Source organism: Vigna unguiculata, chromosome 1, assembly GCF_037176805.1.
Source record: "Vigna unguiculata cultivar grain cowpea cultivar isolate G323 ecotype 2 chromosome 1, ASM3717680v1, whole genome shotgun sequence".
In the NCBI taxonomy this organism is placed as follows: Eukaryota; Viridiplantae; Streptophyta; class Magnoliopsida; order Fabales; family Fabaceae; genus Vigna; species Vigna unguiculata.
The window spans coordinates 31,363,136-31,435,224 of record NC_140792.1 but is presented as its reverse complement, the minus strand read 5'-3'; the positions used below and the strand labels follow the sequence as shown (position 1 = coordinate 31,435,224).

The following is a 72,089-nucleotide window of genomic DNA, read 5'->3' as shown; positions in this document are numbered from 1 at the left end:
TGAAGGGGAGAGAATCTTAACATCAAAACCGTGTTACATTGCCATCATTGGTTGAACATTTTTCCTGGTCATGCTCGGCCAACATAGCCTTTGGCTGGCTTACAGAAGCATACACAAAGATTTTTATTGCAAGGGATGATGAGAAACAAAAGAAAATCGTTACTTTCTTCTTTTTTTTCTTTCATTTTTTTTTCATCTTACATCACAAAAGAGCAGTAATTTGTGTGATCAAGGCCTGCCACTTGTGGACTTTGACCTGAAAACACTTACAGCATGTGGATCTCTTTAATGAACTATTTACACGCATGATGATGACAGCTTATATCCACTTAGATGGGATGTGCAGAAGCTCGCCTTTTGCGCAGCTCATATTTGTAGTACTCTAGTTTGTTTGGCCGAGTGATACAATTCCAGTACTATGTTATACCCGTAACACAAGTACTATAAGCATTAAAAATGACCATTTAGCAGTTCCAAGACAACCTGCAGAAGCTGCAAAAACAGGAGGATATTAGTGAACAAGAAACAATATTTTAATATGGATTTATAGCCACATATGTTGAATAAGCTACTTCAGGACACGTTTAGGAAAAGAGAACACAGAAAGAATAAAAAGATTCTCCATGAACTAAACTAACTTGTGCATAAATTAAAAATCATCTTTTTCAATAAGCTAATTCGAGAAGACTGACTGCTCCAACTAGTTTGCAGAGAACATTTTCTCTTTGTTTTTCCTACTTAAATTTTTCTTATAAGTGCTTCTAGAGAAGTTTATCCAAACAATTCCTAAGAACTAAAAAGTTATCCTGCTTGCTTGTTAACCTAAAATTAGATGCAAAACCTTGCAGAATTTGGATACAAGAAATATCCAACAAAGAGTTGCACACATGTATGATCCAAGGAAAATATGATATTCAAGTTCCAAGGTTCAAACAATCAAGAAAGATGTGCTCCAACACAAAAACAAATTTGACACCAATTGCAATCTTTAAACTATAAAACTATTGCCATATTAATGAGCATACTTACATGATGATAGCCCAGGTAAATGCGTGTAATAATGTTCTGGGGCAAGTTCACTCTTGGGAGGGGGCTCAGCATGAGCAAAAGCTACATTCGGTAAAGGACTCAAGGCAGGTTCTGAATGAGAGACATGTGTAGGGGGGTCAATATGCGATTTTGGTGATGCAACAGGAACAGGATGATGTGTGTTAATAATAGGGGCAACTGCAGGTGTTGGAGGATGAGCGTGCTTCCCAGAATTATGGGTAGACCTTTTTCTAAAACCAAATCGACAATTTGGAGGCTGAGATTGAGAACTTTTCCTTGGTGCAGGTGCAACTTTTGCTGCAGTAGGAGAACCAACCCTTGGTGGAGGCACACCCTTCCTGGGTGTAGATGAAGGCATAGGTGTAGGTGTATGTGCATGAGTATGTGCATGAGTATGTGCATGTCTATGTGTAGGTGTTGGCGTAGGTGTTGGTGCTGGTGCCGGTGGTGCTGGTACGTGTGTAGATGAGGGTAAAGGAGAAATTTCAGGAGAAAGATGGGCATCATGGTGATGATGGTGATGATGCCGGTGTTGATGGTGGTGGTGGTGTGGAGGATGTGCCAGAGGAGCAGGAGAAGGTGACCATGCAGAGCCACCACCATCATTTCCATGAAGGGAGTGTTGCAAGACGGATGAAAGTTGGACCTGCTTAACCCTACCAAACTCAGTGTGATTCAAGCCCAGATTATGTGGTCCCATGATGGTTTGTGCCAGTTGCTTTAGCCTCTCTTCTGAAGGAGTAATCCCAACTGCAAGTAGAACTGTTGACTGGACAAGAGTAGGAGCATCGACTGTTGAACCATCAGAATTTGATAAGCTGATGTACAAGTTCTGCAACCACCGAGAAAACCCAATAAAAATCAGCATGGGACATTCTATGACTAGTATTTCATCATTCAAGAATCTTCAACAGGTACTGAGGATAGTAAATTGTATTTATGCATAGGGATTCCCCCATATAGGACAGTCTTCTGCAACACCAATAAAGACAATATTCATGGCTAGCAAACAAGCTTGCTCATTTACCAATATGCAATGCTTCTCTTACATAGTCCATTGTGAGACATGACTTGCTTAAAACAGACAGATCCTAGAACAAAAGCCTTACAGAAGAAGTGTGATGATCATTGACACATAACACATAATAAGTACTGAAAGTTGACCTCAAACAAACAGCGTACAAAATGATAACCATAAACAGTAAAAAAAGAAAAAAAGACCAACCTCAAAGGATGTCAGATGTAATCCAGACTTTAACTGACTAGTGAGCTCCTTAAAATTGGATTGTATTTGATAAATGGGGAAATTCAATTTAAAGCTAAACTTTGCTTGCCCTTTCTGCAGAGGAAATGCATTCTGTTGTGGAATTATAGTAATTCCTCCCTTCAATTTCAGCACTTCAAAAGAGTAGGGATCTCCAAACAAGGATGAAGAAGTAAGCTGCAGAATTGATTGGCGTATAACCAGGGACGTAAATGAAGCTCTTATCAAACTGATGACAGCATAGGACATTTCTGTGCCTTTATCTTCAGAATCAACTGAAAAAACCACTCTTGTCTTGTTTGGCCCAGGTAAGGATTCTAGAGACACGACAGCTACCTGAATTATTTTAACAAAAAAAAAAAAGAGAGAGAGAAAGTATTAGCATGTAAACATTAATAAAGGATATGGAAGGGAAATATGAAGAGTGGTACTTTGCTAGAGGGAGCATCAATCTCATCAAAAATTTCATCTGCAAGCTGAAACTTGTAATCTTCTAGCAAAGACACAGATTTATTGACGATAAAGCTGGCAACAATATCATGATCTGCAAAAGTAAACATTGCCATTGAGCAAAGTGAGCTTACAACATTAAAAGAGTCTTTTCAGGCAGCTGTTGATAGCAAATCTGAGTATGGCAATGCAAGACTAAGTAATAAACCTTCACTAGCAATACAGATGCATGAGGAAAATCCATTAAAGCACGCTAAACTGGTGGAGAGTATGGAGATGCTTATTATAGTTTCCGCAAGAGAAAGGAATAGAAATTGAATAGCGAGATTTGAAGAACCATCTTATGCAAAGGTAATACACTAAGTGCATATTATAATTATCACGAAGGAAAAAACATTTAGAACCACAATTTCCAAAAGCCACAATACTTAACCAGACAAACAATAAACTTGCTCGTATTACACCACTTGTCGCTAGTTCACCCCCCAATCACTTATATGTTATACTATTCATTCAATCCTCCATTAGTAAGAAAATATCCGTGGCAATTGAACACTTAGAATCTCTTTGGAAATGACGTATAGTGGCTGGGGACATGGTGTCACAGTGCCATAGTAATAATACTACGGCTATTGTAACTAAATTACCAAAATTCAAACAAAAGTTTCACAATTTCAACTTTTCCAGATTACAAACGAAAACTACGGAAAAATAGCAAATAAAGTTTATTGCCATATTTCCATCTCAGTCATTGCAAAGCATACAATGCTTGGATAGACCAAGTCATTCAATCGACATCAACAGAAGTCTTCATAAAACTAGCGTCAAAAAAGCCTGAGACAGCAAAATTGTTTAATGCATACCCTTCACTAAGAAAATCCCTTTCTATATTGTATAATTTACAACCATAACTCGTTTATAAACATCTCAAAGGAATAAAAGTACCTAGTTTGTGAATCGTGAATAAAACACAGTCAAAATACACAAACACCAAATATAGAATATAAAGAAAAAATAAATAAAGCCACACAACTAAAAATCTCCAAAACCATTTAGAAAAATAAAAAACAACTAAACAAGCTCAAAAAATTCCTAAAACCTTACTTGAAATAGCTAAAATTAAAGTAACTTCCCAAAACGAAGAAAACACGATCCGACAAACAAGCTCTCTTTCCCACAATTTCCAAAACCCTCAATTGGCCAATTAGCAAGCCCACCGTAATTAGGAGACGAAATAGCCAATTAAAACGCCCAAATTAAATAACTAAGAAAATAACTGAATTTATTTCCCGTTGAGACATTAATCATCCACTAAAAATCTCTAATTAAATTTTCCTTTTTCGTTCTTCCATAGTAGACCATCTTGCTGAAACCTATAAGACCATAAAACTAGTTAAACTGTACCAAACCCCTTGTCATTTTTCCACACCTTCACTGATAAAATCTAACCCAACGCTAAAATTAAATTCCTTTCACCCGCATTTCTCCAACACGCTCCCAAATCGGGGAAACCTAAAACCTCATTTCCTCCGAAGCCAAAAGCAGAAACAGATCTAACCCCACGAAACAATGCCGCCAGCCACAAGACCCCACCTTTGAATCTGGAACCTCCATGAAGGTTCCTCCGATCTGCGAGGCTCATAAAAGGGGGCAACCAAAACGCCGCAGACAGGAACAGCGCGACCGACAGGAGCAGTACGATGATGCATCTGGCGCCGACAAACTTCCGAATCCGAGAACAGCGGCACCGACACTCCGCATTCCTCGGCGGATCCTGGGACGGAGGCAGAGGCTGCTGTTCTTCTTCGCCCTTTCCCATTGCAGAAGAAGAGGAAGAGGGTCACGACCCATTCGCATTGGGTACACCCATTGGGAAGCTAAGCTCAGAAATGGGATCTTTTTTCAAGAGGGTGGTTGGTGGGGTTGGGAAGATTAGAAGCTTTTTAGGGTTTGAGGGAGAAGGGTTGGAGTGGAAGAAGACGAAGAAGAAGAGATAGTGATTATTAGTGAAGTAATAACTTGTGCAGCAAAATCGACAGCTAGTGTCATTTTCTGCTTTGGAGAGAGATGGTGTGGTTTTGTTTTTTATATTTTTGAAAAATTGAAGTGGAAGCAAAGAGGAAAAAAGAAAATGCGTTCATTTTTTTTAATTGTTAAAAATTACGCACTGAGGTAGCACTATCGGAGGGAGAAATTAGAAAGATGGGGTAAGGTGTGACGAGGAAGAAAGCATTTGGGGGCAGTGAGGTAAGGTTTGACTCTTCCAACTTAATATCCGCCACGTTTTCTTCTCTCTCATACTTTGCTCGTGAAAACAGATAATGATTTTAAAACCAAACTCTATTCAATTTTCTTTTTACTATATGTGTAGTTAAAATCACACTTGTTAAAGTCTTGTGTGAGATGAGATTTATTTTAGTACCTTCAAACTATCACTTTTTTCATTAATTGGTAAAAAGTAATCTCTAAATATTCTTTTTTTAAGTAAGAACAAGCTTAGAACATTACTTACGTGCATATTAGCTTTGATGTGATCATGTTGATACTTTGATCATATTAGCTTATACCTATTGACTTCCTTCGATCTTCTTCAATGAAGATTGGATTAAAATCAACTTTTCTTCAAAAGTTAGGCATGCAAGCAAATTAAAACAAGTTTCTTTAAGATTATGCAAGACGCATTTATTGTTAGCACTTCTAATGTTCCACCAAAACATAAAAATAGTGATAGGATAAGTGTTTATTGTTCTTAATTTCTAAAAGAGCATGCATTTATTATACTCTTTTTTTAACCTTTTTCATTCTATCATACAACTAACTTTGTGCTAACTTTTTTTACCAAAGGATTTGAGAAAGAAGAAAATTGGAAGCATTTCAAAAGCCAAGTTAGATAAATAATTAAAGAGAACTTAGCTGAACTAGAATTGAATTTACCTGAACCAAAATATGTTTTGAAAACCATTTTTTGCTACATTGAGATTTCTCCAACACGAAATGGTTTAAGCTCCACTAAGATAATTGTTTTTTTCACTTCCCGTAACTTCCTTTTGCATCCTTATTAAAAAAAAGAAAAAAAAATATCACTTTATACTTTCGTATTTAAATGACAACACAGGTTCCATTATATTTTTTACTATTATATTGATAGAGATATCATATATTTGATTCTCTTTTATTATTATCAAATATTTTATTTTATTAGGTTTTACTTTTTCCTTTTTATGACGAGACCTTTACTCTCTATATTGAACAAGGTTATAATAAATCAGGAAGCAAGCTCTCATTTGAGTTGTTCTCATCAAATACCTTTTGTTAATATTTTTCCTTCTCATGGTTTATACATATCTAATATGGTATCAGAGCCAAATTAGAACCTATTCTAACGAACTTGTTTGGACATTCTGTTCCACCTGATATCGGGTCGCTAACTGACCACACACTAATTTCTTGTCTCACGCACGAGATAAATATACCTCGACGTGAAGAAGTGTGTTAAAAGTCTCACATCGACTAAAATAAGGTCAATTCATTATATATATATAAGTGAGGTGCAAACCTCACCTCACAAACCGATTTTATGGGGTTGAGTTAGGGTTAAAGCCTCACTTCTAACACCATTTCAGTTTTTTCTTCTTTATCAAATTTGGGAGCACTTGCTAGTTTAATATTAAGTTTTGGCGCACCAATCAATTAGGGATCAATATATTGTCAAGCTTCAAGTGGGTAGATGTTTGGGTAAGTATATTGACGTTCATGCTTTAGTTTTCAAACATGTCCATTTTTGTTTTCTATAATCTAAAACTTAAAAATGGTATTATAGATTAGACAATTTGAAATATTAATTAGGCATTCTGAATTTCAATAAATTGTATCATTTTCTACATTACATGTATTTAATCCCTTAGCATTTGAGGTTCCTCATCAGATTCCTTTATGGTGCTAAAATGTTATATCGTGATTGAGGATTGATATGATTTTCGTAGGGATATTTTAATGTATTTTTATACAATTTTTTTTATTAAGTTTCTCATTGTGAAGTTGAAGATATCCACATTTATTTCACTACTTTGTTTCTTAACAACCTTTACTATATCATTTATATTCATATGTATAAAAAAATTTGACTTATACTGACATTTATTCCAGAAAAGGCATCAATAGTTTGAAAATTGGTATCAAAAGAGGAAAATGGCACAAAGTAAAAAAAGTATGGAAGATGGATTTGGCTTTTCCGAATTGTTGCAGATGTACAGGGACTTTGAACTCTATCGTTTGCTTAAACAAATGTGCATAGATTATATGGTATGATAATATTATATTTTCCATGAGGCATTCTTTTAATCCTAGGGTAAAGGTCCTACGATTTTTTTCAATTATATGATACAATATTATATCTTTATTCATGGTTTTGTAGTTATTTTTTTCTCAACATTGAATATGAATAGACGTCCCTGTACGTATTCTGGAAAGATTTATTTACCAAAATTAGTTGATAATAGTTTAACATTATTTTTCACCTAATATAAGATGAACACTTCATATTATACTTATTTTTAAATAAATTAGTCTCTGACCCATGAATATGCATTTGTTTTAATAGCAATGCATACGTACTTTTTTTATTTATTTAAATATAATATAAAATTGTCTTCATAAAAATATGATATTATATTTTTATAAATTTGATAATAATAGGATTAATAATATTTATAGTTTATAGTCATTGTAATAGAAATATTTAAATAAAATAAAAATAAAGATTATCGATTTTGATTAAATAAATATTTAAAATTATTAATACTTTTAAAATCCTTCACATGTTTAAAATAATTATGATTGAAAAATATTTATTTTGTCAGCATTGTATTAAAATATTGTTGATATTATAATTATAATATCATTTCAACAAATATAAATTTATAGAAAAATTTCTAAAACATATAAATTTGTTGTGAATTAAGACTTTGTATGAAATAAAATTAAATAATAAATAATTTTTCAGTATTTTTTGCATGAAAATCCTGCAAAAAATAAAATAAAAATCAGCAAAAATTTTATTAGTTTCGTGTCAAATTTTAAGATATATTTAACATGTTTTTACTAATTTAACAACATTTTTATCAATACAACTAGAGATGACAAATAAATTCGTCCCCATGGGTATTGCCCGAACTCGTCTTCGTTTTGATGGGAAATTCTCGCATTGACTGGGTATGGGTATGAGAATGGGATGTACATATTCCCGCCATAATACCCGTCTCCGTCATATCTCCATCCTCGTTTAAATTATTAAAATATTCACAATTAATTAAGTAACCATATATCTATATATATATATATATATATATATATATTCTATTTTTTATTTCTTTTAATTATTTGGTTTGTTATAAAACTCATTTGCATCTCCAATATATTTTTTATCTTGTCATAACCTTTATGTAATTATGTTAAAATGATGTATGTCAATTAAAAAAAAATGTATTTCTAACATTTGAATATTTCTATTATTTTTTAATATTTTTATTTATTGTATATTTTTTTTTCACGTGAGAATGTTTAATACTCTCAATTTAAGTGTTTAATAACATAAACATTTCATTTACTATGTAATATAAAAAAATGTACATTAAACCTTTTTTGTCCCAATTTTTGTCAAGTTTTTTCAAATAAGTCCCAATTTTGGTTATGTGTTCAAATAGGTCTTAATTTTCGTCGATTTTGTTCAATTGGGTCTTTTTTTGCTAACATCGTTTAAATGATTAACGGCCATGAACAGTGATTGTCACGTGTCACTTCGTGGTTTTTTTGAATTTTTTTATTTTTATTTTTATTTTTTTTTTATTTTTTTAAATGTATACGTGTCAACCCAGTAGCGTGCCACGTGTCACTTCGTGGTTTTTTTGAATTTTTTATTTTTTATTTTTTAATTTTTTTAATTTTTTTTAAATGTCCACGTGTCAACCTAGTAGCATGCCACGTGTCAAAGTTAATGTTCTATATTCAATTTGGTCCCTATATTTGTTATATTTGTTCAATTTAGTCCTAATTTTTGTTAACATTAACCAATTTGGTCCCTCTCCAAATTGAAATAAAATTTAATTTTTATATTAAAATTCACATTTTTTATATAATATATTAAAATTCACATCATTATAATTTTGATATAAAAGTTAAATTTGGTCACATCTTTCATAGGGACCAAATTGGTTAATGTTAACAAAAATTGGGACTAAATTGAACAAAAATAACAAATATAAAGACCAAATTGAATATAGAACATTGACTTTGACACGTGGCACGCTACTGGGTTGACACTTGGACATTTAAAAACATAAAAAAAATTTAAAAAAAAAATCAAAAAAGTTATGAAGTGACATGTGGCACGCTACTGGGTTGACACGTGTACATTTAAAAAAATTAAAAAGTATTAAAAAATATAAAAAAAATTAAAATCAATAAAAAAATATAAAAAAACCACAAAGTGACACGTGGCAGTCACTGTTCATTGTCGTTAATATTAAACGGTGTTAGCAAAAAATGACCCAATTGAACAAAATTGACGAAAATTAGGACATATTTGATCACAAAACCAAAATTAGGACTTATTTGAAAAAACTTGACGAAAATTGAGATCAAAAAAGGTATTTTAACCAAAAATGTACTTATTATTATTAATTTTTATTTCATTTGAAGAACTTTTTGTTTCGCTAAAAAAATTTTGTTATTTCTCAACCATTGAGTATATATATTGATATTTGAAAAGTTTTCTTAAATCTCTAAGATATTTTTCATCTTATCATACCCTTAATTATACATTTGTTTTTCTTTGTGCGATTCCTTTCAATAGTCTCCAAATTGTTTATAAGACACACATCTGTTAATTTTTAAATATTTTTATTTCTTGTTTATTTTCATCATGTAGAATACTCTTTTGATATGTTTTATCTAATTATTTTTTATTTTCTAACTCATTACAATCATACTTTAATTTTTTCACTACAATTGTATACATAATTTTTATTTACTACAATATAAAAATTTAATGTAATGACCATGAATATTTTTTTATCACCATCCAACATATATTGGAGTTCAAAACATACAATATCTATGTTAAAATTTTATTATTATGTTTATTATTGTTCTTTGCATCATTTTGAACAAGTGATGTATTATAACTTTTATTAGTGTCTAAAAAAAGATTCATTATAATTTAAAAAATTGAAATAAACAAACATTTAAAATATATTTCAATTTGAATATTTTTTTTCCTTTTATATTTTTTTAAAATAATTTTAAATTTTATCAACTAGGTTTCATTAATGTTTGCAAATTTAATAAATGTTTTGGTTCTTATAAAATTTCATTTAGTATTCTAATCTAAAATATAAACAATTATAATTTATTTCAAAGTTATTTGATACCGAAAAAACAAGCATCATCCTAATATTGAATATTTGATAATATTATATTTCCTTTACCATAATTTTTTATTATTTTATAAAAATTAATTAAAATTAATATTAAAGTAGTAAGAAAATAGGTACGGGTATGGGTATATGAGATTATACTCGTTATCCGGTAGGGATGGGACAAAAGTTTGATACCCATTGGATTTGGGTATGAGGATGAGGATGATTTTTTTTACGGGGATGGGTACGGGATAGCGAAACTCGTCCCCGTCCTGCCCTGTTGTCATCCCTAAATACAACAACTACATACATTAAGAGATACATATCTTTGGTGTCTTCTTTTGTTTTTACCATTTTATCCTTTTAATTATTATTTTTTAAAATTAATAATTATTCATAATAAAAAAAATTATTTTTCAGTTTTATTATTTTACTAATTTTAGTAATTACTTTTTTGAATTAATTACTCAAATGTAATGATAAATCAACAGCAAAATAAATAAGAAGTGCAAGTAATTGAAACAAGATCTCGTAATAAATAAAAATAAAATATTTAGTTATAATAATAATATCCTGTATTGATAAAAAATAATAATAATAATAATATTAATACAACAACTACATATACAAAGATATAAGGTGTACTATTTTGTTTTTACAATTATATCCTCTTAATTGTTATTTTTTAAATTTAAATGATTATTCATAATAAAAAAAATTACTCTTTAGTTTTATTATTTTACTAATTTTAGTAACTACTCTTTTGAATTCAACTAATTACTCACATGTAAAGATAAGTTAACAACAAAACAAATAAAAATACAAAATAATTAAAATATACCCGTCAAATAAAGTCATAAGAAATAAAAGTAAAATGTATATCAAAATACTACGATTTAAATAATAATAACACTAATATAATAATGTAATAATTAGTATTAGTATTGATATTAATATAATAATAATAACACTAATATTATTTAAAATAAAAATACAAAAAATATTATTATTATTATATTAATATTAATATCAATACTAATACTAATTATTATTTTTTAAATTTAAATGATTATTCATAATAAAAAGATTACATTTTAGTTTTATTATTTTTTTAATTTTAATAACTATTTTTTTAAATTCAACTAATTATTTAGATGTAAAGATAATCACCAACAAAATAAATAAAAATGAAAGTAATTAAATACAATCTTGTAGTATATAAAAATAAAATATATATCTAAATACTACCATTCAAATAATAAAAATGCAAATAATTAAAATATAATCAAATGTCAAAATTAAAATAATATTAATAACACTAATCTTATTTATAATAATAATAATAATAATGTTATTAATAATAATATTACTACAAATAATAATAATAATACTATTATCAATAATAATAAATTTTTCTAGTTATTTTTATCATATTAATAATAATGGTATATAAAAATATTAATATATTATATATTAATATTACAAATAATACTATACTAATATTTTTACTACTACTAATGATATTAATAAATTTAATAATAATATGTAATAATAATTTTAATATATTATATATTAATATTGGTAATAATACTAATAATAATAATAATAATTTTACTACTAATAATATTAATAATTTTAATAACAATAAAATATAATAGTAATAATACTAATAATTTCCCTATTTTTCGTATATTATAATTAATAATAATAAAAATAATAAATAACAATCATAATAATAATAATTTTCTAGTTATTTTTTTCATAATAATAATAATAATAATATATAATACATAATATATAATATAAAATAATAATGTTAATATATTATATATTAATATTACAATCATCACTATTAATTTTATTACTACTAATAATATTAATAAATTTAATAATAACAATAATTATGATCTATAACAATATATAGAGAGGATTTCCTCTTTTGTGTCTACATTTCAAAATACCAATTTTATCCTTTAAAATATAATTATTTATTAATTTTTTGAAAATTAACCGTTACTTTTACAATTTTTTTATAAAATTGTCTATCTCTGTTCTTCTCTTTTCCTCTATTTATCAATAATTATTCTTTTTTTTATAAATATAATTTTATTTTATATATTAACTTAATAAAATTATATTATTATCACCTACTAATATAATATCACATATATTTAAAAATGTGTACACACGCGACAACGCCGATTTATACGCGAGTTATGATAATGGTAATTTTTCTAACTACTTAATTTACAATATTAATAATAAACATATATAATAATAATATTAAAATTTACTAATAATAATAATAATTTTACAACTACAATGATATTAATGAATTTAATAATAACAACAATAATAATAAATTTTACTAATAACTTTAACAACAATAACTAAAAACACGTAATAAAACTAATATTCATAACAATACCATAATAAAACTAATATATTACATATTAATATTTCTAATAATTGAAACAATAATAATATTAATAATTTTACTATTAATAATATTAACATATTAATAACAACAATAACAATAATATATATTATATGATAGTAATTATACTAATAATAATATTAATAATTTTACCACTAATGTTGACTATAATAATAATAATAGTAATATTTATATTAATACTAATAATTTTAATAATAATAGTAATAATATTTCTAATAATACTAATAATTTCACTATATATTGATTTTCATATAATATAATTAATAATAAAAATAATAGTAATAATTTTTCTATTTAATATATTATACATTAATATTACAAATAACACTAATAATAATAATATTACTAATAATATTCTGAATTTAATAATAACAATAACAGTACTTAATAATAATAATAATAATAATATTAATATATTATATATTAATATTGCTAATAATAAAAATATTACTTTCACAAATTTTAATAATATTCTGAATTTAATAATAACAATAACAGTACTTAATAATAATAATATTATTAATATATTATATATTAATATTGCTAATAACAAAAATATTACTTTCACAAATTTTAATAATATTAATAAATTTAATAATAACAATAATAATATTAATAAATTTTATTAATAATTCTAACAATAATTAGTAAAAGTAGGTAATAACAATAACCATAATAATACTAATATATTATATATTAGTTTTTCTAATAGTTCTAATAATGATACTAATAATTTCACTACTAACAATATTAATAAATTTAATAATAATAATAATATGTTATATAATATTAATATATATAATAAAAATAATAAAAAAATGATAAAAATACTTATAATTAATAATAATAATAATAACTATAGTTAATTATTATTATTATTATAATTAATAATAATATAAAAATAAAATAAAAATAATTTATAATAATAATACTAATAACAATTATGGATAATAAAAATAATATTAATAATAATAATTATTATTATGGTGTTTAATAATATAATATTTTCAAAATATCAATTTTTTAAATTATATATGATAGTAATTATAATAATAATATAATAATTATAATTCTAAATTATAATTCTTATTAAAAATAATAATAACTATTATTATTAGTGTTAATAATAATAATAATTTTTCTAGTACTACTTTTCTCATATCAATAATATATAATAATAAAATTAATATATTATATTTTAATATTACTAATAATATTAATAACTTTACTGCCATATATTTACAACAATATATAAAGAGAATTCTCTCTTTTGTGTCCACATTTTATAATATCAGTTTTACCCTTAATTATTTAAAAAATTAATTATTTTATATATAATTTACTTTTAACTATTATTCTAAAATCATCTTTTGTCTTAAACCATTATTTTAAAAACTTTTTTTGTACATATCTTATTTTTTTAATTTTATATTTAACAACAATTTTAAAAATTAATTATATATTTTATTATTGATCTTAACTTAAATTTCTTGAAAATTAAAATATGCGAACACAGAGGCGCGACAGCGCATGTGTGTTCGCTAGGGTTAACAATATGAATAGTAATAATATATAATAATAATATTAATAATAATGATAATTATTATTATTATTTTACTATTATCACTACAAATAATATTTATAATAATTACAAATAATAATACTTATAAAAGTATAACAAATCATAATATTACTTATCATTAATACTATAGTTAAAAGTATTATAAATCATAATATTACTTATAAAAACAAATTGACTTTTGTAGGATTTGAGCCCGAATTCTTTTGTACGAGAGTTTTAAAATGATGAAAAAATTAATTTTTATGACACTTGTCAATAAAAAAAATGGACAATGTAGTAATTTTGATAGTATATTCTTTTCTTAATATGTAATAGATTCTTAATATACAATATACTACAATGATAAAATGTTGGATTTATATGTCTTTATTGTTCATCTTTAATCCTCCATTTGATAAATAAAAGGTATAACTCTTCTTAAATATGTTTATTAAGGAAAAGGCATAACCCGCAACCAATGCGGGCCAAAGGCGGGGTAGGGTGGACTGGTTTGCAACTCGCATAAAAAAAAATTGTACTTGTGTATGTTGGTTACTTTCTTTTAAGAGTTCTACATGGACGTTTGAAATTTTTATATAAGTAGAAAAAACAAATGTTATGTATTTTTGAATGTGCTAAGATTTGAAGATTTCATCGTGCATGTCAATGTACGAATATGAATATGAATATGAATAAAATGTTAGATTATCAATTCATCATCCAACTTTCCAAAGTCTTTGTTTAGTTTTGTGCACTTGTTAAAGTTTTTCAACTTTTGAACATTAAAAGTTGGCTTAAATACATTATTGATCCAAATTTTCGTAAACTTTATTCCTTTTATTCCTTTTGGTCGTCATTTTTTTTGGAATGTTCAAAATGATCATAGCTTTTGTAAATTGTGGTCAATTTGGTCCTTTTTACAAACGTCATTTAAATCGTTAACGGATGGTTAATAGTTAATGTCACGTGTCACTTCGTGGTATTTTAATTTTATTTTTTTTAATTTTTTATTTAACAAAAAAAAAAGTTGTCCACGTGTCACGTCAGTATTGTGACACATGGCAATTTTAGTGCCACATGTCAAGTTAGTGCCATTGTCACGTGTTAGTGTTTCATGACTTATATTCAATTCGGTCATAATTTTCGTTTATTTTGTTCAATTTAGTCCAAATTTTTGTTATTTTTACTCAAATCAATTAGAATTTTGCCTCCAAATTGACCAAATTTAATCTTTATATAAATGTTATACTGCATTTTTTATTTTTACTCAAATTTAAATTTACACTAAATATTTCTTTCATTATTTTTAAACCATCCATAATTATACATTATTGGAAAGAAAATATTAGATTTATGTGTGATGTTTGCTACATGTAAAAAATAGGTTTAGAGTTGGTTTTAAAATAATGAAGAATGTTCCTACTAAGCTTAAAAATAATGACAAATTTTCCTTCTAATTTTAAAATTAATAAAGAATTTTCCTTATCATTTAAAAAATATTAAAGAACTTTCCTTCTAATTTTAAAAATAGTAAAGAATTTTCCTTCTAATTCTAAAAATAATTAAGAATTTTCCTTATCATTTAAAAAATAACGAAGAAGTTTTCTTTTAATTTTATAAATAATGAAGAATTTTTTCTCTAACTTCAAACTAACTTTAACCATATTTTTTATGTGTAGAAAAAATCAAACATATATACAATAATTTCCTTCCAAAAGTATAGTTTGGTTTGGTAAAAAAATAATGCAAGAAATATTTAAAATAAATGTGAATTTTAATAAAAATAAAAATTTCAGTATAACATTTATAGAAAAATTAAATTTGGTCAATATGGAAAGAGATAAAATTATGACTGAATTGAATAAAAATAACGAAAATTAAGACTAAATTGAACAAAATTAACAAAAATTAAGACTAAATTGAATATAAATCACGAGACAATAACACGTGACAATGACACTGGCTTTACATGTAGCAGTGACACTGACTTGACATGTGGCTCTAACACTGCCACATGTCACAATGCTGATTTGACATGTGAACTACATTTTTAAAATTTAAAAAAATAAAAGAACCATGAAGTGACATGTGGCAGTTATTGTTCACTTTCCGTTAACAATTTAAATGACGTATGTAAAAAGGACCAAATTGACCACAATTTACAAAAATTATGACCATTTTGAAAAAATAAGGATCAAACGGAACAAAGTTTACAAAAATTAGGACCAATAATGTATTTAAGCCTTACAAGTTTTATCATAATTTTTTTTTTTAAATTGTCAGCCTGCGGGTCAGAACCTATGCGGGGCAGGCCAGACTTTTAAGTATGTATTTTCAAAGCTAATGCGGGCCAAAACGGTTGGCTCAAATTGTCATCCCTAATCTCATCAACTTCAATTGAGTTGGAAAACAGGTTTAAGTTAAGACCAAATCAAATAATCTAATGCTACTAGATTTTAGGAATAGATTTGACTGCTTTAGTTGAATATAAAGTCATGTTTTTAATATTAGGAGTGATTCAATAAGGGGATTAAGAATCAAGTTGAGTCTCATATCCTTAGGTTATAAAGTAAAGGAATTGATATAAAATTACCTTAGTATTTCCAAGAACCTTAAATAATAAACTTGTCATATAACAAATTAATAACATTACAATAGAGGAAGATTAACGAAGTTCAATCCCAACACTTATATCAATATCATTTACATTAATCATCAAATACTTTCTATTTTTAATTTGTTAATCCAAATTACTATTTCATTACAAATTGAAATAGATTCTAAATCATTGTTTTGTCAAACCAAATTCATGTGGATGTGCTACAATTGAAACCAATGCACTTGTGGAAATTAAACCAATATTTGGACATCAACACATTCCAAAAGAGAATGTTCTTACAGAGGGATATGTGTGTGTGTTGATAGTGAGGTAAGGTCATTTTCAAAGCTTTTAGTGTTTTTGGTTTTAGAAAATTAAACGGAGAAAGACAAAGCATTCATAATTTATGTGACTTGTGATTTTCGGATTATGAACACTTGATTTAAATAGTTGTTTGGGTAAGAAGTGTAAAAAGATATACAAGATTGCAAAGAATGTGACAAGATGTCTAAGTCTTATTGAGACTACTTATAATGACTCTAAATAAACTTGTTTTTTAATTTATTGAAAATATTATGCATTCCAAAGTATCACTATAAAATATTTCATCTGATTCTGAGAACTTTGAAAAAAACAATGTTTCTCACAAATTATTAGTGTTCATTCATAACTTCTAAGTGTTTGATAATCTCAACATGGTTAATCAGAATTTCATTACTAATATAAGATTGACTTTTTAATTTTTGATTTATAGCATTTATTTCTTTATATCCAGGTTTTGGAACGAAGCAGTATGCACATGCTTTTCTTTCAAAGTGTGACAAAGCATGCTCACAAGCTAAAACAAACAGAGGAGTAATGGGACATTATTCCCTCCTGTGCAATTTTTTTTTTTTACCTTAGGCAGTTGATATAATTAATATATAATATATCTTAGAATTTTGAGAACTTTTCTTGCCTATTTATTTGGTACCATTTATACGCATAGAATTTTGGTCAACATTATTATTCAATAAAGGACTATAAAGAATAATTTGTAGCATGTTATTCGAAGAATTATTAATGATGAAAAAATAGTGATCCTTTTTTCCTTAAATATGCATATTATTAATAAGGAAGGTGGGTTGCTTTGAAAGACAACTTCGAGGAAGGAGTTACATCAGCATATGTGGGTGAATTAGTCTAATAGTTTTAATTAATGTTAGATGCAATTCGATTTTTATGGGTGAGCACTTATTAAAGTGCACAACATAATATATAATTTAGTGAATTGATTTAAGGTTTCGTGGATGTTTATGTATTCAATTGAATTCAATACTTCATTGTGCAATTGAATACCTTACAAAGCTCGAGGTAGGGATGGCAACGGGGCGGGGCGGGTACGGGTATCATGATCCCATCCCCATCCCCATAATAAAAATTCATCCCCATCCTCATCCCCAAACCCAATGGGTATACAACTTTTGACCCATCCCCATCCCCACCGGGTAACGGGTATTTTCTTATACCCATACCCATACCCATTTTTTTATTGTTCCATATATCAATTAAATATTTTTTATAAAAAAAATTTAAAAATCACACCAACGGAATCATGATACTATCAAAATATTCAATATTAAAATAACATACTCTTTTTGATTTTCATGATGTCAAATATTAAGAAAAATATTATAATAGTATAAATCTCAAATTAAAGTATCAAATAACAACTAAATAAAATTCAAATAATTATATAAAAGCTAAAAAATTACACATTACTAAAATTTTATAATAACCAAAATATTTATTAATTTTACAAATGATCAGTGGTTTCATTTGCATTCGATCCACCTACACATAGAAAAAAAAATGAAAAATTAGATATGATATAATAATTGAAATTGAAAATTTTAATTACTAGAATATAATGTACCTTCTTCATCAGATTCATTTTCACTCATGAGAACATCTTTTCCTTTTAATTTTTTAACACCTACAAACACCAAATGTAGAATATTAGATGAGAATTCACAAAAAATACTAACAAAAAATATTAATAAATTTGAGTAACTTACCTAGATGGTTTGAGTTCCATATCCAACTTCTTGTACACATCAAAGCCTCTATAGTAATATGATGAAGTCGACTACGGTGAGAAGTTAATATCTGACCACCAGTACTAAAAGCAGATTCAGAAGCTACAGTTGTTATTGGAATAGCTAAAACATCCCTTGCAATTGCTTGAAGGGTTGGAAACTTTAACCCATTTGTTTTCCACCATGATAGGATATCAAATTCTTGTGTAACCGGCAAATTATGTTCTTCCAAGTAATAATCCAACTCTGTTTTCATAACTGTAGTTCTAGATTTTTTCTTTTTTACCATAAACTCTAAAAATTCATTCGCATCATTATCAACATCCTTTCCCAACTCCAATGATGTAGCTCTATAAGAAGAAGTTTCATTCTTTTTTGATTGATATTCCAAAACCAAATCATAGCACATTTGACGAATCCTACTAAGTTTCAGATCAAAATCATTACCATACAATTTATAAAAATAATATTCTAACATGTCCATCTTGTACCTTGGATCTAAAACTGAAGCAATTGCCAATATATCATGAATAACACTCCAGTAACTTTCAAAATTGAGAATTAAACATTATCATGAAACAAAAAATAAATAATAAATAAAATTATCATAAAGGAGTAAAGATAATTAAATGTGTGACCCAAATTTGAGAATATCCATTTGAACATAACATAACGGAAAAAAAAATGTATAATTAAGATTATGATAAAAGGAAAAGTACCTTGAAGATCTGCTTAAACCTTAAAGAACAAGCCAAACAATTAAAAGAGAGTAAAAAAGTGTATAACCAAAGTAACAAAAAGAAGAGCTACAAAATAAGAGTCAAACATTTTCATGAAAATAAATAAATAAATAAAGATAATCAAATGTGTAACCTAAAAATTATTTCATAGAATGAAATTGAGGAACACCTATTTGAACATAACCATGTACAGAGAGTAATTATGTAATAAGAAGAAGAAAAATTACCTTCAAAATTAAATCTTGAAAAACAAACCAGACAATTGAGAGAGTAAACAAAGTGTATAGCAAAAAACAAAGAGAATGAGAAATATGTTATATATATATATATATATATATATATATATATATATATTATATTATATTATATTATATATTATATTACTATGTATATATATATTATATGTGTGGATATCTTATGTTTATATATATATATATATAATTATTTATATATATTATATTATATTATATATTATATTATTATTACTATGTATATATATTATATATGTATATATATTATATGTGTGGATATCTTATGTTTATATATATATATATATATATATATATATATATATATTTTTTTTATAGATATATATTTATTTTAAGTATATATTATATTATATTATATAATAATATAAATATAATAATATATATTATATTATTATGTATATATATTATATGTATATGCATAGATATTTTATGCTTATATATATATATATATATATATATATATTTCTTTTAAATTTTTATAAATTTGTAATGTTATAAATTTGTTTATAAAAGATCTCACTAGTTAAATGATTAATTTGTTTTATACGTATATATTATATATATTATATTATATTATTATGTATATATATTATATGTATATTATATTATATTATATTATATTATATTACATGTATATGTGTAAATATATATATATATATATATATATATATATATATAAAAGTATATTTTATTTATATGTATATATACTATATTATATTATATTATATTATATTATATTTTATGTGTAAATATATTATTTATTTATATATATTTTTTAGATTATTTAATAAATTATAAATAGTTTAGTAATTTAAGCGGGGACGGGTATTTGGGCGGGTATATATATATCCCCATCCCCATCCCCATCCCCAGTTGAAAATTTCGGGTATTACCCATACCCATACCCATACCCAGTCAAAGCGGGGATTCCCCGTCAAAACGGGGACGGGTTCGGGTGATACCCACGGACACGGGTTTATTTGCCATCTCTAGCTCGAGGGAATGATAAAAGCTAAAAAAAGGGTAATAAATATAGAGTCTCGAACTAGAATATCACCTTACAAAGACAAATTAGAAAATGATTATAAATTTAGTAGCATGACTATAGGATTAGTAAAATGTATTATGATATAAGAACTTTTAGAATATTGAGTTTTGTTTTAGATGTTGTCAATTTTTTCTTTTTTGGAAATTGAATAACTTATGAGTATTATTATTATTTCTGTCTGATGTATCCAATAATATGAACTTTTTTAATATCAAATATGAATGAAAATATTGATGAACAAAAATTTGTTTATTGTGATATTTTTTTTAGTGGTTATTTTGATTTTATGAAAAACATGTTTATTAAATTATGAGATTATGAAAAGATTGAAATAATTGTATATTTAAATTATGATGGTTAGAAACACAACATTATATTTAAGTACAGTGACAATAACAACATTTGTAAGTGTCGTTTGGGATTTTTTTTAAATAAACAAAAGACAATTTTTAATTGTCATTATTTACAACTTTCAAACGTCACTTTTATTTAGTGTAATAAATGACAGGTGTTGCAATTGTTCATATAAGACCGTTATAATATGCTTTATGAACATGTCCTACACATAAAAATGGATGTTTATAAGCACCACCATATACAAAAATAACTAGCATTACATACACATTTTTTTATAGTGAATTTTATGAGAGGTGAATGACCTTCTATCCCAAAAATATTTCAGTACCTCTTATATATGTCTCTTAGTTGTGCTCATACCATTCATTTCAAATTTACGGTCAAGTAATGACTTTAATATTCTCAACTTAATCTCATCTTTAGATGATATGAGCATGTCATCTACATATAACACTAAGTAGATGAATTCACCATTCTTCACCTTCTTTTTATAGACATATGAATTATAAAGAATTTTGGTGTCTTTTTATGAAACTATGAATCGATTAAACCTTTTATACCATTATTCAAGAGACATTTTTTAGCTTGTTAAATGACCTCTTTAATTTGCACACATACTCCTTTTTCCCAATCACCTTAAACCTTCTAATTGTCTCATCATATTATCTTCCTCTAGTTGGCCATGGATGAGGGTTGTCCTCACATCAATTTGTTAAAGCTCCATCTCTTGACTTCCTACTAGAGTAAACAAGACCCTATTAGTCATGTTCTTCTCTGTTAGAGTATGTATATCTCATTATAGTCCACCACTTCCTTCTAGTTATAACCCTTGACTACCAATCGTGCCTTGAACCTCTCAAATGTTGGTGTAGACACTTTGATAGACACTCTACTATCGTATGACATAAGTGATATTTTTTTTAAGTTCCACTAGCAACCAACAATTCTCTTGTCTTTAGGTGGCTTTACCAACTCCCAAGTCTTATTCTTTTGTTAAATACTCCTTAACAACTTATTTCCCTCAACATAAACAACTATCTCATGGAACATAGTTAGCTTAGATGACAACACTTTCTCTAATGTGACCAACACATAGGTTTGTTGCCATCAAGTTGATACCTCTTAAGGTGTCATTGTATTCTTTAAAACCGTTGAGTATTGATTTAAAGACCATATGATATTTATTACACTAAAAGGTTGAGTGCCTCATCTTTATAGGTAACAAGTTGATGAGTCAATATTTTCTTCCCTTCCACTCGCCTTTGTGTACCCATTAGACAGTTGATTAGTGCTTAATTGTTCATCATTAGAGTGTCTTTCATCTGTTGGGCTTTATTGGGCTACTGTTCCGAATTTAGACTAATTTCACATTATTTGGCCTAATTTTTGTTTTTAATTATTTTTAGGTATTTGGGTGAAGCAAATTTTGGAGCTTGGACATTAATATTTAGTTGAAGAGACTTTCCACATCATTGCCACATCATTTCCATGTCATTTCCACGTCAGCAAAGTCAATGGGTCAATATTTGAGGCCCAGAGTGGCATTTTTGTAAATTTGAGTGGTAGAGTGGCAGTTTTGTAATTATGAGTGGCAAGGGTGATATGACCACGAAAATTAGGTCTGCATGGGGAGGAGCCGCCACTTCATCATCTTCTCCATTCTCTCCATCTCCATTTTTTCGTGCTCCAAGCTTCTATGGATGCCTCCCCTTGCGGTTTTTCACATTTTTGGGTTACTTTTACCTTTTTATGCACATTTGACAGCACCCATTGAGGGTTTTGCGTTTTGATTTCGTTTTCTACATTGGACAGCTCGTTTTGTGATTTCATTGAGTTGGAACAATACCCATTCATGGGGTTTTCACATTTATATATGATAGCACCGTTTTGCATTCCATTTAAGTTTTGAAATCTCTATTTTTTCTCTTAAATTGCGTTTTCAGATTTGATAAGTTAGGGTTCTTGGTTCTGTTTTGTGATTGCAGTTTTGAAATGTTTAATTGTTCATTCTCTATGTCTAGCTAAGTTTTTCGTATTGGTTCCTTGAAGAAACTGATTTGAAACCATGAGGTTGATGATTTGCAGTGCACTCCAATTCCTATTTTCTCTTCATCGTATTCAATTTCGTAGCTTTGAATGAAATGGAATTTGTGATGCTTAATCGTGGGTTCATGTTTTGCACAATTTCAGAATCCTTGTCATGCTTAGTGAGTTCGGGTTTGGCCACAGTTGCTTAATCTGTGTGTGTGTGAAATTGAAAGAAGGATGTGTGTTATGCTTAATGGCATAATGAAGCTGTGTTAATTTTCGCATAGTTGATTAATTCAGATTTCATGAGAGTAAATTGGATAAGAGAATTGATTTAGTAACCTGTGATTGGTGGATTTTTCAGTGGAATCAAGGGACCAGTACGTTTTGAATTATGTGTTTAATTCAATTTTGGTGTTTTGATTAGAATTTAGCAAAGTTGTGTGAAACTGCCAAACCCCCCCCCCCCTCTGTGTTAGTGTTGTGTTCATCTGGAAATTTCGCTTTGAATGAAAATATTGGTCGTTGGGAGATGACTTGGTTCACTTTCATGTACTGCATTTAATATGTTTTAATTTGGTGGGGTACGACCTCTATCACAAGTCTATAAATTTGTTCTTTCAAAGATAATTTCATTTATTCTTAGACTACCTTCGGCTCTCCAAATGCTTCCCCTAATGCCTCATTAAACTTTATATATATCATAAATACTTCATCAAACTCATTGTTAAGTAGTCAACTAGCTTGCCCAACAAAACTCAACTAGAGTCTTAAACTCAATGGTTATAGATGCAAACAATTTACTATATAACATGTTATGATTATGGTTTCACTTGAGTACCTTCCATCTAAACTAGAGTGCAAGAACATGTTCCTTGTCCTTTGAATTTCTAAACACTTTTCCTAATGACTTCTCAAACTTTGTATTGACCATAAAGACTAAATGGAACACAATGTCATTATTAATAATCACTTGTTTTTTAGATAATGACTATACTTTGAAGCCTTTCACTCAATTTTCCTATCCAATAAGCACTCTTTTCTTGGACGTAGTTCGAGCTTACCTTCATTTACGTGGTAGTATGCAAAACATTAGAACACCTTTAATATTGAGTAGTTAATAAGTTTGCACAACCACATCTTATTTGAAGTCCTTAGCTCAATGGTTGTAGTTGGAGAACAATTTACTAGGTAATATGTTGTGCTCACTGCTTTAATAAATGACAAGATCCTTCTTTTTTAACTTTTTACACACGCCTCGTATTGCCTCCTTAGTCTTTATATGAATGATAGAGACTTCATCAAAATCAGCATTTCTACTAACAATCACTTGCTTCTTTGACAATGATTGTGCTTTAAAGCCTTTCATTTTACCCATGTAGCCAACAAACACTCCTTTTGTGAACTTGCATTTTAAGCTTACCTCATCTACATAAGCAAGATACACATACACCTTCATTATTTAATAGGCAATAGTCTTGATAGACCACAAATATTGTCTTCAACTCAATGGTTATGGATGGAGAATGATTCACTAGAAAAAATTTTGCGCTCACCGCTTCACTTGAGTGTTGTCTATCCAAACTAGACTGAGACAACATATCCTTTGAATCTCTAGGCTTTTCTCCTGGTACCTCCTCAAACTTTTTATAAATCACAAAGACTTCATTAAACTCAATGCTTATACTAACAATTGCTCATTTATCAAATAATGACCATACTTTAAAGTCTTTGATCCCTCTCATAGCTAACAACACTACCTTATTGTACTTGTGATCCAGTTTCCCTTCATCTACATGGTAGTAAGCAAGAACCTCAAACAACTTGATTACCCAAAAAGGTAGCAGACTCTCCCAACCATATCTTAACTTGAGTCTTTAACTTAATAACTATAGATCGAGAATAATTTACTAGATAATTAAGTTTGCTCATCACTTCAGCTAAGCACTATATATTCAAAGTGGAATGTAACAACATGCTTCTTATTCTTCGACTCTCTAAATACTTCCTTGGTGCCTCTTCATATTTTATATGAACATAAAGTTTTAATCAAACTTAACATTTTTATTAACAATTTTTTTTCAAACAATGACCATATTGTAAATACTTATATTTTATTTTTATAACAAATAAATAGGCATTTTATGGAATTACGTTGAAACTTGTCTTCATTTGCATGATAATAAAATATAAAAAAACATCTTCAATATTAATTAATCAAGTAAATTTGTTTGGCTATATATATATATATATAATCTCATAAATATATTTATTTTTACAAGTAATTATTAGTGTCAAATAAAAAATAATAATCGTACTAAATGTATAATTAATTAATTTTTATTGTATTATGGACTTTTCTATTTTTGCATATAAATAAATGAAAATATAAGAATCATAATTTTTTATTTTTTGTGTTGCTTAATTTGTCATTTTCATTATTATGTACTTGAGAAAAATCTTTATATTCCTTTGATTTTCTTATTTTCTACACCTCTTTTGAACCTTCAAAATACATGATAATTACGAGTGACAAAACGGGTCAACTCAATGTGTTTTGACTCGTCTCTCCATTATCCCGCTAAAAATGAGTCAGGCTGAACTGACCCACCACTAGAGATACATATACATACTTATTGTTTTTTACTTCTTTTAATTATTTTGTTTGTCATGAAACTCATTCGCATCTCCATTATATTTTTCATCTTATCATAACCTTTATGTAATTATGTTGAAAAGATGTATGTCAATTAAAATTTTTTTATGTCTCACATTTGAATATTTCTATTATTTTTTAATATTCTTATTTATTGTATATTTTCCTTTCACATGAGAATGTTTAATACTCTCGATTTAATTATTTAATAACACAAATCTTTCGTTTACCAGGTAATATAAAAAAATATTTTATTTATTATTATTATTATTAGTTTTTGTTTCATTTGAAGAACTCTTTTGTTTCACTAAAACAATTTTTGTTATTTCTTAACCATTGAGTATATATGTTGATATTTGAAAAGTTTTCTTAGATTTCTAAGGTATTTTTCATCTTATCATACCCTTAATTATACATTTATTTTCCTTTATGAGATTTCTTTCGATAGTCTCTCAAATTGTTTCTAAACATTTGTTAATTTGTTAATATTTTTATTTATTGTTTATTTTCATTATGTAGAAAACTATTTCAATATATTTTATCTAATTATTTTTTATTTTGTAACTCATTATCAATCATATTGTAATTTTTTCATTATAATTGTATAAATAATTTTTATTTACTGCAATATAAAAATTTAATGTAATTGTCATGAATATTTTTTTATCACCATCCAACATAATTGAAGTTTAAAAGATACGAGATCTATGTAAAAATTCTATTATTATGATTATTATTTATTCTTTGTATCATTTTGATCAAGTGATTATTAGTGTATAAAAAAAAATTCATTAGAATTTATAAGATTGAAGTAAACAAACATTTAAAATATATTTTAATTTGAATATTTGTTTTCTTTTTATATTTTTAATTTTTTTTTTTTAAATTTTATCAACTAAGTTTCATTAATGTTTGCAAATTTAATAAATGTTTTGGTTCTCATGAAATTTTATTTGATATTATAATCTAAAAATGTAAACAATTATAATTTATTTTAAACTTTTATTATGATCATTATTTGTTTTTTGTATCATTTTAATTAAATGATATATTATAACTTTTATTAGTGTATAAAAAAGATTCATTAGAATGTAAAAGATTGAAGTAAATAAACATTTAAAATATATTTTAATTTGAATATTTGTTTTTCTTTTATATTTTTTTTAAAAATATCTTTAAATTTTAACAATTATGTTTCATTAATATTTGCAAATTTAATAAATATTTTAATTTTCATAAAATTTTATTTTATATTATAATCTAAAATATAAATAATTATAATTTATTTGAAAGTATTTAATATCGAAAAAATAAACAATTGTCCTTTTATAAAATTTAATTTAGATACTAAAATAAAGATGAATTTTCTTTATGAAAATAAATATGGAATAACGAAATCCATTACCACTTCATTATTCCCCTTCATTACGTTACCATCACTACCCACCACAATAAAATGGACTCAAAATTTTAACCCGCCCGTCAAAAAACAGAGTGCCATTATGGTGAATTGACATGCTAGATTTGTTTTTTTTAGTGTTTAGTTTTTTCAAAATTCTTTTAATCATATATATATATATATATATATATATTAAAAGTATCTATTAATATTTTTTCGGTTTTAGTTTATTAATTAATATCAAATGAATTAAAAAATATTTATTAAATTATTAAATTATAATTAATAATTATAATTTAATTTATAAATATTAATAATTTAAATTATAATATTATATATTTAAGTCATTTCAATAAGTTATTTTTTAAATTATTTTTTATTTTAATTTTTGTTAAAAGAATATAACGATCCAACCCGTTAGGTCCATCTATAACTCATCAATTTATATTCGCTATCTAAAGAATTAAAATATTATATCTCTAAATTTATATTTTGGAAAATGAAGTTGTAATTTTTATTCTATTGACAAACACGCCTGTAATATAAACAAATATTATAAATATAATTTGCTATCTAAAGAATTAAAATATTATATCTCCAAATTTATATTTTGGAAAATGAAAATGAAGTTCTAATTTTTATTCTACTAACAAACACACCTGTAATATAAACAAATATTATAAAATATAAAGAGAACACCCTCCTCTTTCATTCTTCACTTCCCAACTCAACTCTCTCCATTCTCGTCTTTTGATTCGTATTTGATAGCAGTTGCTCTCGTTCGGTTTCGTTTTCTCTATCGTTTTTGTTTATTCGTTGCGTTCTTAGCTCTTCAATCATGGCCAAAGGCGTAATCTCAGACGAAGAAGGTGAACCCTAGAAACTCCCTAATTCCTCTTTGCATTTTCATTTTCCCTTTGAAGTTTCTCACATTTTCGGTTCCCTTGGTTGTTCAATACGCGCAGACGACGTCGAGCTCGACGAAGAAGAGAGGGAACCCATTGACGGGGAAGAATTGGAAGAGGGGCGAGATGTGGATAACGAAGATGAAGACGAAGAAGAGGGTATATACTTTGATTGGGTCGATATTTCTGAACTATGCCTTGTGTGAATGTTATTATTTTTTGATTTGCTTTTTTTTTTCAGTTTTTTATTTGTATGCAAATTTCTTCAGTGGTGGTGGCGCTTTTGGGTTTGTTAGAACGTTTTCAAATTAGGGTTTGCTTTTTGTTGTGCTGTTCGATGGGTGTAAGAACTGTTACATGTGGTAAATGCAGAAAGCATCTTTTTGTTAGGTATGATATTGTATGCTTGGAGAAAGCTGTTTAAGTTTCAGCCTTGATGATCTTTTCATAATAGAAGCCAAAATAAACAAAACGAGTATTGGATTTCTGTGAGGATTAGACTGGTCATCTGGCTGGAACATGAAACTTGAGATGTATAAGTTCTCGTGCATGTTAAAAATTCGGTTTGGGAATTCGTGGGAAACGAGGGAAATAGTTTTGTTAGTGTTTTTTTTTTCGTATTCCGATGTTTGAGAGCATGTAATTCTGGTTAGCCTTGTCAATCATAAATCTTTATCTTTATCTTTTACTTGTATTGTATCCTTTAGGCGTGGCCTTCCCTCACATTTTTCGAAGTTTTGTCTTGGCTTGGGAGAATGTTTGTATGAGCTAAGGTGTGGCAGACAGACTTCTGAGTGCTGTTCAGTGGTTCCCATTAGGAAGAGTGATACTTATTTAAGAATTTTGTTTGCTTGATTGTTCAAATGGTATCAAATTTTATGGTTTAGTCCCTTTTGTGGTGTCATTTAATGGTCAGTTGAGAGTTTAGCTTTGTTCTTGTTTTGTTTTTGATGTTCTTCATTTTGTTTTTGCTTGATATATGAATGTGATCTATCCGATGCTGTCTTATTTTATGGAGCTAATCATGTGTATATGATTATTCTTTGACGGGCGTTATGGGATGCCATCTTGTTTTTTTAATACACTTTCTTTACCTCCTCACTTCAGAAGGGCAGGATGAGTATGAAAATGATGGATTTATTGTGGATGACATTGAGGACGAAGAGGAGCAAGATGAAGAAGAGAGAGCAGACAGTGATGATGAGCGACAGAAGAAGAAAAAAAGGAAGAAAAAGTCAGTTTTCCGTCCTAATATTTTTTTTAACCTTTGCTTGTGGTCGAAGAAATGTATTTGTGTATTTGTATCTTTAGAGAAGCAACAGAATGTCTGATAATAGATGAATATTTTTTATTAAATTGGTTATATTTGATAATCCCTCTAGCATGAGCAGCTGATTGATTTTCCTCTTACAAAACTTTTTCTGAATTTTTTAAAATACATAAATCTTGCATTTTTTAGAAGTTCCATGCACATGGGCTGGTTTCTGCTTTTTTCCCCTGTTACCGCTTATTTCATTGTGAACCCCTTTGGTGGGAGATAGGCATAGGATTAAAAAAATTGATTGTCTGTATTTATTGTTTAAAATTAAAACATCAATGATGCTAGTACTCTTATTTATAGATATGTAACGAATTAATGTCACCATTTTAGGGAAGAGTATGTGCTTGATGAAGATGATTATGAGTTGCTGGAGGACAACAATATAAATATTCATCGTCGGAAGGTTTGGAATCTTTTGTACATATGTATTTCAATTTTTTCATTAGTGTTTGAATTTAGTGGATTATTACTCTATTTTATGTACAAATTGAATTCACAATTTTTTTTTTAATTTGTAAGGAGAGCAAAAAGTTTAAGCGACTGAAAAAAGGCCGGAGGGACACCGAGGAGGAGCCTTCTGGGCTGTCTGATGAGGAGGAGTTTGTTGGAAGTGGTAAAGTTGGGCGAACTGCTGAGGAGAAGCTTAAACGCAGTTTATTTGGTGATGATGAAGGTATGCTCTGGTTATGGCGGTTTATGCTTTGGTTTTTTCACTGATAGTACTTTATTGTTGTTGGAATATTACTTTTCACACAGATCATGAAGATTTTTAACTTTGAAGAACAATTTTGATAGAAAGGGTTTACTTTGAATGTGTAAAATGTTTTTTGAAACTAAAATTACCCAAATAGTATTGAAGTTATTTTAAAATTTCCTCAGATGTTAGTGACGACAAAATAGTAAATTGTACATTCTATGATGATGTTTTCTGGTTTCTCAACGTATGTTTTTGGCATTGTAGTTGGTATAATACATTCTAACTCCTCTTATGGAATTACATTTTGCATGCCAAAGGTAATTCATGCTCATTAATACATGCTCCAATAACCAAGCACTTTCTTACTATGCCTTCCGTGAATTTACAGGACCTCCACTTGAAGACATTGCTGAAGAGGAGGAACAAGGAGAGGAAGAAGAGGATGCTGACATTGGAGAAGACGATGAAATGGCTGATTTCATTGTGGATGAAGAAGAAGTTGATGAGAACGGAGCTCCTATGAGGTATTTTAATTTTTATAGTTTTTTAAAATTAAGAATTAATTATCTGATCTAAGCATCTGATACTGCTCTCTGTGCAGGCAGAGGAAGCTGAAGAAGAAGAAAACTAGGCAGGCTCCAGGAGTTTCTTCCTCAGCTCTACAAGAAGCTCAAGAATTATTTGGTGATCCAGATGAGTTGATTCTGAATCGCCAGAAAAATCTTGAAATGAGTGAATACAGAGAGACTAGACTTGAAGATGAATTTGAGCCCATTGTTCTGTCTGAGAAATATATGACAGAGCAGGATGACCAAATTAGGGAGCTTGATATTCCAGAGAGAATGCAGGTCATCTTGGATCTCTGTGAACATAGATCGAAAATTTCCTGATTAATGAAAAGTACTTATTGTATGATGTACCATTTTTTTATTTTATTTTTTATTTTTTAGATATCAGATGAAAGTACTGGTGCCCCACCATCGGATAGAAGTAGTATAGAAGAAGAGAGTCAATGGATAGTTAATCAACTTAGTAATGGAGCTGTCCCTTGGATTTACAAGAAGGTCCCCAACTCCCAAAATAATGAAAAGGATGACCTACCAATAAACAAGGATGATATTATCAGATTTTTGGAATTGCATCACGTGCAAAAGTTAGACGTCAGTAATATATCATCCTTCAGTTTTTTGCATCTATTGTTAGTTTTATGATATCTTCATTTTCTAAAGGTGAAAATTTCTGTCTTTAGATCCCTTTTATTGCTATGTATCGGAAGGAGGAATGCTTAAGCCTATTAAAAGACCTGGAGCAACCTGAAGCTGTTGACGAGAATGACAAGACACCTACTCTGAAATGGCACAAGGTATGTGAACTTTGATTTTGGTAATCTTTTGTTGCTATTATGCGTCATTGATAATTTTGTTAAAATTTTTCTAATGGATTTATTGTGCACTATGTAGGTTCTTTGGGCTCTTCAGGACTTGGACAAGAAGTGGTTGCTTCTTCAGAAGAGGAAGAGTGCCCTCAAGTCATATTATAATAAACGGTTTGAAGAAGAGTCGCGTCGTGTGTATGATGAAACGAGACTAAACTTAAATAGTCAATTGTTTGAATCAGTCATGAGATCACTGAAGGAAGCAGAGTCCGAGAGGGAGGTTGATGATGTTGACTCCAAGTTCAACTTGCATTTCCCACCAGGCGAAGCTGGTGTTGATGAAGGGCAATACAAGAGGCCGAAAAGGAAGTCAATGTATAGCACTTTCAGTAAGGCAGGTCTATGGGAGGTTGCAAGCAGGTTCGGGTGTAGTCCTGAGCAACTTGGATTATGTCTAACTGATGTTAACCTGGTAAGTATGCTTTGATTTGGAACTGCTGTTTGTTTTGACCCTATACTAAAGATTTTGTTCTCCATGCCCTGTAGCAAGAGTTGGAAGATCCAAAGGAAACACCTGAGGAGATGGCTTCTAACTTCACGTGTGCTATGTATGATACTCCTGAAGAAGTACTTAAATGTGCCAGGCACATGGTATGTATCTGTGACTTTGTTCTTAATCATTATAAGGGAGCTCTTGTTTGATCTTTTTGGTTATTTTGTTCCAGGCAGCTGTTGAGATAAGTTGTGAGCCTAGCATTAGGAAACATGTTCGTGCCCACTTTCTTGACCATGCAGTTGTGTCAACTTGTCCTACTGCTGATGGAAATACAACAATAGATTCTTTCCATCAATTTGCTGGGGTGAAGTGGCTGCGGGAGAAGCCATTGTCTAAGTTTGAAGATGTGCAATGGCTCCTTATTCAGAAGGCAGAAGAGGAGAAACTCATTCAAGTTACTATTAAGTTGCCTGAGGAGTATCTTAATAAGTTGATTGACCAATTCAATGAGTATTATATTAGCGACAGTGTTAGCAGATCTGCTCAACTGTGGAACGAACAGAGGAAGTTGATACTGCAAGATGCCATTTTTCGATTTCTTTTACCATCAATGGAAAAAGAGGCAAGAGGTGTATTGGCAAGTAAAGCAAAGAATTGGCTACTTATGGAGTATGGGAAGGCATTAAGGAATAAGGTTTCTGTTGGACCTTATCAACAGAAGGAAAATGATCTTGGCTCAGATGAGGAGGCTGCTCCAAGGGTTATGGCATGCTGTTGGGGCCCTGGAAAGCCACTAACAACTTTTGTGATGTTAGATTCATCGGGAGAAGTGTTAGATGTGCTTTACACTGGGTCCCTTACTTTTAGATCACAGAATGTTAGTGACCAACAACGGAAGAAGAATGACCAGGAGCGAGTGTTGAAGTTTATGACAGATCACCAACCACATGTTGTTGTTTTAGGAGCAGTTAACTTGTCTTGCACGCGTTTGAAGGAAGATATATATGAGGTTAGCATCTTGGTCTCTGTGTTTATTCGTGTGTTGATGAAATTGTTTGTAGGATTAATACCTTTCCCTGCATTGTTTGGATTCTTGTACCATTTCATTTTAATCGCCTAACCCTTCATTGAAATGGGAATGATCACTTCTCAATCCTATTTTAATTACCATACTACCCCCTCTTACTAATTATGCACTGTGATTTCAGTTGTTTATAATATGCCTATTTTTTTTCTTAAATACACTGTTAGAATATCCTCCTCCTCATCCTGTAGCCTTATAAAACATCTACTTTGTGGAATGAACATTTATTTTGTAAGAGTTAATCATAAAACATTTTGTTCAATTAAATTGGACATCACCTCCTTATATAATAGTTTCATCTATACGATAGTGTCATTAGTTCATATTTTTCTAAGTTAATTGATATGATTGGTCATAGGTTGTTTGATTCATGTATTCTTCTCCCTTAGTGGAAAAAAGCTCTTGTCATATGGTGGGTGTTACCATTGGTTTGCTCTACTTTATCAGGTTATTTTTAAGATGGTTGAGGAAAACCCTAGAGATGTCGGGCATGAAATGGATGGGCTCAGCATTGTCTATGGAGATGAATCTCTTCCCCGTCTTTATGAAAATTCTCGAATTTCCTCTGAACAACTTCCTTCACAGCAAGGTAAATATTGTTTTAATTGTTTGCTTTGTTTTTTATTTTAGGAATCCCATGTCATACTATTTTTCTTGCATTGATAGGCATAAGAGTATGTTTTTCTTACTTTAATAGGTATAGTGAGGCGGGCTGTTGCACTTGGTCGTTATCTCCAGAACCCATTGGCTATGGTTGCAACATTATGCGGACCTAGAAAGGAAATCTTGTCATGGAAATTGTGCCCTTTAGAGAGTTTTCTCAACCAAGATGATAAATTTGCTATGGTTGAGCAGGTTATGGTAGATGTGACCAATCAGGTTGGCTTAGACATTAATTTAGCAATAAGTCATGAGTGGCTATTTGCACCCTTACAATTTATTTCCGGGCTTGGTCCAAGGAAGGCTGCATCCTTACAGAGATCTTTGGTAAGGGCTGGTGCCATTTTTACACGGAAGGACTTTGTCACAGAACACAAACTTGGAAAAAAGGTGTTTGTCAATGCAGTTGGTTTCTTGCGTGTCCGGCGGAGTGGGTTGGCAGCTAGCAGTAGCCAATTTATTGATTTGTTGGATGATACAAGAATTCATCCTGAATCATATATTCTTGCCCAAGAGCTGGCCAAAGATGTATATGAAGAAGATGGAACTGGTGATGCAAATGATGATGATGATGCATTGGAGATGGCCATAGAGCACGTGAGAGACCGGCCTAGTTATTTAAAAAACCTTGATGTTGAGGAATATGCTTCTGGGAAAAATCGTCAAAACAAAATACAGACTTTCTATGACATAAAGAGAGAATTAATTCAAGGTTTTCAGGATTGGCGCAATCAATATGAAGAACCAAGTCAGGATGAAGAATTTTATATGATTTCAGGTGAGACTGAAGAGACCCTGGCGGAAGGCAAAATTGTCCAAGTCACTGTTCGAAGAGTGCAGGCTCAGAAAGCAATATGTGGGCTTGAATCTGGAATGACTGGAATTCTCATGAAGGAAGACTACACAGATGACTGGAGAGATGTAATTGAATTATCTGATAGGCTACATGAAGGTGACATGCTCACTTGTAAAATCAAGTCAATTCAAAAGAATCGGTATCAAGTCTTCCTTGTTTGTAAGGACAGTGAAATGAGAAGTAATCGGTTACAGAATAACCGGGATATTGACCCCTATTACCATGAAGATCGGAGCTGCTTTCAGAGTGATCAAGACAAAGCTCGGAAAGAAAAGGAACTTGCTAAGAAGCATTTCAAGCCAAGGATGATTGTTCATCCACGCTTTCAGAACATAACTGCAGATGAAGCAATGGAGGTTTGTTGCTGAGTTTATTTGTTAAATTTTGTATTTTATTGACCTTATTAGAATCATATTAGGATCTTTCATAGTCGTGAAATTGTTTCGTTGTGTATGCACATCCTGACTCGTCTTGGTAGGTGGAAATTTTTAGTCCTTGATGACAATTGTTTTTTTCCTTAATGGCTCCTAGTAAACTTGGTTGGAATGATAACTGTGGACTAATTTATGTATTTGAGGTAGATACTTCTGGACCCTTCACATTCTATGCCTAATTGCAATATCAACTGGGTGTCTTTGATAACTTCACAGTAATATTTCCATATTTTATGTAATTGAGGTAGATACTTCTGGACCCTTGTTTTGAAGAATGAATGAATTTTGCTTGTTTGACTTTTTAGATTGAGATAAATCCATTAGTTTCTAGTTAAAATTTGTGTAGGTTCATAGTGTGGCGAACTTGGAATTTGGTAGGTTTTTATCTGTAATGAAACGCATTTTATTGCAAGTAGTCGTTAAAAGAAAAAAAAAATCTTATATTTTTATAAGAATTTTAATGTTTAATATGTTGCTAGCTTAGCTATGCCTTTTTCCTTATGCAGTTCTTGTCTGACAAAGATCCCGGAGAAAGTATTATCCGTCCTAGTTCACGAGGACCTTCATATCTTACTTTAACTCTTAAAATTAATGATGGAGTATATGCCCATAAGGATATAGTCGAAGGTGGGAAGGAACACAAGGACATTACAAGCTTACTGCGAATTGGGAAGACACTAAAAATTGGAGACGACACTTTTGAGGACTTAGATGAGGTAAAGTTTCCAACATTTTCTGGATGCTTTGCTTATGATTATATGTCTAACTTTTTCCTGCTGGTTGTTGCTTAGGTTATGGACCGATATGTAGATCCATTGGTGGCTTACTTAAAGACAATGCTAAACTATCGCAAATTTCGAAAGGGTACAAAATCAGAAGTTGATGAACTTTTGAGGATGGAGAAAGCTGAGTATCCTACGCGCATTGTCTATAGTTTTGGCATCTCCCACGAGCATCCTGGCACATTTATATTAACTTACATAAGAAGTACAAATCCACACCATGAGTACATTGGGCTTTACCCAAAAGGATTCAGGTTCAGAAAAAAGATGTTTGAGGACATTGATAGGCTCGTGGCATACTTTCAGAGGCATATTGATGACCCCCAGCACGATTCCACCCCCTCCATTAGGTCAGTTGCTGCTATGGTACCAATGCGTAGCCCTGCAGCTGGTGGCTCGTCTGGGCCATCTGTGGGTAGTGGCTGGGGTGGTGGTTCAAATAGTGAGGGTGGTAGGAGAGGTCACTCTTATGATAGGGATCGATCTTCTACTCCTGGTTCTAGGACAGGTATATTGACTTAACTTTTAAATTTAGCTATAACATTTTATTTTTTCATATATTCTAGTTGGATTTTAACCTAATTAGATTATTTATGTCTAGTTATCTAATCTGTATGATCTTGCCGTGCTTTGCTGGGTTAATTGCATATAGTTTCACGTGTTATCCAACTAGTTTTCACTTGTCATTTTTCCAGTAAGACCTGATAATTTTTTTAATATAGATTTATGTCCTTATTTATTTTTTGTTCTATAGGACGTGGTGACTATAGAAACAATGGGAATCAGGAGGAACATCCTAGTGGGGTGCCTCGTCCATATGGTGGACGAGGACGTGGTCGTGGTCGAGGTTCTTATAACAGAGGACACAATTCCAACAATGAAAGGCAGGACTCTAGTTATGGGGGCAGCAGGTGGGGTTCTAATAACACAAAGGATTCAGATGATGGTTTAAGCAGTTTTCCAGGGGCCAAAGTTCAAAATTCTCCTGGAAGGGAAGCTTTTCCGGGTGGTTGGGGTGGTGGAAGTGGTAGTTGGGGAGGTGGAAGCGGTGGCTCTAATAACAATGACAATGGTGGCTGGGGACAACAGATTGGTGGTGGTGGTGGTGGTCCAAGTGATGGTGATCAAGGAAGCTCTGGCTGGGGAGCTGCTCCCAAGAAAGCAGCAGCTGGGAACGGTTGGGGGTCTGGAAATTCTGGTGGTTGGTGAACTCACCTCCGAAAGCTTAGCTTAGCTTTACTTGCAGCTGTAGGTTGATCCTGAAGTCATTTTGTAATCAATCCTCTTTTTCCCCCTGAAATGGATGAATGATGACATTTTGGGTAGGTTTCTTTTTGCAATGTAATTTATTCGGATTGTTTCCCTCTACTTGGATCCCTGCTTGTGTGGGTAGTGTAGTTGGGATTTGTCATATGCAAAGCAGCGACTTGTTCATAATATGATTATATCAGTTGCAACACCAGCAGAAGTTAATGCTTTGGATTTCAGGGGAGCAATATCCATTCCTGATGAGTTATGGAGGATGCAGTTGAATGCTGTGCTGCACCTCTTGTTCGAAAATACCAAATAGTGAAATGAAGTCTTCAAAGACCCTGTTATTTGTGTCTAAATATTCTCGCAGAAGCACCGCCTAAGCTCTGAGGGAATAAATGATATGCTAACAAAAACAATTATTTGTGAGAAACTAAAAACAGAACTGAATATACATGACAATATTCTAGGTAATGTAACAATTACTTGTAAAAATAAAAACAGAACTGAATATACATGACAAATATTCTAGGTAATAAATATTCTAGGTAATGCAACAATCACTCGTAGAAATAAAAACATCTTCCTTAAATGCTTAACAGAAATATTAGATGCCAAGTGTAGCCTCTTTCTTTTATATCTCAGAAAATAATATCAAATATAAGTTTGGGTTTAGAATAAGATAATATTGAAGAGAAGTTATGGTAAAAAGTGTCAATGGTGAGGGCTTCTTATAGTACTTCAAGTGATATTTTTTTAAGTAATATCATAATAGCAATAATATTACTTATGATCTCTTATCTGTGCTTTATATCTCTAGGTGAACCAGAGAGTCTTTCATTTCGCAGATATTACAATTTTTTTCAAAGAATTAATATTTTCCAACTTAGTTTTTTCTTCATATACAGACTTTTAAACTCTTCCTATTATTGACTAAAAGTTGAAGAACTTTTTGGATTATATTAAATTAATTGAGTGTTAATAACATACCTTTTTATTATTGATCAATTACTTTTTAAAATTTGAATATTATATATCTAAAATTATATTTTTAATAGTTTTAATTGATAACAAAAAATATTTAAAATAATTTGTATACTTTTGTAAATTTAAAATTACTGTGAACGGCACCTGTCCTGTCTGAACAAAGTTTTTAATTTGACGTGGCATGTTTTAAGATATGTAAGAGTCTCTCTTCCTACGAACCGCACCGAAAGAAAGGGATGAGACGGGTTAAATTGGGTCAACCCGACTTAAAACTATAAAAATCATGGTTCTAGGGTTTTAGGCTTTTGGTTATGTCTATGTGCTCATAGAAGAATAAGCCTGTGACACTAAAGCTTAGAACACCTAAAAACCTGAAATAATTGCTATGACAGCTCAGACCCAAGAAGATCTTCTTGCGGCTCAATTCGAACAGGAAAAGATCCATGTAATAATCTATACCTTCAGTATTACATCTTTTCTTTTGCTCTTAATTTAATTTGAAGTGATAGAGAATTAGGTTCAAAATATTTGGAACCAAGGACTGTGTTACTGTTAAGGATTTGTATCTGATGAGAACATTGAGCATTGAGGTTTTAGAGGCCATTGTAACTTCTAAATCCACGCTTCTTGTGTTTGATCCCAAAATTTTTTTCTTTTTTTTTTTTTTTTGGAATTCAGTGGCTTACTCGCATTTTAGTGTTGTTCATTAGATTTTTGATTAGTTTTACAGAAGTTCAGATTGGGAAAGTGAACATGCAATCATTCAATTTGGTTTAAGGTTGATGATTTCTATGCAATTAGTTGAAAGGTTTCTGGGGTTTTATATGTCACAGTTTTTGTCTGAAAATAAGTTTATGGTCTTTTATATCAGAGAGGAGAGCCGCTAGACCTGTTGAAATGAATGGACACTTTGGCTTGATTTGAAAATTTGACTTCCATTAACTTCTGCTGATTTATTGTTAAACCTTAGTGTTTCCTATGTTAAGGTTGTGCATATGTGTGCAGAGAGTTGCCTATGTGTGCAGAGAGTTGCCGAAGTCAAATCAAGTAGTTGGTTAATGATCATACTTTTAGCATATATTTTTTATTAGTGCTCTTATAATTTTGTTTTTGGTAATGGGTTCCTAATTTCTAGTACTCAATAGATTGTATTTATCAATTTAAAGGTTTTATTATGTGAATAGATATATGTAGCACTTCAATATATTACTCTATGCTCTCTCTTTATTTTCACCTTTTTTATAAAAGAAGAATACTGCAGTAGCAACATTTATTTTGTTTATAAGAGTGAGTCCTTCCATATATTTTGTTTTGTTTGTAACATCCTAATGACTATCTATCGAGTCTTCCTTAAACTGTAGTCATTAAAGAACTTTTTTACTCGACATATTCAATGGCCTACTATTTGCTTTGTTTTCTATGGCCTACTATTTGATTTGTTTTCTAATATCTCGAACTTCTGAATAACACATTTGTAGGATGATGAGCCTTTAGTTGAGGATGATGATGAGGATGAGGAAGATGACGAGGAAGACGAGGATGATGACAATGCTGAAGGTAAGTTGGAAAATAAGATTAAATGGAGTGGTGTGTTGGGTATAAAATAAGATTAAATGGAGTGGTTTGTTGGATTACATAACCCCTTTCATTCTTGAATTTAGCAAATATTCACTTGCTCATAGAATGTAAAAGGTCTATTAGATTAATATGGGTTGCCTTTTACTCTCAGAAGTGATCCATTTTATTTTTTTAAAGTAATAAATTGACTATTGAGAATTGTGGTCAATGTGTTTTTGGTTTCCTTATTTTTTTTTTCAGGGTCTTGTTTAATCAATCATAGTTTACAAAGTTGTTCAATATTGTTATGAGTGTTTAACAAGTCATGCCACTGTTAAGTCGTGTGTAATTTACAGTCCAGTTTAATCTCTTGTTGAATAAAAATGAAAAAAGCAAGTAGATTGTGATGAGTCTTTTGTTGTGTACAACTAAGTTAATGCTGCACGTGATTTTTTATTACATGAATTGAAGTTGCATTGATGGATGTAACTCAGTCTCGTAGCAATATGGATTTTATTACAGGTCTAGAGGGTGATGCATCTGGTAGATCCAAGCAGACCAGAAGTGAAAAGAAGAGTCGCAAGGCAATGCTGAAACTTGGAATGAAACCTGTCACAGGTGTCAGCCGTGTGACTGTCAAGAAGAGCAAGAATGTTAGCACTTTGACATATCTATGTACTGATACTAACTTTGAATTGGTCAAAACTGATTTGTTTTTCTGTTCTGTTTGTTTAGATCCTTTTTGTTATCTCAAAACCGGATGTTCTCAAAAGTCCAACTTCTGACACATACATTATATTCGGCGAAGCAAAGATTGAAGACTTGAGTTCACAGCTACAGACTCAGGCAGCAGAACAATTCAAGGCTCCTAATGTGAGCAATGTAGGATTGAAGCCAGAAACCTCTGCAACTGCTCAAGATGATGAAGATGTGGACGAGTCTGGTGTAGATCCCAAGGATATTGAGTTGGTGATGACTCAAGCTGGTGTGTCAAGACCTAAAGCTGTTAAGGCTCTCAAAGCTGCCAATGGCGATATTGTTGCTGCCATTATGGAGCTAACTAATTGATGGTCAGATTTGGGAGAATTTTAGAATTTGCAATGTGGAGGATTTTTCTTTTTTCAGTCATAGTTTTGCTCTGTTTGGGAATTGGTTGCTAATAACCTTTGCTTTATTCTATTTTCTCTTTGTAATTATAGGCGTAGGAGGAAAAGACTATAGACTCATTCTCTACTCTTGTATGTTTCTTGTCAAGAATGGTTAGTATGATATGCCTAATATTTTTATGTTTGTCTTGTGGGTTTTGTTTTTGTTGGTTTTGATGTGTGTGTTTTGAAATAGTGTAGAAATAGCATAATAAGAAGTTAGAGATTACTATTTAATTGGCATCTTGTAAATTGATATAGTGAATTGCGTTAATATAATTACAATTAGAGATCAATCCAGAAAGACCAATTTGATTATGAACTCAACAGTTTTTTACTGTACCTATTTTAAGTGGAGAAAATGGATAAATTTGAAATGTACAGACTTTGAATAATTTGATGTTAAATTGAAAAACTTGAAACGTTGTCAATGATCTGAAGTTAATCCAACTCACCCAATAGTTCTAAATTTGTTTGTAAGCGAGCTCACTGATTTCTATATTAAGAAAATACAACTTAAAAGTATTAAAACCTTTAATATCAAATAACAATTTAAGTAACGTTAAAAAAAGTTACTGTTTATATTTTTTCAAATTTAATGAATCAATTTACATATTTCACCGACCCATAAATAGGTCAAATACGATTGAAAAAATTATTATTCCATTGGAATATTATTTTAGGGTTAAATATGTTTTTTTGTATGTTTAAGTGAATTTTGAAATTAGTTTTTTTTCAAAACTTTATATCAATTTAGTCTTTTATCTTTAGAAATGCGTGAATTTAGTCTTTCTTACCAATTTTTGGTAAGTTTATTTGACATTTTAAACGTATTTTATGATAATATTTGAGTTAACATTGAAGCGAAAATGTGTCAAACGGTGTAAACAATTCAAATACTATCATAAAACGCGCTTAAAACGTCAGATAAACTTAACAAAATTTGATTAAAAAGAAAACTTGAGATACCAAAAACATATTTAAGCTATTATTTTATTATTTTCTTAACCTTGTATTGGCACGGAAATATAAAAGAAACAACTTTATGCGATAATAAATAAGAAATGATCTATTACATATGCATTCATCGTTAGTACTCGTAGTTGCCTCTTTATAAAAGGTTGATTATCATTTTATCGCAATCAATACCAATAATTAATTAATTAATTAATTATTTTTTATTAATTATATTGCCTTTTTGAATTTATAAAAAATTGATCATAATGAGTTGACAGAAAATTCATTTGTATACATTCTGTCGATTTTTGTTGTCTATCATAGTCCAACATATTTACTTATATAAAAAACATAAATAAGTCATATGTGGAGATGATATTATTATAGATCAAGTTCGTAGACAAATACATCACAATTTTATTAGTTATTAGACATGAAACTATGACCAAAACTAACAACACCAACATGATTTTTTAAAATTGTAATATTAATTTGTAATTGATAAGGTTGAAAACAAAGTCAAATAAATTGTACTATTGTAAGGTTCACTTTCTTTTTTGCCCTTAATGTTTTAGGGCCTAGCCTTCTGATAGGCCTAAGGCTAGTCCATAAGATGTCTTAAAACTTCACTTTTAGCCCTAAACCATCATTCTGCTGTTTTTCTAGAAAACTGTTACCCTCCTCTCTCTTAGAATTGCAACAAAGAGCTCTACTAGGGTTTGACCCCATTCTTCCTCTAAGCTTGGTTAACGTTTCTCTCCATGTAAGTTGAGCTCCAACTCTCGTCTCTCTATTTCCAGTCTTTTGTTCTGGTTCGAAAATGGGTTCTTTTCAGAACCTCACCTTCGTGCTGGTGTTCCTTTATTTTCAGTTTCTAGTGCTCTTGGAATTGTGGTGCCCTTCTGCTAGTGCCTAAACCTCCCTCACAATAACTTTTGTTAAGGTAAAGGAAGTTAGGGTTTTGCGTTTCTATGCTATTTTGTCTGCTATTGGAATGTTTTGTACTCTTGAATGCTTGTGTGGTGTTGTTGACGGTATGGAAAATGTATGCTGTGCTTCTGGTCGTGACGGCATGCGTGAGAGCAGGTGAGTTATGCTGAACTCGCCCAGACGAGTTGGGTGGTCGCTCAAAACGAAAGCTCTCGCTTAAGCGAAGAGCTCTCACCTGAGCGAGAACAACAACAACTCACCCCCTCTTTGTTTCGAGGGCTCGCCTAAGCGAAGGCCACTTGCTTGAGCGAGATGGACTAGCTTGAGCGAGACCTTAAGGTGCTCTCTATTTGCAGTCTCGCCTAGGCGAGAGCTGATAGCTTGAGCGAGGGGTTCTTCTCGCTTGAGCGAGGGGTTCTTCTCGCCTGAGCGAGAGCTCTTTAGCTTGAGCGAGATTCACAAAGTTGATTGTACATGTATGTGTTTTACATGATTGGGTGATTTGTGCTTTAAATAGTTCAAGTATGATGTCATGTATGCTCTATATGATATATTGGGATTTGAATTGATGAGATTGGTATGAATGAATTCATGAAACATGATGGGGTGGTTGGTTGGATATTGGTATGAGTTTGTTATGCATGATAAATCTATGGTTGGTTGGTGAGACATGATTATGGTATGAGTTGGACGTAATTCCATGAACCTCTTGGTGAGATCTCATGGCGGTACCTTATGTGATGGACGTAATTTCATGAACCTCTTAGTAAGGTTTCATGGTGGTGTCGTAGTGTATATAATTAGATATGGATTCAAGTAAGGATTGCATCCTAAAACTCTAAAGTGTCAGTTAGTCTCACGTAGAGCGGACTGACTCAAGTGGTGAGAGTAGTAGGAGACCCTAGTTTTTGGCAGGATAATGGCCTTAGATGTTTAAAGGTTAACCTTGTGCGTGGTAGCACTAGTGCAGATTTTGCTTTTTACCTCGCCTTATATGCCTCGGTTGGTCAGGAACCGAAGCATATAATGGCATGGTGGCATTTTTGGCAATTCCAGGCAACTTTTATGCCTCGGTTTAGTTAAAACCCGAAGCAAAAGAGGGTTATAGGCTTCGGTTCGCTTAAAACCGGTGCCAAAAGTTGTTATATGCTTCGGTTCCAAAGACTTGAAGCCAAAAATGGGGCTGCATTTTTCAAAAATGCCACTAGCCGGTGCCAAATAGTTTTACATGCTTCGGTTGTTAATGGAACTGAGGCCATAGGGTTTATTTAGGGCTCAATTTCGCGAACCCCCTTTCTCTTCTTCTTCCCTGCGCCTCTGCAACAACACTCTCTCTTCTCTCTCCGTTGCAACCACTGCCACAGTTCATTTAGAACCGAGGCATAAAAGCGCCTATATGGCCTCGGGTGATAACCGAGGCCAAAAGGCACCCCTTTTTGGCCTCGTCCCAATATGCCTCGGTTCCAAAACCGAGGCAAAATGAGAAAAATAATTGGGGCAAAAAGCCCTTACTGCACTAGTATAGGGTGAAACACATTGGCAATGGATCTGCATAGCAGTAGAGGCCACCACAAGTATAAGCATCTAGTGAATCCGACTGATTATATGTATCCGGATAAATTGAGTCTTAGAGTCTTGTTGCTTGCTATCACTTGCTTGGTTGATTTATGTGTTCTTGACTTTTAATTTATATGCTTAATTGTATGATAAAAAGCTTTTTACTCTAGCTTACCCTTCTTGCTTGTGTCTCTCTTCTTGTGTGATTTTCCTTTTTGCAATGATCACCAAATCCCTTGGTGTGAGCAGATATGGGAATTCCTAGAGATCGTAGTAATGACGAAAATGTTGCAGCTTAGTTGGGCATGGTTTAGGGTTGGGCTCACTGTTGAGCCCATGTTTGAAGAGTTTTCATTATTTTTGTAATCCCCTTCTTATGAGCAAGCCTTTGGACATTTGTTGAACATTTTAATTCTGTTCATGGCATCTTGGTGTGCCTAGTCTTTTCTTCAAGTCTATTCATGGCTAACTGTAATGGTTGATATGTGTATACTTCGTGGTATTGCTCTTTATATTATATTTTATGTGATGTTTCATTTATAGGATTTTTCCTTATTAAATGAGATGTTACAACTATCACCCGATATCAATTATTATATTTCAAATCTTTTTCATCCACCAAGAAATTTTAATATTTCTTATAGAATTCAAATTATTCTTCCTAAATTAAGTTTGTTATGTATACATACTTATCTCCAATAAATAATAATTCACATATTCAAATTATATTTCTATATCAGAGTATTGTTTGAGATGATGACAGTATGCATAAACATTTGAAAAGTCATTCATGCAAGTGGAAGAGAAAGCCTACTCGAAAGCCTACTCGAGGGCAACAATATGAAAATTATGGTTGTCCTAAAAAATTATAGTTAAACGGTTCCATGTATCCATGATTCTTGAACCTTTTTGCATGGCAATAGGAAGGAGATAAAAAAATATAGTGGAGTAGATCCACTGAAGTACAATAGAATCAAGGGTGGTTCATTGTTTGTGATCAACATCAGTTGGAGTTAAACATTTCTTTCCAGGTTGAGGGATGATATGCTAAAGACCTCTCATAACCCGAGCATGAGTTGCAAAAACTTCAGCCTACATAATATAATGATCCTTCTCCATTTCCAACATAAAGGGGATGTTATTTTTTATATTAGAGACAGTGACTGTCGAGCAAAGTTTAGGTTTATCCGAGGAGGACTGTGGTGGAGTGATTGGTGAGGAACAAGGTGCGGAGTTGGTTAGAGACATGGCGTTAATGGTGGGGCACTGAGTACGACGAAAAGATGAGACAACGATTGGGTTGTCAATGGTGACACACGATAGCGGGCACCAGGGGACGATGCGCTAGTAGGAGAAGAAAGGGAGTGAGGGTGCATCAACAAGTTGTTGGTGGATATGAAAGACATGATGAAGATAGGAAATAACATCAACAATGGCGTGGGGTGGTGCATAAAAGAGAAGGGATGCACGACCATCAAATGTAAGAAGACGCGTGGGCAAAGAAGGTTCTAGGGGTTTATCTTGCTCTGTTTTGCACGTTGTTGACGACTAGGACGAACAACAACAGAGCTCAACTGTTGTCGAAGGAGGCAATGCACAAAGAAGAGGAACACTACGCAAAGAGATGGAGTAGGATCAAAAAAGGCTAGTGATATCATGTAAGATAGAAAGATAATTTTAACATTTGAAGCCAGTTAAGCTAGCATAGTCTTCAATATATAAGAAAGACTTCTCACAATTGATGAGAAAAATTAAACAATGAAAGAAGAAAATGTTGTAAATAATTTATTTCATGTAACGAGTGAATTACGTTAAGATTGTCTAAAATATTCAATCTCGTATCTTAATTTTTTATGAGTTAACTTGACTCACTTTGAAGATACAAACATATTACCATATAAACTCTTAGATTTTAAGTGGATTAGGTAATATAAAACTTTTGCCTTTTGAAATATGGCATAAAGTTATAACAATGTCTGCATATTGCAAAAAAAAAATAGTTGGTGGAATGAATTATATGAACCAAAAACATTTATCATGTGCTATTAGTTATATGTGCTTTATCAAAATATGTATTGATTGTATATTCTATTTTTTTTCATTATAAGTTTTAATTTTAGATCTAGTTATTGTCTATTGAAAATCAAATGTAATGATACTAATGGGGTTGGTTTCATTATGAATAAAAGATGTTCTAAAAAGTTTTTCAACTATTCAATTTCATTACTATCAATTTCAGGAGCAATAAATTTTAATTTCATTGTTGACCTTACAATAATTGCTTGTCTGTTTGATCTCTATATAATCATGTCACCTTAAATGTAAACTTGTAATTATTTGTTGATTTTTTCTCATGTGAGGGATCTATTAACACCATTCTAATATGAGGAGAAATATTTCCCAGAGTCTTGAAAATACATCCCAATGATCTTAAATGGAATGTTAAGTGTACCTATTCAATCTACATATTACATAAGCAATGTTTAGTTTATTAAACATAATTAAGTGTAATAAACTCATAATCATATTAAGCATTCAAATTGAGAAATTAATTCTTCTATATTTTTCTTTAATTTAAATTTCTTATTATAAGACATGCTTATTGGTTTAAAGTCGTAATAGCTAAACTTTGTAAGACATTTTTCAACGTATTGTTCTTAGGATAATGATATACTATCTTTGTTCCTTGTGACTCTAACTACCATAGCTACACTTGATAATAGAAAGAATGGATGATATAGAAAATATTGAATAAACTCTTAATAAAGGTTAGCTAATATACAAAAATGTGAATATAAACTATATAAAATTACAAATAGACGTTGCGAAAAAAATATAAAAAACGGACTTTGTAAAAATACAAATGTTAGAAGATGATAAAAAAAAGAAGTAAATAAGCTAAAACTACAAAGGATAGACTATAAAAAAAATTGTAAATAATAGATTATTTAAAAATATAAAGGATAGACGTATGCTAAACCGGTCAGTTGAACTCGTCTAATAGAGTTATCATGTTTTAGAATAAATTAATATTTTAAACTCTTCTTCATAGTAATTATCTTAAAATAACAAATTATAAATAGTAAATAGTATGAATAGTTTAATAATTCACTTCATTTGAAAATAAAATCACATTGAATAAATTAAAAAGTACATATGTCTTTTGTGATTCATTGACTTTGTTACGAACTAATTAAACATATGCATTACAAACTATTTTGATAGATTTATTAATTTTGTTTATTAAAGTACTTATATATATATATATATATATATATATATATATATATATATATATATATTAGATTCTATTTGTCAATGTGTTAACATTCTTATCAATTCATAATAGATGAAGTTAACACATTGATAAAAATTACACATGAAAAAAAAAAATTCTAATGATTTTAAAATACAATTACATTACTAACTCATAAAGTAATTATAACTAATTTATTGAAAGGAACTACAATTACAAATAAGTCAATAAATAATTTTTAGTAAATTATTATTAAATGTAAAATAATGAAACAAATTAAAAATTATTAATGGAATTAAGTTTTAGGATTTTGTTTAGTTATCTATACCAAAACTATTTTAAAATATTTTTAATATCAAAATTTGTATCCTCATTCTCTCAATCTCTTTTATGGTTGGTAAGAAAGAAATTCAAATTATCATTAACACATTAACAATTTACTGTTTCAAAATTTATTTTGTTCTATAATCACCACACACATAAACTATATAAACAAACAACAAAAAATATCAACTAACATAACTTAAAAAAATTTATAAGGGACCAATAAATTATCAATCCGATTCAACCCTTTTTTGTGTGGTTGGTGCAAGGCACTTATAGGATATTCTTATATAAAACTACATCAACATGTCCATTGCCAAAAGAACACATGCAAAAAATATATAAAGAAATTTAATAACTTGACTTGATTAAAAAAGGATAACGAATAATTTAATCTCTTTGATTTTATAATATACGAATAAATTTCACGTATCTAAAGTTATAAAAAAATAAAAATTGGATAATGAATCCAATATGTGAATCAAAGATTGATAGTTCTTCAAACACATGGCATCACTTATTTCTGATAAAGTTCCTTTAGCTGAGTGTTTTTTTTTAGGTAAAGTTTTATTTTGTGAATCATGTAGAGTGAGAGTCAATAGTTAGGTGGTGGGATAATAAAACAGTGTATATCATTAACCTCTTCAAAAAATAATTAAAACCCCCGCAATTATTATCACATTATATCATTCAGTGGATCATTCTAAATTCTAAATTATGTTAATTTGAGGCGGGTTTTTATAATCTCCAGAAAATAATCCTCACAAAATATCAGTTATATATATATATATAAAACTTTATTAAGTGACCATATTGATCGAATTTGATTTGACCATGTTCTATTCTGTTTACCAAACAACTTCAATAATATTTTTTTTATTATGAGCAAATGTTTATTCGTAGTCTATATCAATTAAAAATATAGAATCAAGCTACAGGTAAAACATTTAAGTCAAAAGTAATATTATAAAGGCTTAAATACCTTTTTAGTCCTCATTTTCGTAGTGTTTGTTGCGAATGGTCCTCATTTTCACATAATGTTTAAAATGGTCCTCATTTTTATCGAATGTTTAGAATGATCCTCATTTTCGCAATTCGTGTTTTATTTGGTCCTTTTCTGTAATGCCGTTTAAATCATTAACGGAGCATTGTACATGTGACACGATTTGTATTAGGGTGTATTACGTGTACTGTACAGGTGGTTTAATTAGATATTTGGGGATAAATAAGTGAGCTAGGGTTTTGGTAGGGAATGTTTGGCAGTTGGTGAGTTTTGACAATCTTGTTCCTTCATTCCCAATTGGAGCACACACCCAGCAATTTGGGAAAGAGTGATGTTAACAATTAAAGAGTTAATTATTGATGCTTACAAATACCTTATTGCTATACCTCCAAGGTATCTCTACTGTACAAATACATGATTTCTATACAAATACCTGATTTCTGTACAAATACCTGATATCAATTGGGAATGGAGGAACAAGATTGCCAAAACTCACCAACTGCCTAAACATTCCCTACCAAAACCCTAGCTCACTTATTTATCCCCAAATATCTAATTAAGCCACCTGTACAGTACACGTAATACACCCGAATACAAATCGTGCCACATGTACAATGCTCTGTTAATGATTTAAACGGCGTTATAGAAAAGGACCAAATAAAACACGAATTGCGAAAATGAGGACCATTCTAAACATTCGGTAAAAATGAGGACCATTTTAAACATTCTGTGAAAATGAGAACTATCCGCAACAAACACTACGAAAATGAGGACAAAAAGGTATTTAAGCCTATTATAAAATACAATTTTACTACACCTTACCCAAGTACAAAAATTATGAGCATGTGATAAGTCTCCATATCAAGTACAAAAATTAAAGTAAAACCAGGTTAAAATCATAACTAATGATGCACACAAAATAGTAACGAACAGGGAAGCCACAATTTGTCAAAGTGAGTTGAGTTGACTCACCACAAGTCGGGTTAAAAATAGTGAATCTAACCTGGTTTACTTTATGGTGAATCAGAAATTTTACAATCCGACTTAATTTATCAAGGGTTAGTACATAAAAAATTATTTATGTATTTATTTTTAAGTATTCAAATATTTAAATGATTTTATAAGCAACCCATGAGATGTTAATCATAGTAAAATCAAGAATAAATGTCTTCATTATGCTCACCACCAATATATGATGAATTGTTTCCAAGAAAGTGTCCATATTGTCCAAAAAAATATGGCTAATATTACACATTTTTTGTCATGCTATTCAACAAAATATATATAAATAAAACTACACATTTTTGTCATGCTAATTTAGAAAAAATTGTTTAAGACGGTTGCTTGAGTAATTTATTATAAAAATTATATTTAAAGATTAAAGTATCAACATATATAACTTGACAATCAAATTAATGAAACATTCAAACTATTCAAATATTATTGAACAACATTCTATCATTTAAAAATATGAAATTGTGAACCTATATAATTAGGAATAGTAAATAATTATTAAAAAAAAATAAAAAATTGTTAAAATATGTTGGTGGGTTAAGTGGTCAACCCACCCTCAACCCGGCTCAAACTCGTTTAACCCGTGGGTTAAGTGAGTCGGGTTGAGTTCAACCCACTTTTAAAAAAAACTGAATTCTTCTCAACCTAACCCGGCTCGAACCCGTGGTGAGCCGGGTTAGCTCATGGGTTGAAACTCATTTTGACATCTCTAGCCACAAAATAGAAATGAACGTGCTAGGAAGGGTTTTTTTCCCTAATCAAATCAAGTGGGTTTTAGCCAATTTAAAGATATTTATCATGTTTCAAAATAAATTATTAAGTGAAAGTGAGGAGAAAGATGAGAGATAAAACCATGAAAATGAGGAACAAATAGTGTGGAGCTTGGAAGCAACAATTCGAAGAGAACAAGAACGAACGAGAAAGATGCGGTGAATTTGAGAGAATAACATTTAGGCCACTTATAAATTTAATATTTAGAATTTATGGGTAGGTTGGTGAGCCAACTCGGCACACCACAGGTTCAACTCCAATTTTTTAGTGGGTTGAGTTTATTTTTGGCCAAATTTGTAGTTTTTTTAACCCAACCCATCTTGAACACGTGGCGTGGTGGTGGGAGACTGGATTTTGAAACGTGTAGCCAATGTTTCAAAGCAATATATTGAATGAGGCGGGAGTCAAGTGAACCAACTCAAAGTCGATCCTTTGAGAAATGTTGGTAATACACGATAACATATGGCATCATCTGATATGTACAACCCCGCAAGTGTTGTGAAGATGTCACATGTTCATCAAGATCCGTAGTTCCGTCTATCGATCCATAGTAAGGCTTCTCCACTTGGGGAGAAGTTCTATCTCCATTATCCCATCTACAAAGGGATGTTGTCTTGGCTTCCCTACTCCTCCAAAAGTCTGATTGGCCCGTGACTCTTTTCTCCATGTTGTCTCTCCTTCCTCCTCCTCACCTCCTTACTTTGTTGTTGACGTGATGCTTCCGCACGTCAAGATGTGTCCTCCAACTACCTGTGTATTCTCTAATTGTCTTCTCGCATCTTATTGACCTCTTTTGCATTCTTACGCATTATTTCTTCTAATTGGTTATTGTCTATGTATTTCTTGACGAATCTCTTCTATAATCTCTTGCAACGCTGCAATTTGATCTACCATGTTCTTTGTTGAGACCATTCCTTCCAAATATACCTCAGTTTCACGATGGATGTCACTGTTCTTGTAAGGTATGATATTATTCTTATGTTACTTGTCGGGATATACTTTGTCTTCAAGATTAGGATGTCCTCACCAAGTCAGATATAATGAACCACAGGAAGTACCTGCAAATGCTCCAACGAATGGTAATTTTCAGTAATGATAGCAGTCCTGAGTCACCTTTATATACCCAACTCTTATTAATTACCTCTAAGAACATTTATATCCCTTCATAAATGCTAATAAATACTCTATTATAATTGTCGTCGTATTGTTTAAACAACACATCATTGGCTTGTGAAAGCTAACAGGTCCTATCCGAGGTGTATAAGTTTAGTTGGTCTAATACTTCTCGTTTCATACCTTTGATCTAGTGATGTCAACGGGGCGGGTAGGGTATGGATAATAGTGCCCTCGTGCCCTACCTGTTGGATAAATATTTGCCCCGTACCCTACCCATACCCATATCCGTCGGGTATCCGTTATGCAGGTACCTGCCTATTTTTTTAATATCCGTGGGTATCCACAGGTACCCACGGATATTTACAAAATTATTTAAAAAACAAATATTTAATCATAAATTTAAATAAAATAAAATAAAATACATTATTGTCATAAATTTTAAATAAAGTTCAAATAAACTCAAATTCATACAAGTCCAAATAATTATAAAAGTATATATAAAATGAAGTTCAAGACCATGAAAATTCTTTAATTGGTGCTTTGATCAACAAGCCCACTTCCTCCGATTGATTCCTGAAAAATAAACAAATAATAAACCTCAACTGTCACGTGCTAAGTATACTTATTTTGATTCCATCATTTGACAACAAACATACCATAGACGTCAATATATCTATATAGGGTTTGATGTATATGCTCAATTTCAAAGAAAGGAAAGAGAAGAATGTCAAGGGGTGTGCTGTCTCGGAACCAAGGTCAGGACCGAGGTGGATGTCCGATCTCCTGAGTATGACGTCAGAGCCGAGCTCGGGATCCCACCTTCATATATCTTAATTTTTCCAATGAATCGCTATTTCTCTGCTCCTTGGTCAGAATTATTTACTGAAATTATTGGATCAAATGCACACGGGCCCATAATGGAAATAAGAGAATAATAGAAACGTGGCCCACGAAAACAAACTCCCTGGAAGTAATGCCTAATACTGAGGGCAGTTTCCCTAGATATGAGGAGGACTTATAGGAGTGGACCAAGGACTATCATGAATCTCAGATATGTAGGCGGTTGATAAAAAACTTCTATATAGGCATGGAATAAAGTGAAGGAAGACATGACTTTTTTCTTTGCCTTTAAAGAGAACTTCCGAGAAGCATATTATTCACGTAATATTTGTTGTATCAATCGAGGAGATCATTACTAGAGGTAAAGAAAGAAGAATTGTTCTTGATCTAATATCTAATCAACAGATTGGGATCGGAACATTGGCACCCACTGTGGGGTCCGGTAAAACCAAAAGCCTACCCCACTAATTTGGAGTAAGATATGACGATTACGACAGTCAGAAACAATGGAGGTGATCCTCCTACAAGAGGTCGCTTGAAAATGTTATGAGAACAACTTACGTGCAGAAGAAGGGCTTATAACATAGCTCAAACCTCTCTCCCCATTACAAAGGAGCAGGAGGCCGACCTCGATCCTAGGCCCTCTGATGACACATATGGTCCTAAGCCACCAGGAGACCTAAAGGAAATAGAAATCTCTCTAGGAAGGAAAGTGAAGGTCGGTACCAACCTCGACCCGCAGTTGGAATCTGATCTCTGTCGCGTCCTTCGTTCCAACCTTATGTCTTTCGCCTGGACAGCAAAGGATATGCCAGGAATAGATCCTGACTTTATTTTTCATCATTTAAGGGTTAACCCCAAAATTAAACCAAGATTTCAGAGATGAAGAAAGCTCAATGAGGAAAAAGCAGAAGCTGCTGCAGAAGAAATTCAAAAACTTATGGAAGCGGGCCATATCATAGAAATACAATATCTCGAATGGCTTGCTAACGTTGTCATGGTGAAAAAGGCTAGTGGAAAGTGGAGGATGTGTGTGGACTTCACAAACTTAAACACAACATGCCCGAAGGATTCATACCCCTTACCAAACATAGATGCGTTGGTAGACAGAGCTTCTGGATGCGGATTACTCAGCTTTATGGATGCGTATTCAGGGTACAATCAGATAAGGATGCACCCTGAGGACGAAGACAAAACCGCTTTTATGGGATCGAAAGCAAATTTTTGTTATCAGGTGATGCCTTTTGGCCTAAAGAATGCATGGACGACGTATCAGAGGATGATGGATAGAATTCTACAACCGATGTTGGGAAGAAATGTAGAGGCCTGTGTAGATGACATGGTAGTCACCTCCGCCAACATAAAGGATCACACAAGAGATCTCCAGGAATTATTCGACACCATCAACAAACATCAGCTAAGGCTGAATCCTGAAAATTGTGTTTTTGGGGTCAAAGCAGGTAAATTCTTGGGTTTTATGTTGACTGAAAGGGGGATAGAAGCAAACCCCGACAAATGCATGGCAATCATAAATATGAAGAGTCCCAAATGCGTACGCGAGGTGCAACAGCTCACAAGTCGGATGGCCACTCTAACCCGATTTTTAGCAAAAAGTGGCAAAAAAGGACACTTATTCTTTCAATGTTTGAAGAAGAATGAGAAATTTCAATGGACGTCAGAATGCAAACAAGCCTTCTTTGAGTTAAAGGAATATCTAAGCCGACCTCTTGTGCTTACCAGACCTGTGTTAGGTTTCCCGTTACAGTTGTATTTAATTGTGACTGAACAAGCGATAAGCTCGGTACTGATACAAGAAAAAGAAGGGGTGCAGCGACCGGTATACTTCGTGAGCAGATTGTTACATGGCGCGGAAAAATGGTACCCGATTCTAGAGAAAGCAGCTCTCATAATAGTGGTCACTGCAAGAAAGCTTAGGCCTTACTTCCAGCGCTTCAGTGTCATTACTAAGACTGATCTTCCTGTTAAACAAGTTTTAAAGAAGCTAGACATGACAGGTCGTATGGTGAAATGGGCCATGGAGCTTGCAGAGTATGACGTCTCATACGAACCCCGGGGCCCTATTAAAGCACAAGCCTTGGCCGACTTCGTTGCCGAGTTAACTCTGCCACCGTCCACAAACGAGGTTGTCAAACTCGGCCCGACAAATGAAACTCCTGCAAAATGGTTGTTATCTGTGGATGGTGCTTCAAATCAAAGAGGAAGTGGGGCTGGCATAGTTCTGGAAGGCCCAGGGGGCATCCTTATCGAGCAATCCCTCAAATTTTCCTTCAAGGCTAGCAACAACCAAGCTGAATATGAGGCTTTAGCCGCTGGAATGTTACTAGCTAAGGAAATGGGAGTAAAACATCTTACAGCTAGGAGTGATTCTCTATTGGCCACTGGACAAGTGAAAGGTGACTTCGCTGCTAAAAATCCTCAACTGGCGCGATACTTAGATTACATCACAACGTTATCAAAGGCCTTTATCACCTTCGAGTTAATCCATGTACCCTGCCAAGAAAACAATCGAGCAGATTTACTCTTTAAACTCGCTAGTTGCACAAAGCCGGGACAACAAAGGTCGGTCATAAAGGAGACGTTGATAGCCCTACGAATCAATATATGTGGACAAACTGCAATGATGGCAATAGAACAGAGGGCAGAAAATAGCAAAGTTTATATGGAGAAACATTGTCTGTAGATTCGGTGTACCTCATCGCATAATATCAGACAATGGGACTCAATTCTCGAGCTCTCAAGTCAAGAAATTATGTAGTGAGTTGGGAATCAAGCAACAATTTTCATCAGTGGAACACCCTCAGACCAATGGGCAAGCGGAAGCAGCAAATAAAGTCATTTTAAGAGCACTTAAAAGGAGGATATTAACTGTGAAGACATCCTGGCCTGACGAGCTCCCTCGAATCCTTTGGGCATATCACATAACCCATCAATCGACGACACAAGAAACCCCTTTCAGCCTAGTCTATGAAACTGATGCCCTCCTCCCTGTAGAAATTGGTCATCCAGCAAGTGAGTCTTCTGGCTTGATACGAAGCAACGACGAGCAAGGCCTCAGAGCCAACTTAGATGCCTTGGAGGAGGTCCGCGAATTAGCGAGGATAACAAGTGAAGCGGCAAAGAGACGGATAGAGAGACGATACAAAACCAAAGTCAGACCCCGGGATTTTAAGGTAAATGACTTGGTCCTCAGACGAGCTCATGCAATTGAAATAATAGATAAACTCTCACCTAAATAGGTAGGCCCCTTCCGAGTCAACACGGTCCTGCAGGGGGCGAATAAAGATTGGAGACCTTGGACGGGATAACCATTCCAAGAACCTGGAACGCAACAAACTTACGGTTTTACTTTAGTTAAGAGTTTTTCATTCTTTATTTCATTCGCGCATCTGTAACCGAATACTTGCTATGATTGAATAAAAACCCCACACTCTTTTTCCCTCCGAGCAATCTGGAAAACCGGAGGGTTTTTTAACGAGGTGGGTTTTTTCAAGTTATGACTAGATTTTTATGATTAATAAATACCGACCTTGCTATGTGCTTGGTACCGACCTCGGTATGCTGAGGGCTGACACTGGTCCGACCTTGCTATGTGCTTGGTATCGACCTCAGTACGCTGAGGGCTGACACCAGACCGACCTTGCTATGTGCTTGGTACCGACCTCAGTACGCTGAGGGCTGACACCGTTTCGACTTTGCTATGTGCTTGGTGTAACATCCCTGGCGTACCACGCCCAGAGCATGTCAGGTTACTACAGCCCGATGCACCCCAACCCCTCACCCTTCTCCGTCCATTCATACTGGGTGGGTTGTTGCCAGTGGGAATCGAACCCCCAACCTGACCTTTAACATCTCTGGCTCACCAGCAGATGCTACCAGTTGTGCTGCAGCGCAACTGGTAGCATCTGCTGGTGAGCCAGAGATGTTAAAGGTCAGGTTGGGGGTTCGATTCCCACTGGCAACAACCCACCCAGTATGAATGGACGGAGAAGGGTGAGGGGTTGGGGTGCATCGGGCTGTAGTAACCTGACATGCTCTGGGCGTGGTACGCCAGGGATGTTACACTTGGTACCGACCTTAGTACGCTGAGGGTTGACACCGGTCCGACCTTGCAATGTGCTTGGTACCGACCTCAGTACGATGAGTGCTAACATCAGTCCGACCTTGCTATGTGCTTGGTACCGACCTTAGTACGCTGAGGGCTAACACCGATCCGACCTTGCTATGTGCTTGGTACCGACCTTGGTACGCTGAGGGCTAACATCGGTCCGACCTTGCTATGTGTTTGGTACCGACCTCGGTACGTTGAGGGCTGACACTGGTCCGATCTTGCTATGTGCTTGGTACCGACCTCGGTACGCTGAAGGCTGACACTGGTCCGACCTTTCTATGTGCTTGGTACCGACCTCAGTACACTAAATATTGATATCAGTCCGATCTTTCTAATGAATTTGGTAGGGATGCAATCGCGTAAGATTAGTTTTTATTTTTTCAAGTATGTTAGTATGTTAGGCTTTCAAATTGGGTTTTTTTTTTCTATGATTTCACTATTGACCTCAAGCTGAAACGTGCAAAATATGTTCTAAATTTAAAGTGATAGAGTCCAAAGTTATAGCATACGCACAAAAAACGAAATAATAGAGTACAAAGTTATAGCATACACACCAAAAACGAAATTAGATGTTCAAAGCTAAAGCAATTACAACTACAAAGTCATTTTTCTATTCTTCAGCAATTTCCACCAGTTATCCATCAACTACCTCCTTAGTTATATCAGCACTGGATATATCTGCTTCAGGGCAGAGAACCTTAACTTGATCTAGAGCCAGTTGGAATCCCTGCTTAAGAGTGGAGCAAAGCTGGTCAGCGAGCTCTTCTTTCTCACTCTCTAAAATCTGACAACGACCAGTCAAGCTAGTAACTTGAGTTTCATAAACTTGAACCTTTGGGGTCAATTCGTCAAACTCAGTCTTTAAGGTTGACAACTCATTTTCTTTCTCCTTCAAGGTCTTCCGCAACTCATCCAGCTCGAAGCGGAGTTGCATCACTTCTTTCTGAGCAACATCCAAATCCCCAATCGCTTTCATTTCTTTCTTTTCCGAGGACTCCAAGCGATCAACTAGGAAGATAGAGGATGCCTCAGCTTGATGCAACGAGCGAAGCAATCCTTCATACACGGAGGTTGAGTTGCCTTTAGATAGCATTTTCTCATCAGCGGCAGAATAATTCCTTGTTCGGCCATGGGCCAAATGTGCAAAATCTTCATCCCAAAAACCACCCTTTTGACCTAAAGAGCCTTCTTTCCCCTTTGTCGTGACCTCCACGGGGCGATCATTAGAACCCGACGCTTCTAAGGCAAGTTGTAGATCTCCTTTCTTCCTCTTTTTTAGCTTCGGGTCACTTTGAGTACTTTCAGGTTCACTCTCGAGATTGGTCTTCATTGGGGAACCCCGGGTTCGAGAGTTGGTTCTGACCTTTGTAGTTCCTTGTTGCTTAATCCGGCGAAGTAGGTCTCTTTGAGATAGAGCCATTTGCTCGTTTGCATCACACAAAAATTCACACAAAATTCATCATATCATAAAATAAACAGGATTATAGAACGGACAAAGCTTAGATAGATGTATACCAATGAATAACTTTAAGTCTACTTTGCGATACTTAAGCTCTAAAATCTTACGAGTGTCGAAGATGGCCTCTAAACCTTCCAACTCTTGACAACCCTTCTGTTCTACGGGGTCTAACACGTCCATCTGCCGAGCTCCTTGCAAGGATGGATGTTTTGTCCAGTATAAAGGAAAACCTTCCAACAAGGTAGGATTATGGGTTGGCGCCATTACTTTAACAAAAATTCCTTTAAACCCATTCAAAGATGACTGAGATAGAGTGAAAAGTCCACGACCACTGGCACCATTCAAAGAGGCCCAAAGTTGCCTAGACGAGCTACTTTTTAACTCAAAGAAATAGAGGAACATGGCAGGAGTAGGTCGAATTTCGAGACTACCACATAAGATTTGAAAGGCGCGGATGAAGGCCCAACTATTGGGGTGAAGTTGGGCGGGGGCGACGTTTAATAGAGTTAATAATCCTTTTTCGAACTCATTAAAAGGAAAACGGAGGCCGAGTCGTTCAAAGAGTGTAGCATATATAAAGGTGAAGGTCTGCAAAGGGGGAAGTCTTCCATCCCTACAAACAGGCTCATCCAGCTCACATAACCCGACGTTCACATCGTTTTCATCACCCTTACATAGAGCTTGCTTATCCCTAAAGAACCTTATTCTTCTCTCAGAACAAAAACCACTGGTTTCTCTCTTTAAAGCTAAAGAAGCCCATGGATATTGAGTATCATAAGAAGTCATCTCAGCCCGATTTAGTATCAAAACCCTAGGGAAATTTTTCTTTCCTAAAAAAAAAAGCCAATGTTCACACCCCACTTAAAGAAGTATGATACGTCTGGAACAAATAAAAGGGAAACACGATTCACAAAGGAAAAACAACAATCTATGAGAATATGTGTTAGAGTTATCAACCTAGAACTACCACCAACCACCAACGACAAAACAAGGTTTAATCCAAAACCTCTCAAAAATCAGATGTTCTAAAGAGGTTTGGTGAGTCTAGATTTTGCAATGCAAATTTCGCCGAGAAACTAACATTAGAAGAAAATAAGAGAAAGGGGGCTAGCATTGTATATAATGAAGCCAGATTGAAAGTCATCAGACAACACCAGTTTCACCAAGAAACATTTGAAGATTTTTCAAGAGAAAGATAGAAAGATTAAACAAGATAAACATTCGCCCAAATGAAAATAGCAAAGTGTACCTGATTCGCGTATGAAACAAGGATCAAAAGAGGAAATGCAGTCGAATCGAAAGAAGAAATGCAGTCGTCTGAGTTACGAACGCATGCACAGTTGTAAGATAAAAATACTATCTTTTTGTTTTCTGGATTCAATAAAACTTTGGGGGGAGAAGAACGGTTATCTAGGGTTCAAATCCTAGCCGTAGAAGTTGATAGAAATGAAGCATCCGATAGTTGCCACGTGTTAAAGTAGGTAGGGGATAATTAATGAAAGCAGGCGTGTCCAATCAAATGCGTCATATCATATCTCGTACAACATGAGCCTTTATCTCTAGCATTTCAACACCTCGGTCAGAGGAAACATGATCCAAAAGAGCGACAACCCTTAATCATGATAACACGATGAAGGGTTGGAGGGCTGTGTGCTGTCTCGGAACCAAGGTCAGGACCGAGGTGGATGTCCGATCTCTTGAGTATGACGTCGGAGCCGAGCTCGGGATCCCACCTTCATATATCTTAATTTTTCCAATGAATCGCTATTTCCCTGCACCTTGGTCGAAATTATTTACTGAAGTTATTGGATCAAATGCACATGGGCCCATAATGGAAATAAGAGAATAATAGAAACGTGGCCCACAAAAACAAACTCCCTGGAAGTAATGCCTAATACTGAGGGCAGTTTCCCTAGATATGAGAAGGACTTATAGGAGTGGACCAAGGACTATCATGAATCTCGGATATGTAGGCGGTTGATAAAAAAAACTTCTATATAGGCATGGAATAAAGTGAAGGAAGACATGACTTTTTTCTTTGCCTTTAGAGAGAACTTCCGAGAAGCATATTATTCACGTAATATTTGTTGTATCAATCGAGGAGATCATTACTAGAGGTAAAGAAAGAAGAATTGTTCTTGATCTAATATCTGATCAACAGATTGGGATCGGAACAGGTGTACTTGGAAGAAGATAACGTACCAATACTTGAAGTTGGAAAAATGAAGACAGAAGATAAGACAAGATGTGCAGCTTAGACAAAATTAGGTCACAATGTGTTTTACTAATACACACACACACACACACACACACACACATATATATATATATATATATATATATATATATATATATATATGAGGTATTCTTATAAATTAAAGTTTAGCGGATACGAGTATCTACGAGTATAGATACTATTATACCCGTACCCGCTCTGTTAACATACGAGTATCAAAAATACTCGTACCCGCAGGTAGCGGGTATTCATTTTTAATATTCGTTTCCTACCCATTGCGAGTTTTATCTGCGGATACGTGGGTATGAATTTTTTTGACATCCTTACTTTGATCCCTTATATCAAGGTAGTTAATATATAACCAATATATTCAAACCTAGAAAGAGAAGCATATGTGAAGATAAACACTACATGTCAACACACTATAGACATCCATGGAGGCCATTTTCCTTATTTAATGGAGAACTTTTTTTTTTATTATTTTTTTAATAATAATACGTGACATTAATTTTCATTTTCATTTGTATTTTCCTTTTAATTATATATGTTATAGATAGATAAATTATTTTCAAAAAGTATTAAATTTTCATAGAACGGGGACGACTACTTTCAGCAATGTTTCAAATTTTTAACGTTCTAAAGTTTGAACCTTTTAAAAAATTATTCTTTTAAATATTTAAAATTATAAAATTAAATTATATTAAAAAAATTGTGAAATGTTAATGATTTTTTTTTTAAATTATTCAACCTAACACTCCAAATGGACTCTTGTCACTTTATCTAGTTTTATGGCAAAATTGTAAAATTATAATAAAATTATGAAATGTTAAAGAAATTATAATAACATTTTAAAATTTTAAAATTAAATTATATTAATAAAATTGTGAAATGTTAAAGAAATTATAATAACATTTTAAAATTTTAAAATTAAATTATATTAATAAAATTGTGAAATGTTAATGAAAGTTATTATTTTTTTAATTATTCAACCTAACACTCCATATGGACTCTTGTCAATTTATCTAGTTTTATGGCAAAAAATAGGATTGGAAGTAATGGGTTTTTAATTTTAATCGGGTTACCCTAACTGGAGGTATATAAAGTGCTGGTGTTAGGGTTTTAGGTTATACTTGGTCTTTTGTTGGATCACTGTTGCAGAAATCCTTTTTCTGACGGCAAATCACCATGACGGCTCAAACTCAAGAGGAGCTTCTCGCCCAACACCTCGAACAGCAAAAGATACTCGTAATCCATGCTATTTTTTTTATTTCCCTTTCTTGTGTTTTTATACTTTAATTTTGTATTGGATTAGGAATACTCAGTTGAGTTAAATTGTGTGCAATGTTTTCATCATTAGTTGGTTTAGGGTTCTGTAGCCTCTGAAGTACTAGCTGTAGTTGGTTACTGTTAAGGGTTTGCGTTTAATTAGAGTAAATTGAGGTAGTAGATAGTTTGTATTTTCTATGCAGTTTGCGTTCTGTGTTTGTTCATTGTTGATCCGATCAGAAGTTTAATATGAGAAAGAGAGTAGAAATGAAATTACTAGGTTTTCGATTGGTTCAGGGCTGAACTTTTTCTGCGCAATCGATTGGGAGTTTTTTATTTTTTTTGGGCGGGTTACTAGTATATATGGAAAATAGGTTCCAACCAAACTCAGTAGAAAAATTCATCTTTCATGAAAAACTAAACACCTAGCCACAGTAGAAGAACAATTAAAACTAACATGGAAGCAGTTACTTATGGTACAATTACTGAATATTAATCTTTTTTCCTTAATAACTTGGTACTAATAGTTAAATATTTTCTTATGTTACTGAGAAATGACTTACTTTTTGCCCCCTTTTTGTAGTATTTTTGAACTTTTGAATAATATCTTTTGTAGCATGATGAACCTGTAGTCGAGGATGATGACGATGAGGAAGATGAAGACGATGATGACGAAGAGGATGATGATCATGGTGAAGGTAAGTTGGTCAATGAGATTAACTGGAGACTGCTTATGACTTTCTCACCTTCGTTCTTGCATCTCGCAAAGGCTTAGTAGCATTCCTCCTACAATTTGGTTGGAATTGTTTTCGAGTGCAAAGAGTGTAAATGGTCAATTAGATTATTGGGCTTGTCTTGTCTTGATATACTATGGACCTGTTGTATTTTTAACTAAGTAACGAGCTCTTGCAAATTTTTGTTGGTGTGTCAACTTCATTTATATTATTTAGAGTCTCTGCATAAAAGGTGTTAATCATCATGGTTTGCAAAAAAGTTAAATATTGTTTTTCTTAAAAACTTTCAATTATAATTTAGTTTAGTTTAGTTTAGTTTCTTATATAGGCTGTAAAGTTATACCTTCATTTTTTAGATTCAGACATCACCAGTAGCATTAGCGTGATCTTTCACTTTATTTAAAATGCTAATTGAATATTTGGGCACTTCAATTACAAGTAGATTATTATTTTATTTATTTATTTTTAATTATACTTGTTAAAGTTATATATTGTATAACGAATTTTGAATTCATGTCACAATAATGTAGTGACATTTTAGTGTGTCTACAATGACACATGCTCATTCTTAAAGCATTATTTCTCTTTCATTTGATTTAAGATTTGTATTTTATATTCATTTTATACATTTACCGCCTTTCTCGTGTCTTGTATTTTTAGAATTGGTTGTATCTGTGTTTTGAGGTTGCATTACATGTCCCATCTCTTGTCTGTGCTTCCCATCAGGATTGTTCTGTACTTGGACGGGACTTGAGATGTATAGTATAATGTCATACTAATGTCACACATAGGATGGATGGAATTTGTAGGCCTGTTCAATCTGGTATCAGAATCCAAATTCGTGAATTTGTTTTGTTTGCAGGACTAGAAGGTGATGCATCTGGTAGGTCCAAGCAAACCAGAAGTGAAAAGAAGAGTCGCAAGGCAATGCTCAAACTTGGAATGAAACCTGTAGGGGGTGTCAGCCGAGTGACAGTAAAGAAGAGCAAGAATGTTAGCATTTGACACATCTTTTATACTTTTCAATGCTGTCTTCCGATTTTCAGATCTATCTTGTTTTGATAATTGAATTGTACTTCCTTGTTTTGTTAGATCCTGTTTGTTATCTCAAAGCCAGACGTTTTCAAGAGTCCAACTTCTGATACATACATTATATTTGGGGAAGCTAAGATTGAAGACTTGAGCTCACAGCTACAGACTCAGGCAGCAGAGCAATTCAAGGCTCCTAATGTAAGCAATGTAGGATTGAAGCCTGAATCCTCTGCTATAGCTCAAGATGATGAGGAAGTGGATGAGGCTGGTGTAGATCCCAAGGATATAGAGCTGGTGATGACTCAAGCTGGTGTGTCAAGACCTAAAGCTGTTAAAGCACTCAAGGCAGCCGGTGGTGACATTGTTGCTGCCATTATGGAGCTAACTAATTAATGGTTTGGTATGTTTTGAATTTGGAATGTGTAGCTATTTTTCTTTGTTCATCGAAATTTTTGCTCTCCTTGAATTTGAAATACTGGTTTGTCAATTATCTTTGTAATTGTCGGTTTAAGGAAAAGACTCTGGACTCATTTGCGACTAGTGCATGTTCAATGCCAAGAATGACACTCATAATTATCAGTTATATAGATACTTCCCGTTACACAGCATCTGCGTTGCTGTTATTTAAGATAATTAATAACTTCAATGACAAAGCCTCCCTCATTTGTGTCATATAAAGATAATTGGAGGCATTTATCCAGGACTTGTAATTTTTAAAGTTGAGTAGTTTAAACAAAGCAAAAGGGAAAATTAATACTTTGTGCATATCTTCTAACACTAGCAGTTTTTCACTAGAAAATTAATGGCTTTCATAACCATTGGACTATTTTCTCTTACTTTTGCACTTATAAAACTATTATGACCCTTACGTGATGTTTATAGAGAAATGTTTTACGTTGTCTAAATATATAGTAAAAAGATTTGACTGGAGAGGCTTCATGTATGTGTTTGGATGGAAATTAAATTGACTTGAATTCAAGTAGAGTTGAAAAAAAGAGAACATTTTATTGAAGTTTTCAAGTCAGCTGGACTTTAAACGAATCCTCTGTATAACTAAATTTAGAAAGAAGTGTCATTCATACATATTGACTAAGTAAGTATTCAGCAGAAACTGAAAATTGGTTTAAGTGAAATCTAAACACATTTCAAAGATAATATTTGTTATTTGCAATGAAAACTCGACATTTTGAATGTATCTTTTTGTTATGGGGCCTCTTTTTTAGTTTTGACGACATTATGGGCCTCTATGTCTATACACGACTATTTTGAAATATTTTTAAAACACAGTTACTTGTAATCTATTAGTTTCCCAGAAGGTTCAAAAACAATAAAAAATGAGTTTTTCTGGTTGCAATCCAAGAGTACCAGGCACCACTCTTTCATTACAGAAATACTAATTTAAAATATAAAATCTTCATTCTATTTGATCTGAAATTCACAAGTTTTCATTGTGTGAAAAAGGTTACTCCAAAATAAATGCTTTGTATTCCAATCACCTAACCCAAAATAAATATTATACAATAAATTCATATATAAGTTTATCCAATCACACCGCAATCAACGTTCTTCAAAAAAATCAGTCTCAAGTCAAATAACCCATGTCGAATAGATTGAATTGAATGTGAAAAAAAAAATGAATTAACCGAACAAATTGGAATCAATTTGAGTGATGTAGTTTAAGTTGTGGAATTTATTCCAGAAATTCATATGATGCACACTCTTATCTTATTATTTGGGCAATTTGACTCAAAATTTATTAAATTAGTGTAAGTTGAAAAATAGTCATATAAAAGGAGTAAGTTGTATACAGGATAATAGACTTCCAATAGCGAAAACCACAATTTCAATTGGAGGATTTTTTTTTTTAAAACCAATAAAGTTAATATTTTTATTGCAGATTTTTGCATTTGCTTTGGAGACTTGTATATATTTAATCTTTTTTATGGGAGCTGTATATGAGAGTTTTTATAAATTAGTTTATCATAAACTAATTTTAATTTATAGATAAATTTATTCATTTTTCTTTATTATAAGTGGTTATTGAGAAGCTTGTCTAAATATAGTATCATTTTGATAGTTCTTTTATTCCATAATTTGTTCAGAAACAAAGTTTAGAAACAAAGTTTTTAGCAAGTTTGTATCTACTTAAGATATTTGCGCTTTGTAAAAAAAAAAGTTATTCTAGTAAAGGTGTCTAAAGAAAAAAAAATCATTTGAGTGATAAATGTTTTTAAGAGTTAGTTTTTAATAAGAATACTTTTTAGACATTTCTTACAGTGTTTTTTTTTTCTAATAAAAAAATATTAACGTCATCCAATTAATCTATTTTTTTCATAATATATTTCAAATTAACTTTCATTACTTAAAAAAAATTAATAATAACTTTATATTGCAATATAAATGATTTATCATCATACAAAATTATAAATTGCAAATATATAAAAAAACAGTATTTATAATATCTCTTGCATTGCCCTGGTTAAAATTTAATAAAGTCAACTTAATACCAAATTCAACCATTATGGGTTGAAAAGTCAGGTTTTCTATGTCAATAATACAATTCAAGTTCTTTTATTATTTATTTTTAAACTGAACCTATCTCATTTCTGTGGTATCTGAATTGTGTTTCTTTTTGTTACGTGTCTGCCTTCATTTCACAACTTTTACGACACAATCTTACAAATTAGTTTCTTGAAAAACATATTATAGATAATTTAATCTTTGAAGTAGCAACACAAGTGTTTCTTCACTTATGTTTTATCTTAACCTGTGTAGCTAATTTTGTTCCAAAAAGGTGAAAACATGTCTGGCTAATTTATCCTGTTGTTGATAATTTTGCCGAATTATGTACCCAAAAAGTTAGGACAAGAAGATTCCAATTAAAAAAATATATGTTGATGATGGAAAAAAGCAACCAGATTTTGAGGATGATGATTCTTGTTTTGCTTTTTGTGTTTCATTTGTTTTTACACATCCCTTGTTTCACCCTAATGACATCATTCACATCACCCTTTTTATCTTCACCCAATTGGCTTTTATCTAAAAATATAGAAAGATCTTCTAATAACTTGCATCTTTCATCTTTTTCACTTTTCCTTTTGTTTTTCTTCTGTTTCTTTCTTCATCCAAACCAATAACAAACACCACACACAAAGATCAGGTTGTACAAAGATTGGTCGATCCTTAAACGATGCTTGTTTTTCTAAATTTGTGATATGACACACTTGTTTTATATAATGATGTATATCACCCTTTTGAGGGAAGGAACAAACTCCACTAATAATGGGGGAAATCTTGTTTTCATAATTGATATACAATAAAGTATCTCCAACTAAAAAAATAATTTTATATATTTTTCTATATATATATATATATATATATGTATATATATTCAATTATTACTCAAAAATGTATTTTAAAACAAAAAAGTAAAAAAAAAAAGTAAAATAAATTTAGTATAATTTTGTAATTTAGCTTTCTTTGGAGTGGGCAGTTTTTAAAAAATTAGAAGTATTCCTTGACAAGCAACGGGGTCAACTTCTCCATTGTTAGGGTAGTATAAACTTGTTCAAGCTAAAATGACCTAATTTTGAATACCTTGGTACATCAACTTGTTCATGCTATAACCTTAAGTTTGAATAAATTTGTCTCTCAATGACCAGTCAAATGAGTTAAGATTTTTAGGTTGGACCAACTAAGGTATAAATAATGTATAAGATTGATCTCTCATTTTAATTTCTAGTAGTAAATATTCAAATTAGTGCAATAAAATTACATGTATGCAAATATGTGTAACTTATATAAAATGGATGTGTCATTTAGATTCAAGTTATATAGTCTAGAGATTTTTTTTGTAAAGCAGAGTGTGGGCTTATGTGGGCTTATAGACTGGATGAACATGGATAGAAAATAGAAGAGAAATCTTGTTACAAAGTTGGTTAAGACAATGATTTTTCTCTTGATTGTGAAATCCTCAACATTCTTTTGTCTCTTTGTTTTCACAAATTTGTTCCGTTTTGCTGGTAAAATAGTTATCTTAAATTGTTATATATATTTTTGATAGATTATAAATGTTACTTTCTCTTTTAGTTTTATACATTTTGTTCTTTGCTTTTTTATGTGTAAAAGGATTGGAGAAATTAAAGTACTTTTCTATTTATATATTTTTTTATTGCTGATAAAATAAGAAATAGAAAATGGATGTGTTATTGGATATATGTATGCATAGTCTACTTCTAGATTATTTGAAATTGTTATAAAATATAAATATGAATTATAATATAAAGTTTAATCTTTAAATGAGGTTGATGGTTGATATTATCATAAAGACATTTATTTTCAGGAAGAGAAATTATATGATTAATTTTTAATTTTTTTATATATATTAATTTGCGTATGTGTTGCAATAATTCAATTATTCTTTTTTAGTATATTTGATTTTATTAATAAAAAACATATATGTATTTATATATGCAATTGTGGTCCAAAACTTGGTTGTATGAAGACAATGAAAAAAAATAAAAAATAAAGAAAGAAATAGAAAAGAAAAAGAAGAAAATTTGTTAAATTATTTGGTGGTTGATGGAGAGAAAAATTATTGTGAGTAGAGCTTCTGCGACATTGCGAGGTAGCTGTGTCATTGTCAAAGCATTATGCTTAGATGCCTTTGACTCTATGGAGTTTGACATTTTCCAAATTTCTATTTATTCAACAAAATGTCACTCTCCTAAACCAATCCCACAAACAAAGAAATTAAATTTGGATAAATATTCATACAATTCAATTTATTATTTTCGATATAATGTTTACATTAGCTATTTAAATTTTGAAGACATACATGATAATAAATTTGTCTTTTCCAGCAGTTAATTAGTTGTTAAAATAAACATGAACTATTGATCAATTTCAAATCCCATTTAATGGTTTAATCGATAGTTATTAGTTATTTCATTCAATTATAAATTTGGTTGTCTCTTGATTTAATTATACACCATTTTGTTGCTTTTTTTTTTCTCTCTCACTATCTTAGTCTCTAAGTTTTAGAAAATCCATAATTTTGTTATAATTCTCAATCTTTCATGCATTTATTTGTTATATGTATTTTAATCTTAATTTTTTTAGTAATATCTTAGATGAATATGTCAATGAACCATTACTATTATGTTTTCATGTTTGATGATTTTACTGTGGATTTTCCATAACTTTTTTTTTTTCGCAGATTTCTTCTATGAATTTTGTAAATATTCACAAAAATATTTATAAGGAATGTTTCCAGAAATATTAAAATTCTAGTTATAAATTTTTTTAAAAAATATAGCAGTTATAAAAGTGAGAATCTAAAATTATTTCATGAAAAAAAAATAAAGAGAAAAAAATTACAGAAGTGGGACTAAAGTTACATTTAGCCTAATTATGTTATATATAAGAAAGTCAAACGTAATACTTAAAATTTTGAATGACTAATTTAATATTATATTTTGGTCATTTTCTTTGGTCTACATATATTTTGGTATTTTTATATAAGTATTCGGTCAACTTTTGTACAAATTCTTTAGGCCCTACCCTCAAGATTTTTATTTGAACTGTCTAGTGAACAACGCATTTAATTGAGAAAATAAAACAAAACATTCATATATAGAAAAAGAAACCTCATGTTTTCAAGATTAGTAAACAAGGACATAAACTTATAAATTATAGCAAATTGCTTACATAATACCTAAATTGGTTGTTTTATTATTGTATCAGTACTTTTGACCGATCTAATCTCTTTAATTAACAAGATTCCTATGCCAAAGTTTATACAAATGCAGCCAAAGATTGTGCACTTTTAATATTGATCTATTTTTTGTGATAAGTATTTGATGTACCTCTACAAGTCTTTTATATATATATTTTTTAGGATTAAATATATTTTTACCTTTAACTTTCAGTAAATTTTGGAATTAGTTCATTTTAAAGTTTTGGACCAATTCAGTTATTCATCTTTCGAACTACGTGAATTTAGTTTTTTTAATCAAATTTTGATAGTTTTATTTGATGTTTCGTACATATTTCAGAATTGTATTTAAGTTGTTTATGTTGTTTGACATATTTTTGCTTTAATGTTAAGTCAAATACTATTATAAAATGCGCTTGAAATGTCAAATAAACTTAACAAAATTTTATTAAAATGACTAAATTCTCGCATTTTAAAAAATGAGGGACTAAATTAGTCTAAAATTTCAAAATGAACTAATTTCAAAATTCACTGAAAGTTAAGAGATCAAAAACATATTTAATCCTATTTTTTATAACAACAAATCTAATGTGTATAACCACAAGTGAGGAAAAAGTGGTAAATAAATCTCGATGTGAAAATAAAATCCAGTACCATTCATTTTTAAGTTTGATACAGATCATATTCAAGTTGGTTCGACAATCAATAACCGTGTTCTCAATAAATAACATTTTCATTTATAGTGCTTAATACTTTGACTTCAAGTAGATTAATGTCGATTAGGGTTTAAAAAACTTAATTAAAAGTTAATGATTGAACTAAGCCATCATCACCCTGAGAATGTTAGGCAACCATAATCCAGATGGAGATTTTTGTTTGAATCAATAATCCAGAAGCGTGGTTAGGCAAAATTAATTGATAGTAATACTGATTCAACCCAATTAAGATATTAACCAACCCCTTATTTGTCCCGTTCCATATTTCCAAATGAAAAATCAGAAATGATTTAATTAATGTTGTGCAATTTATGCTAAGAATAAGACATGATTATCTGTAGCAGCAGGTGAAGCCAAGCACGTTAAAACAGCTAGCTAGAATGATATTGACATGAGAATGGATGAAGAACGCAAAAGCACATCGTTTTCTATCTCTCTCACACAACTTAATTGAGTTGACATGGTTGGTAACACCCAAACAGAGACTAAGATTCATAGATGGTAAACGTGGCTCCATTGGATAGGGGTGTGAAGGGGGCATGGCCACATGGGGGACTCATTAAGCTACGTTTCCATAAGTGCTTCCCAAAAGTGAAATATTTTAATGCCGTGTTTGTTTCGCTTTCTTTCTTTGATTTTTTTTTTGTTCTCTGGTTCTTATCAAGTCAATGCGTGACCCACTGAAATCTTATATAGGATCTATTTGAGGTTTAATTTTATAAAGGTTTTTAATAATTTGGTTCAGAGATTGTAGTTTGAATGCTTTCAATTATATAGCTAAGAAACGTCATGTGTGTGTATATCCCAGCTGGCTAACAATGTTCATCAATTTTATATGTACATAAAGTTTTTAAGTTTTTTAACAGTGAACGGAATTTAAGATATTGATTTGATTGATTAGAGAGGAATATAAAAGGTTATTTAGACAACACTTGTAATTTTTCGTCACGATTTAGGTTAATTATTACTGCTTTTTATGCATTGCATATTAATATCATTTCGCCACATGGCCAAATGTTGAATATTTTATTTTAATCATATAAAATATTAAATGAACACTAAATATGTTATATGTGATTATTGAGAAAAAAAATATTTAGATTTATAAAATATCTCTACGTTGCATGTTAGCTTATATTAAATAGTGTTGAAGAAAAGGAGGTAACTATAAAAATATGTTTTATTAAGAATTAATTCTAGTGATTAAAAATTGTTAGTTTCTATAGTGATCAATTTAGACATTAATTTATAAAATAAAAAGTTATTGGTTATTAAAATAGTCACTATTATAAATAAAAATTATAAATAGTTTTTATATTGATTTCTAAAATTTAGCTATCAAGGTTAGCTACTAAAGAAGATTGATTACTAAACATTAGCTACCAAAGTTTTTGATATCAAAGTAATTGATTTTTAAATTAGTCTTTACTTAACTAGTGATCAAGTTAGCGAATAATTATAATTTTTTGTTCATAATAGTGACTATTTTAGTAACCAATAATTATTTATTTTGTAAATTATTATCTAAATCTTGGTCATTAAAATTGGTTGTTAATAAAACATTTTATTGTAATGGACGCTATCAAAGTTGGTCAAGCCAATTTTAACTTGACACAAAATATAGTGGATCAAACTCATTCTAAACGGACTTAAATTAAAAAAAACATTAAATATTGTATAGACTAAGATGATATTGCAAATGAGTAAGTCAAATCCACCCTAAAATAGAGGCAAATTAACCAATAAACAAAAAATAATGAGGTATAATTACTGATTTAGTATTCTTTTTTGTTTTTGTTTAGTTTATTTTGGTCTTCTTATTATTTTTTTGTACAATTTAGTCCTCCAATTATTTAAAATTGTTCAATTTGGTCATTTTCGTTAAGTTGACGTTAACACTGTCTGTACACGTATTTATGGAATTTTTATATTTTTTATATTTTTTATATTTTTATTTTTTTTAAATATATAAATTGTTACGTATCAGGTTAGAGTCGTACTATATGACAGTGAAAGTGATTGTTTTCAATTTAATCTCTCTATTTAAATTTTTTATTCAATTTAGTCCCTTTATTTCTTAAAATGGTCCAATTTGATCCTCTCCTATTTGA

General features: G+C 31.3%; 4 protein-coding genes across 4 annotated transcripts; 3 read left to right on the top strand and 1 right to left on the bottom strand.

Annotated features, from left to right (window-relative positions):
* Positions 1–16: 16 nt before the first annotated feature.
* LOC114187175 (uncharacterized) lies at positions 17–4,932 on the bottom strand. The gene is made up of 5 exons (XM_028075341.2): positions 4,358–4,932; positions 2,746–2,858; positions 2,276–2,650; positions 1,030–1,882; positions 17–492 (listed from the first exon to the last, which is right to left on the bottom strand). Exons 1-5 carry the CDS (start codon positions 4,581–4,583, stop codon positions 422–424), a joined length of 1,638 nt encoding a protein of 545 aa, XP_027931142.1. The 5' UTR covers positions 4,584–4,932; the 3' UTR covers positions 17–421.
* Positions 4,933–28,056: 23,124 nt separating this feature from the next.
* Positions 28,057–37,592, top strand: GTB1 (global transcription factor group B1). Its single transcript, XM_028069878.2, has 17 exons — positions 28,057–28,241; positions 28,338–28,436; positions 29,385–29,511; positions 29,929–30,001; positions 30,118–30,271; positions 30,684–30,819; positions 30,897–31,143; positions 31,246–31,455; positions 31,545–31,658; positions 31,756–32,142; positions 32,217–32,321; positions 32,396–33,175; positions 33,698–33,839; positions 33,948–35,122; positions 35,707–35,916; positions 35,992–36,490; positions 36,737–37,592. The coding sequence occupies exons 1-17, from the start codon at positions 28,211–28,213 to the stop codon at positions 37,189–37,191; spliced, it is 4,944 nt and encodes a 1,647-aa protein (XP_027925679.1). The 5' UTR covers positions 28,057–28,210; the 3' UTR covers positions 37,192–37,592.
* Positions 37,593–38,431: 839 nt separating this feature from the next.
* Positions 38,432–41,067, top strand: LOC114183051 (nascent polypeptide-associated complex subunit alpha-like protein 1). Its single transcript, XM_028069892.2, has 4 exons — positions 38,432–38,665; positions 39,699–39,777; positions 40,300–40,430; positions 40,513–41,067. Exons 1-4 carry the CDS (start codon positions 38,606–38,608, stop codon positions 40,843–40,845), a joined length of 603 nt encoding a protein of 200 aa, XP_027925693.1. The 5' UTR covers positions 38,432–38,605; the 3' UTR covers positions 40,846–41,067.
* Positions 41,068–61,570: 20,503 nt separating this feature from the next.
* Positions 61,571–64,129, top strand: LOC114163688 (nascent polypeptide-associated complex subunit alpha-like protein 1). The gene is made up of 4 exons (XM_028047985.2): positions 61,571–61,759; positions 62,397–62,478; positions 63,377–63,507; positions 63,607–64,129. The coding sequence occupies exons 1-4, from the start codon at positions 61,700–61,702 to the stop codon at positions 63,937–63,939; spliced, it is 606 nt and encodes a 201-aa protein (XP_027903786.1). The 5' UTR covers positions 61,571–61,699; the 3' UTR covers positions 63,940–64,129.
* Positions 64,130–72,089: the final 7,960 nt, after the last annotated feature.

Bases quoted from the DNA above. Each gene is read 5' to 3' on its own strand.
- LOC114163688 (XM_028047985.2), top strand. From the start codon at position 61,700: ATGACGGCTCAAACTCAAGAGGAGCTTCTCGCCCAACACCTCGAACAG. The intron at 61,760-62,396 runs GTAATCCATGCT...TATCTTTTGTAG, and splicing joins TCGAACAGCAAAAGATACTC to CATGATGAACCTGTAGTCGA. The intron at 63,508-63,606 runs GTTAGCATTTGA...TTGTTTTGTTAG, and splicing joins CAGTAAAGAAGAGCAAGAAT to ATCCTGTTTGTTATCTCAAA.
- LOC114183051 (XM_028069892.2), top strand. From the start codon at position 38,606: ATGACAGCTCAGACCCAAGAAGATCTTCTTGCGGCTCAATTCGAACAG. The intron at 38,666-39,698 runs GTAATAATCTAT...ACACATTTGTAG, and splicing joins TCGAACAGGAAAAGATCCAT to GATGATGAGCCTTTAGTTGA. The intron at 40,431-40,512 runs GTTAGCACTTTG...CTGTTTGTTTAG, and splicing joins CTGTCAAGAAGAGCAAGAAT to ATCCTTTTTGTTATCTCAAA.
- LOC114187175 (XM_028075341.2), bottom strand. From the start codon at position 4,583: ATGGGAAAGGGCGAAGAAGAACAGCAGCCTCTGCCTCCGTCCCAGGAT. The intron at 2,859-4,357 runs GTGGGGTCTTGT...TTACTTTTGCAG, and splicing joins TGGAGGTTCCAGATTCAAAG to ATCATGATATTGTTGCCAGC. The intron at 493-1,029 runs GTAAGTATGCTC...CTGTTTTTGCAG, and splicing joins TTTACCTGGGCTATCATCAT to CTTCTGCAGGTTGTCTTGGA.
- GTB1 (XM_028069878.2), top strand. From the start codon at position 28,211: ATGGCCAAAGGCGTAATCTCAGACGAAGAAG. The intron at 35,123-35,706 runs GTTTGTTGCTGA...TTCCTTATGCAG, and splicing joins CTGCAGATGAAGCAATGGAG to TTCTTGTCTGACAAAGATCC. The intron at 36,491-36,736 runs GTATATTGACTT...TTTGTTCTATAG, and splicing joins TACTCCTGGTTCTAGGACAG to GACGTGGTGACTATAGAAAC.